Source organism: Eriocheir sinensis, chromosome 7 (assembly GCF_024679095.1).
Source record: "Eriocheir sinensis breed Jianghai 21 chromosome 7, ASM2467909v1, whole genome shotgun sequence".
Lineage (NCBI taxonomy): Eukaryota > Metazoa > Arthropoda > Malacostraca > Decapoda > Varunidae > Eriocheir > Eriocheir sinensis.
Window position 1 is genome coordinate 7,378,115 of NC_066515.1, and position 72,089 is coordinate 7,450,203.

Here is a 72,089-nt window from a genome sequence, read left to right on the forward strand (position 1 = left end):
ATCGGATCCAGAAACAGCAACCACACGTACCACATGGGTGGCGAACCACTACATGTTGTGCAAGAGGAAAGAGACCTCGGGGTCACCATCAGCAGTAACTTGAAACAAACAAAACACTGCAATACAATGCTTGGGTTCATAGCGAGGAACTTCGAATACAAGACGCCGGGAGTTATGTTATCCTTGTATAATTCGCAAGTAAGGCCCTACCTGGAATACGCCGTGCAATTCTGGTCTCCTAATTACAGGAAAGACATTGAGTTACTTGAGAGAGTACAGCGCCGCGCCACGAAGATGATACCATCACTGAGGACGAAGCCCTATGAAGAGCGACTCGAGCGACTCAACCTCTTCACGTTGAAAAAGAGACGCCTGCGGGGAGACATGATACAAGTCTTTAAGTACCTGAACAAGCTCAGCAACGTTGATCACCCCAAACTCTTCACGCTACAAACCAACCTGAGAACAAGAAACAACGGAAAAACAATTCAAGCAAAGCGATGCAATACCGACCTCGGCAGGAGTTATTTCTCGAATAGAGTTGTTCGCCACTGGAACAGCCTTCCTGCAGAAGTGGTTAGCGCAGAGACCATCAACTCCTTCAAGAAACGCATTGATCGCCACTTTGCTGCATCGGGAGTGAACTGAACGTTCCCAAGAGTAGATACACAAGTGCTTTAATCCTTCCCTGCAAGCCACTCCTATGGCAAACGGATTGATTAAATCACTGAACGCAGGCAGCCTAGTAAAGAGCCAACAGGCTTTCTGCTGCCTGCTAGTCCATGTTTCCATGTTTACTACTATTGTTACTACTACTACTACTACTACTACTACTACTACTACTACTACTACTACTACTACTACTACTACTACTACTACTACTACTACTACAACAACTACTATTACTTTTACTACTACTACTACTACTACCACTACTACTATTACACTACTACTACTACTACTACTACTACTACTACTACTACTACTACTACTACTACTACTACTACTACTACTACTACTACTACTACTACTACTACCACTCGGCCTAGATGATCGTCCTTGCTCACGGTTATGTCACAAGCATTGCATGATACCTCTGAAATTTGAAAGCCTTGCAGTCTTGTGTGTTCATGTCACGAGGAGAGGAAAGGTGCACTTCACGACAAACGGCTCCCTCTCATGGCGTAACGACCAACTGAAATGCAACACACTTTCCTTTGCTTGGTGTTTGCGCTCTTGGTGTTATTCTTGTTGTTGTTAGTTGTGGTGGTGGTTGAGACTGATTTAACGAGAGGAGGGGCATTACTGTGAAATATGAAAGTGATGTGGTTTGGTCTTACACGCATCGCGCAGTGTGGTGTGTGCTCCATCATGATGGGATGTGGGGAGGTGATGAAAGGTGATGTGAGGCAGTGTGATACGTTTTGATGCTCTCTTTTTATCACATCTCACCACAGGCTGCCTCCCTCATCGGGGAATGGTTAGGTATGGTTAGGTTGACTATGCGGGCCAGTTCGACAGTTCAACACGCACTCATTGCCAGCGCCCAAACCAAACCATATTCACAATGATCCGTTATTTTCTACTCAATACCAGATACTCAAGAGATTTCCCGTGTGGTTTCCTAAAATGTCGTCCTTTTTTACATCAACGCCAAACACTGTACAAAGAATTTTCGTAGTATTTTGTGTTTGGTTTGGGAGCGTACAAATTTGCTGTGCTGGACTGTAGAACTGGCCCTATGCATGCAACTTTTATCGGCTGGTGGTGGTGGTTGTGTTGGTGTCTGGTGATGGTGGCGGTGGTTGTGGTGGTAGTGACCGTGGTGGTGGTTGCGGTGGTGTGTGATGGTGCTGAGTCACGTTATCACCGCCGCCAGTTGTTAGTTTTGCCGCTGCTGTCGCCGCGGAATTATTCATTTTTTTTTCTTTTTCATTTCCATTTTTGTTCCAGTGATGTCGTTACTTGGTATATGTGTCTGTCCCTCTGCCTCCCTGTCTCTTTATGTCTGTTAGTCTGGGAGCTAGCAAACATTTAATTCACATCTCGAGTACAAAAGGTTTGAGGTATGGAGTTGTTAGGATGATGGCTGGGGACCAAAAAAATGCAACTCTTAAGTGACACTTTTGGGGACACCACCAGGGGGAGCTGTTAACAAAACCCCCAGATATTGGTTTCAAACACATCTTTGAGTACATTCATCAAACCTGTGCTAAATGACTCTCTGATAGAGTAGGAACCACATGAAATAACTCTTAAGCGGCCGCCATGGGGATAAGTCCATTTCTGAGTGACCAGTAGGGGGCGCCCCTGCAACATTTAAATCACATCTGGAGTACATCCACAAAACCTATTGGAAAATGTTCCTTGGGTCTTACTGCATCTATAACAACTCATCTGAGTTGTCACCTTTGGGGATTAACCCTTTTCTGAGGGGGTCGAATGTGATCATGAAATGACCACGCCCACATATTGATATAAAGCACATATTACGTACATGCTCAAAACAGGTGCTGAACTGTTCTCTAGTGTGTTCTTCATCATTATGTTGACGTCTGAGTTGTCACCTATGGGGATTAACCCATTTCTGAGGGGGTCAAAGGTGATCATGGAATGACCACGCCCACATATTGATATAAAGCACATGTGAGTGAATGACCCTGTGTTTATTATGGAAATCGCATCATCAGATGAAGAAGGCGCCGAAAGCTCTGATGACGATGAAAGAAGTTAGTCCAAGGTCATTTTCATTTATCATTATGTTCCCACAGATGTCACATAATAATTGTAAACACTGACATGAAAAGTGTTATTTTGAATATGGTTGGATAATTAGCGGGATTAGTTGGCAACAGATGTGATTTTGTTTTTATGAAGTTGTAGGCATGATCAAGAAATTATTCTTGGCATAATGGACTATGCTACTTGGCTTTGATTTAGAACGAAATATAGAAGAGGCACAATTGATGGCAGGAGTTTTCTGGGTGAAGGTCTTTTGCAGAATTATTTACTCATGAATTTCATTTGCTTTGTACATAGTTTGTAATGTTGATTCCTTTGCTTCAGCAATGGCGAATTTTGTAACACAATAAAGTTGTTTCCTAAAGTAGTTCCCTGTATACCTCAATATCAAGCCCGGTACAGAGTTGAATTTACATACTATGCATGCGCTTGGTTGAGATGATAATTTTCCAGTGGGACATTTTCTTTGAATTGATAATGTCAGAAAATTATTAACCCCCATAGGTGACAACTCAGAAGTGTACATAATTTGGTAAAGAACATACTAGAGAACACTTGAGCACCTGTTTTGAGCATATACGTGATATGTGCTTTATATCAAGATGTGGGCGTGGTCATTCCATGATCACCATAGACACCATCAGAAATGGGTTAATCCCCATAGGTGACAACTCAGACGTCAACATAATGATGAAGAACACACTAGAGAACAGTTCAGCACCTGTTTTGAGCATGTACGTAATATGTGCTTTATATCAATATGTGGGCGTGGTCATTTCATGATCACATTCGACCCCCTCAGAAAAGGGTTAATCCCCAAAGGTGACAACTCAGATGAGTTGTTATAGATGCAGTAAGACCCAAGGAACATTTTCCAATAGGTTTTGTGGATGTACTCCAGATGTGATTTAAATGTTGCAGGGGCGCCCCCTACTGGTCACTCAGAAATGGACTTATCCCCATGGCGGCCGCTTAAGAGTTATTTCATGTGGTTCCTACTCTATCAGAGAGTCATTTAGCACAGGTTTGATGAATGTACTCAAAGATGTGTTTGAAACCAATATCTGGGGGTTTTGTTAACAGCTCCCCCTGGTGGTGTCCCCAAAAGTGTCACTTAAGAGTTGCATTTTTTTGGTCCCCAGCCATCATCCTAACAACTCCATACCTCAAACCTTTTGTACTCGAGATGTGAATTAAATGTTTGCTAGCTCCCAGACTATGTCTGTCGGGCTAACTCAATGGTTGACGCGGTGTCTATGTCTGTATATATGTATGACAGGTTCGTTGTCTGTCTGTCTGTTTGGCTCGCTCTTCCTTTCTATCAGCGTTTGTTTCTCCTGTGCCGGGTTCGCGCGTGCGTGGGAGTGCTGGTAGTGTGTTGATGTGAAGGGCAGGCTGCTAGGGTTGGAGGGACAACAAGAGGGGAGTGAAAAGAAGGGAAAAGAGGTATGTGATGGGAGTTTGATTTAGCCGTCATTACTTCACACATGTTCCCATCATCCTTCATGTTCATTTTTGTTTTGTTTTGTACATGAATGCTGACTCTCTCTCTCTCTCTCTCTCTCTCTCTCTCTCTCTCTCTCTCTCTCTCTCTCTCTCTCTCTCTCTCTCTCTCTCTCTCTCTCTCTCTCTCTCTCTCTCTCTCTCTCTCTCTCTCTCTCTCTCTCTCTCTCTCTCTCTCTCTCTCTCTCTCTCTCTCTCTCTCTCTCTCTCTCTCTCTCTCTCTCAACCAGTGCATCTTTTGTTTGTGATCTATGTAAACATGAACAGATTTTTTCCAGTATTGGTTTCCCTCTTTTTTTTTTCTCCTCAATTTTTTGCTCTTTTGTCTTCTCTGTGTCCTGATATTTTGGTCTTCTCTTCTGAGTACTATGATTTGACTTTTTTTTTCCCTTCCCTTTACTCATCATCCCTTTCCTTCTCTCTATCGTATTTTTCCTCTTTTCAATCTTTCATCCTCTCCTTCAACTCAACTTTTTTTCCTTCATTATCTAATTCCCTCAAACTCCTGTCCCCTTCCTTTGCTGTCTCCATTTGCCTTTTCTTCCCTCCTCTTCTGTCGTCATCACATGCTCTCACTCTTAACTGCTTCTTTATAATCTCATTTTCTTTCCCTTCACTCTTTTCTCTCTTATCCTCATCCCAATCTATCGTTTTCTTCTTTTCCTTTTTCGTCTCCACGTCTCGCATCTTCTCTCCTCTCTCTCCTCCCTCTTCGCCCACAGCCTGTCTTACTCCTCTTTCTTATCTCTCATCCTCTGCCTTCCTTCTCTTCCTCATCCTCCCGTCCTCACCGCAAGGTCTCACTTTTACGTAACTTTTTTTCCTTTTTCTCATTCATCTTTTCTCTCTTCTCCATTCCGTGCTCGTTCATTTCCTTCCCTCTCCGCCCCTCCTTCCCATCTCTCCTCTCACCATCTACTTTCCTCCCCTCTCCTTCTCCTCCTCCTTCCTCTCCTTATTTCTGTAATCGTTGCCTCTGTGCTCGTTCTACAGCCTTCATTGTATATTAGCTCCCTCTCTGTCCTCATGCCCTATTGTATCTTTATTCACTCTACCATTCCACTTTTTCAAGGCTTCTCCGTAGCCCTAACCCTTCCTCCCCTTCAAATTCCTCCATTCCTACTCGTATTTGGCCTTAACACCTATTTAATGCTATCTCGTCTATGCCTTTCCTCTTTTCCGCACTTGTATGTCTCTTGTTTCTCCTATTCATCTTTGATTATGTTTTGTCATCTACGTTCCCCTCATTTTTGCACTTCGTCATTTATCATTCCCATTTTTTTGCCTTTGCCTTTTATGTGCATTTATTTTTCATTTCACGTCCCACTTTTTCTCTCACCTATTGCTCTCTTTCTCCTTTTCTCCATGTGCCTGTTTTATTGTTCCTAGCTCTACATTTTATTATTCCTCATGCACCTTATTTACTTCATCATTTCCATTCATTCCGGGGTCTCCTTCCCAACCCTTCTGCCCACCCCAAAATCTCCACTCCCTCCGCCCGCACCACCACCAGCACTCTTACAACTCTCCCATACACCTCTAACAACTCCAGTACCTCCCACGCACCCGCCACCCACGTACCTACCACCACCAGCCACTATTACCCAACCAACACATTTCTCCATATCCTCAAATACCTTAACTTCCCCACCAGGTCTTTCTGTTCCTTCGTCCACCACCAACACCCTGACAGCGCTCCCGTACACTTCAACAACCCATCCACTCACCAAAGCCCTGTTAAGTAACCGCCACTTTTTCCCCTGTGTCCTTCAAGACCTCTCCACTAAACCCTTCACTTTGCTACCAGTCTTTTTGTTCCTTCGGCCTTCTCCTTTTCTAGCTTCACACATAGTCCACCAGCCACGCCTCTCTTCATCATACCCATCAACGCCTTCCCATAAAACGCAGTTCCTATTGTGTTCTCCCCTACATGTTCCTCCCCTGCGCAGTCACCTCAAGCTATCACCCCTTTCCAACTTCTTCTCAGAGCCCTCGATTTGGCCTGTCATCCAGTAGACTATTCCCTTAACCTCTTAGTACCAGTATATTGTTGCGCTGCCCTTACTCCATCTCCTCCCTTGTGACTTTATACCATTTCCCATTCTTCTGTTTTGTTTTCTCTTCCCATGACACCCAATCCCCATCTTTAGTCGTCTTCTACTCCTCTATTTACTCTGTTATAATCAGTTTCTACCTATTTTTATCCTTCCCTTTACGGTTGCTTTTCCTCCTAGGGGGGAGCTCCGTGGTGCAGTGGTTAGCACACTCGGCTCACTACCGAGAGAGCCCGAGTTCGATTCCTGGGGGGAGCGAAAACAAAATTGGGCGGCTTTTCCGATACCCTACGCCCCTGTCCACCCAGCAGTGAATGGGTACCGGGTATTAATCGGGTGATGTGTCCCGTCTCCTGGGATATGTTCCCTTCTCCTATAATTCCTTCCCCTTCTGTCTCTCTCCAGCATATGGCCACAGATGTTGCGCCGACTAAACGAAACTTTCCTTTTTTTTCCTCCTTCTAGGCCTGAGCTGTAGTTAAGAAGACGAGGGGGAGGAGGGCATTTAGGAAGATAAGAAAGTAGCCAAAGAGGAGTTTGAAAGGAAAGAGGTGTGTAGGGGAGTTATGGAGGAGGGAAGGACTAAGAGCTAGAGAAAATGGGTGAAGAGAAGATGAGGAGGAGGAGGAGGAGGAGGAGGAGGAGGAGGAGGAGGCACCGTAAGGAGTTGTTGAGAGCTGATAATAGCGTGGAGAGAAGGAGGGATGGAAGGAGTGAGGGTAAGATACGAAAAGAAAAAGGAAAAAAAGTAGGAAAAGGAATAGAGGGGCTAAGGAGAATGGACAAGATGCTGTGTGTCTTTACGGGGGAAACAGGGCCGAGTTATGAGGGTGGAGGATGTATTTAAGAGACTGTGTGTGTGTGTATGTGTGTGTGTGTGTTTGGAATATTCACATACAACCCATCTGCAGCTCAAACACTGACAGATATAGAAAGCAAACACACACACACACACACACACACACACACACACACACACACACACACACACACAGCCCCCCGCCCCCATACACACACTTACAGTTTACTCCTCATTCATTAAGGGTGTTTTTTTTTTTCTGGAACAACTCGGGGAAAAAACAACCAAAAAATTGAACCACGGCTTTGCTTACACTTAGCTCTCCTCACGTACCTCATCTGTTGGATTTAAAGGCCAATTACAGGGCCATGAGGAACGAACAAATGCTTCCAGTTGATTCTTTGTAACAAGGGCGATTCCTCTCATTTTTATGCCGCTCGTAAAATGTTCGATGGATGTGCGTGCGTGCGTCCGTGTGTGTGTGTGTGTGTGTGTGTGTGTGTGTGTGTGTGTGTGTGTGTGTGTGTCATTCGAGTACCCTCCTTTGAGAACTCGATAATTGCCTTGCCTTTCTTTCCTCTCCTTCCCATGTCCCCTCCCCTCCCCCATCTTTCCTCTACCCCCCTTCCCGTCACATTCCTTCAACTCCGTACATCAACTGTTGTCTTTTACCTTTCAGCTACCTCCATCAGCTTGGTTTCTACATTTTCGTTTCTTTCTCCCCTCCCCATTTCTTTGTCTCACTTCCCACCTACATTCCTCTCGTCATTTCCATTACCCGTCCCTCCCTTTCTCGTTTCTTAACCTTTTCTCCTCTTTTTTTTCCTCTCTCCCCTCCCCTTCCCTTTTCGTTTACTTTCCATCCCTTCTCTTTACTGTCCCTGCTCCTCCCTTTCTCATCCCTCCTCATTTCTTACGCTACTTTCCCCTTTTTTTCCCTTCCCCATCTCTCCCGTTTTCTTCCCTTTCCTCCCCTGTCCACCTGTCCTCCTCCATGTGTTACGTGTATTTCAAATGTTAAACGTTGTAAGCCCGTTTTAGGGGATGGAGGGAGAGGAGGAGAAAGAAGGATCAAGGGGTAGCGGAGGGAAGGAGTGAGAGAGAGCCTTGCAAGGTGTGAGTGAGAAAAGAGCCTGTGAAGTAAAGCGGAAATAGAAAGAGATTCTTAGGGTTGAGAGAGTGACGTAAACTAAGTTTGAACAATAGGGAGAGAGAATAGAGTGAGCTGCTAGGGGGGAAGGAAGGTGAGAAGAGGAACGGTTGAAGCGAGACCGAGGTATTAAAGGAATGGAGGGAAGGATAACATGAAAGGCAGAAAGAACAGGAGGATAAATGGTGATGGGATTCAGATAGGGAGGGAGGGAGACAGCAGAGTGAAATAGGGATCCGGATGGAGAGTGTTAAGGAAGAAATTAAGGAAGGAGGGAAAGGAGAGGTACTTTAGTAAAGAGAGTGGCTGTGTTTTCGTCTAGACAAGGAAGGAGGAGGAGGAGGAGGAGGAGGAGGCTCATGAAGTAATGCGTTAGTGTGGTATTTAAGGAACGAGGAAGAGGATGTAATAAGTTGGTGTTTTGCGCCTTTTTATAGTGATGCTGCCGTCTGCATGGGAGGGGGGTGGGCGCTCCCTCCACCGGCCCCGCGCCCCCTGACTCTGTAACAATGTGAGTGTCTCCTTGATGGTTGTGTCAAAGTACGCTGCCTATGAGTGTATTTGTTTGTCTGCTGGGGCGCTTCTACTAGGTCTTGTTGTTGTTGTCGTAACTTTAGATGAAGGGGAGTGGCAAATGGTCTTGGGCCCTTTTTATGTAGTAAAGAAAATATCCCAAGAGAAAATGAAAAATAATGTCGTTGTGTTTGTGTCTAGACGAGGAAGGAGGAGGAGGAGAAGTTCGTTGGCTTTGTTTGTGTTGTGTTTGTCGAGTTGATATTTTGTGTCGTTCTCATATATATGGAAACTGGTCAATATGTATAAATGAAAGATAATGTTATCCAGCAATCATATCAAAGGGTCTTTTTCATGGACTATTTTTATTAGTTTTTCTACATCTGGAGGTACGGAATTAGTTTTTTTTTAGAGTATAATTTTTTCCTTTCCTTTCCCTCATTCCTCCTCCCTCGCTTTAGACACGCTTGTTTTCCGTGTTCCTCCAGACGGCAGAAAGCTTTTTCCACTTTTGAGTCGAGCGAGACTCAGCTTGAGTCCGCGTGATCTCGGCAACATGTCACCCGCCAGACTACGAAGGGACCAGGGAACGGAAACCCCGCGGAGGCATCTTTCCTTCTCCTCCTCCTCCTCCTCCTCCTCCTCCTCCTCCTCCTCCTCCTCCTCTTCCTCTTCATGCTCCTCTTCCAATTTCAACTCCTTTCAAATCTGCATCTTCTTTCTTGGTCTTTTTTTGTAGTTCCTTCTCTATTGAAATATTCCTCTCTCTAACAGTGTTGTCTGTGTCTGTGTTTTGTTCTGTCTCAGGTTGTCGCGGACTTGACGCGAGTAAGATAATGCGTCTTTATGTTACTCCGGCAGCGTCTGTTTGCTTCTTGTCTCAGTGGTGTGGTTTCGTAGCATCCTCTTCAGTTTTGTTCATAACATACACACCTAAGTAATTCTTGCTTACACGTTTTTATTTTTTTTTCTCAAGGGTATAGTCACGTTCGAGAGAGGTAACACACCATAATTATCCTCCTCCTCCAACTCCTTCCTCTTCTACTGCTCTTTCCTTTACACCTTCCTTTCTTTCCTCCTCCTTTCCTTTAATTTTTCTTTTCTTTTACCGTTTTATCTTTTATCTTTGCTACTTTGCTATCCTTTCCCCTTTTCTTTCCACTTCTTCGAATCATCCCCCCTTCCCCATCCCCGCCTCTCCCTCTTCCTCTAGTGGGGTATAGTTCAGTCAGATAGGGCGGTTCTTCTCCCATCACACCCTGACGATACTACCGCCTTGCTTCTTCACGCTCCCTGCCTCTCCTCCACCTCTCTTCAGACTCCCTTCCTCTCTTCTTCTTGAACCCAAGACTCTCCTCCACCTCTCCTTCATTTCCTCTTTAGATCCAAACTTTATTACCTAGCTCTCCTTTTCTTTTTCTCATATGCATTTATCATTTCCCCCTTTTCCGCACCCTATATATACTTAACGCATGATTTACTCCCCCTCCCCCTTCACCTTTTTTATTATCTGTTATCTGGTTTATTCCTCTTTATTCCTCTTCATTACCTCTTGATCCACCTTCTCTACCCGCCTTGTTCTCCTAATCATAACTTCAGCTTCCCCTTCCAGTCGTTTCTTTCCTCCAGCCTTCATTCATTCTCCTATTCCATATCTTATATCTCATCTCTCCTTCTTCCCTCGTACCCTCTCCTTCACCCATTTGGCCTCCACCCTTTCCTTTCCCTTTACCCACGCTACTTCATTCTTCCTGCCTCCGCTTCCTCCACCATCTCAAACAATGTATTCTTCTCTCCCACCACTGTCTGTACCCTCTTCCATCGTCTCAACCTAGTGATTCTCCTTTTGTTTTATCACCGACACCAGTGGTTCGTGTCTTTTACCCTTTAACTTACCATTCCCTGTACTCCATAGTGTTTCTTACCTTCCTCACATTCCTAAACCCCATGGCTTGGCCCCTCTCCCTTCCCAACCTCCTTTCTCCTCCTCCTTCACCCTATACCCATTGACATGCCTTCGCACACCTTGCTTCTTTTTCACCCTGTCATCTTTCTCTTAAACCCTCTAAAATCCCTTGATTTGCCATTCCGTCCCCCTCCTCTACTCCTCACCACCACCCTTCATCGCCATATTGGAACCTCTTAACGTACTCTCTCCCACCCCCATTGATTCCCCTACATTCCTTTCCTCTCCCGCTTCTTTATACCCAAAGCCTCACCTTTTTTTCCCCTCTACTTTTCCTTCTTGCAGTGCCATAGACTTTCACTGCCACCCTCTCACCCTAGTGACGTCTGACCCCCTTCACCCGCCGTCTTAACCCCCTGAGTAGCCGGCAGTTGGCGAGGGGAGGGTCACCAGCTGGCACGCTGTCGGGGCCGAGAACCGTGCTTTATGGTGGCCATTTGTCCTCCGCACGGGAGCAAGGATTGGCGGGGATTGGTAAAGATTCGACGCCACCCACAGTCTTGAGGGTTTAAGGGAGGGGAGGAGTGGGGAGTGCTTGGGCTTCTTAATGGATGAACACAAGAACACAAAGGAAGAACAAACAACAGCAGAACTTCTGGTCCTTACGAGGCCAGTGGCGTTCCTGAGGGGGGGGGGCGAGGGGGGGGCTGTTTGAAATCGCCCCCCGGGCCCCAAAGTGAGGGGGGCCCCAAAATGCGAAATTTAACCATTGCTGCTATGGCAGGAGGACAAGGTAAATTCAGTGGCCCCAAAATGGTCAAGGGCCCCATTTATATTTGGACCCGAAAGACAAATTTGGGTCTCACTAAAGGGCCCCAATTTTCAATTTTGTAAACAAAAATGTAACAAAAATGTTATGTCAAAGAAATAGGGCTCTTCAGGGGCCCCCTTCCAATCATGGAGACCATTATAGACCTAGGAGGGTGGGTAACGTTGATTGGAGTAAGGGCAGGGCCCGGGGGCCGATCTAAGGCAATTGATTACTGAGGTGTCAGTGTCATGTGTGGAAGAGGGAGAGAATTATGAATAAAGAATAATATATAGCTAAGTCTGCCTTAAATGTATGTAGACGGTATAGAAGAAAATGGGCCAGGAAGCTGTACCCGGGCCGAAATGGACACGACCACTCCAGTCGTCAGAGTACATTACTGTTATCCTCATTTTTACCATTTATCATTATGCTTAACTGGATTAAGTGGATCTTCAATTATTCAGTGTGCACCTAGTTTTAAGAAATAAAATGTCTGAAATTTGCATTTACAAGTGCCTTTAAAATGATTCTACAATTGCTCATATTCTAAAAAATTTCCCGGGGTGGGGGGGTGGGGGCTAACAGCACCCCACTAAACCCCGCAGCTGCTTTGGCTCATTGTGCTCGCCTCTCACCCCATAAGAGGGGCCCCAAATGGGAATGAGCCCCCCGGGCCCCAAAATGTCTAGGAAGGCTGTTTGTGACAAGCTACACTAACTATCTAATCAAAGGTGGAAGATGAAGGAAAGCAAAGGAGAAGGCTCCTCCCCACCCCACCCCATCCCATCCCTCCAGCCAAAGCTGGCAGGAAAGGGAAAATAATCATGCATCAGCATGGAAAAACTGCATGGAAATTATGTAGGAAAGAGGAAAGAACTACCATTACTGCTACCACTAACCGGGCGATAAAAGCGGACAAGGACACCAGTATTCGAAAGAACTTAACGTTATTACGACAATGAGTAATATCTTAGTTGCTGGTTGGATTCCAAATACTTGTCTAATCTATTCTTGAAGGCCGTAACGGTTGTACTATCAACGACATCACAGGATAGAGAGTTCCACACATTAACAACTCGATTGAAGAAGAAGTGTATAGCTTCGTGCGACGATAATCTTTTACCACTTATCTTCAAATTGTGATTTCTTCTTGTTCTATTTGATCGATCAATTGTAAAGTAATCTTCCGCATTAATATCACTGAATTCCTTAAACATTTTAAACACTTTTATTAGATCGCCTCGCATTCTTCGTTTTGATAGGCTGCATAAATTTACTTCTTTCAGCCTTTGTTCATATGATAAATTTCTCAACCTAGGAATCATCTTTGTTACTCTTCGTTGAACCCGTTCCAACTTTTCTATGTCTTTTCTGTAATAGGGAGACCAAAACTGTACACAGTACTCTAGATGGGGTCGAACCAACGAATTATACAGTTTTAATATTATTTTTTTCCGATTTACTATTAAAGACTCGTCCGATGAAGCCAACCAATATGTTTGCAGTTTTAACAACCTCTGAACAATGCTGACCGGGCTTTAAATCGCCTGATATAGTGATTCCAAAATCCTTTTCTTTACTTACTGCAGAAAGTTGTTGGCCATTCATTACGTACCGAACGCGATTGTTATTTTTTCCAATGTGCAACACTTTACATTTGTCAACGTTAAATTTAATTTGCCATTGATTGGCCCAACGTGCAAGTCGATCTAGATCTGATTGTAAAGCTTCTTCGTCGAGTGTCGCAGTTACTTTACTAGCAATTTTTATGTCATCAGCAAATTTTTATACTTTGCAAGTGAGCCCATCATCGATATCATTAACATAAATTAAGAAGAGCATGGGGCCAAGCACTGATCCTTGAGGTACGCCGCTTCTGACATCGAGCCAGTTAGATGTAACACCGTTTAGAACTACTCTCTGTTACCGCTCAGAGAGCCAATTGTGAATGTTACTCGAGATACTGTGCGCTAATAGTTTACTGAGCGATTGTTGGTGGGGGTCCTTATCAAATGCCTTTTGAAAATCCAGATATATGATATTTACTGATCTGCTTTCATCGAACACCTCAAAAATATAATGAAAAAAATCAAGTAAGTTAGTTTATTTTTTTTATTTTTTTACAGCTAAGGAGACAGTTCAAGGGCGTAAATAAAAAAAAAAATAAAAAAATAAAAAAAGCCCGCTACTCACTGCTCCCGAACAGAGGTCAAAGGAGTGTCCAAAACGAGAGGTTAATTTCGGGAGGAGAGGTGTCCTGATACCCTCCTCTTGAAAGAGTTCAAGTCTTAGGCAGGAGGAAATACAGATGAAGGAAGATTGTCCCAGAGTTTACCAGCGTGAGGGATGAAGGAGTGAAGATGCTGGTTGACTCTTGCATAAGGGGTTTGGACAGTATAGGGATGAGCATGAGTAGAAAGCCGTGTGTAGCGGGGCCGCGGGAGGAGGGGAGGCATGCAGTTAGCAAGTTCAGAAGAGCAGTCAGCATGAAAATATCGATAAAAGATGGAAAGAGAGGCAACATGGTGGCGGCATTTGAGAGGTAGAAGACTATCAGTATGAGGGGGAGAGCTGATGAGATGAAGATCCTTTGACTCCACTCCGTCAAGGAGAGCTGTGTGAGTGCCCCCCCCCCCCCCACACACACACACATGAGATGCATACCCCATACGAGGGCGGACAAGGCCACTGTAAATGGATAACAACTGTGTGGGAGAGAAGAACTGGCGAAGACGGTACAGAACGCCCAGCCTCAAGGAAGATGATTTAGTAAGAGATGAGATATGAAGTTTCCAGTTGAGATTTCGAGTTAATGATAGACCGAGAATGTTTAGTGTTGAGGAAGGTGATAGCTGAGTGTTGTCAAAGAATAGTAGATAGTTGTTTGGAAGATTGCGTCGAGTAGATAGGTGGAGAAACTGTGTTTTTGAGGCGTTGAAGGACACCAGGTTCCTCTTGCCCCTATCAGAAATAATGGTAAGGTCTGAGGCTAAGAGTTATGTTGCTTCCAGCCTTGAATCGTTAAGTTCCTATATGGTGGGTCTTCTATTAAAAGAAGTTGAGTAATGCAGAGTGGAGTCATCGGCGTAAGAATGGATAGGACAGTTCGTTTTGGAAAGAAGATCATCAATGAACAACAGAAAGAGAATGGGAGATAGGACAGAACCCTGTGGGACACCACTGGAAATAGGTTTAGGGGAAGAACAGTGACCGTCTACCACATCAGAAATAGAACGGTCAGAAAGGAAACTGGAAATAAAGGTACAGAGAGAAGGATAGAAACCGTAGGAGGGTAGTTTGGAAAGCAAAGATTTGTGCCAGACCCTATCAAAAGCTTTTGATATGTCCAGCTCAATAGCAAAGGTTTCACCGAAACGGCTAAGAGAGGATAACCAAGAGTCAGTTAGGAAGGCAAGGAGATCATCAGTAGAACGCCCCTCGCGAACCCATACTGGCGATCAGATAGAAGGTCAGAAGTGGAAAGGTACTTTTGAATCTTCCGGTTAAGGATTGATTCAAAAGCTTTAGATAGACAAGAAAGTAAAGCTATAGGACGGTAGTTTGAGGGATTGGAACAGTCACCCTTCTTAGGCACAGGCTGTATGAAGGCATACTTCCAGCAGGAAGGAAAGGTAGATGTTGACAGGCAGAGGCAAAAGAGTTTGACCAGGCAACACGAACGTTTACTACGGAAGCCTTGTTGCGAATTATTTATTATATTATTTTCTTCGAAGAATTTCACCATATTGTTGCGAATGGCAGTCTCCATTAACTTACAAACAATTGATGTCAGGCTAATTGGTCGATAGTTTCCTGGATGAGACTAGTCCCCCTTTTTGAAAACTGGTGTGACATTTGCTAGTTTCCAATCCGACGGAACTTTTCCAGCTGTTAAAGATTTATTGAACATGATGGAGAGCGGTTAAGAAATTTGAAGTTTGATTTTTAAGACCCTAGGGGTAATTTTGTCTGGACCAGGAGCTTTGCTTACTTTAATCTTTTCAATTGTGCGAAAAATGTCACTTTCTACGATGAGCACGCCACTTAACATCTTTTCGGTCCTTCTGACCTCCGACGGTTGAGGTGATAAACAATCTTCGTCGGTAAAAGGTGAAGGGGCAAGGGAAAGGAGAGGATGAGTTCTCTTGTGAGGTATGGGGGGGGGGGGGGTCGTAGTCCATCGTGCTGCTTCGACTATATTCTGGATTGAAGAGCAAGTGGCGGTTGTGGTGGCAACGGATAGCGTAGTTGTGGAGGAAGAGGAAATGTTTTGGAGGATAAAAAAACATTTGTAAAAGTTTTAGAGTAAATGTATCGAGGGATAAAAGGAGAGGGAGATAAAGCCGGAAGATATTGATATAATGCTTCAGGAAAATGTCGCATGAAACAACAACAGAAGCAAGAGAAAAAACAAGTGGAGGAGGAGGAGGAGGAGGAGGAGGAGGAAGATGGAGGAGGAAAAGTATGAGATTGCTTTTATGTTCCGGATTGGCGAGCATCTGAAGCACCTGCCATGGACTTATCTGGCCGGCTGGCTGGCTGCCGGAGTGGAGGATTAGTCCAGTGCTCCTGGCGTTATATCTCGGTTGGATAAAAAGGTGTGGAGAAATAGAAGAAAGGCGTTTAAAGAAGGGTTTGGTTTGTGGATTTGAATACGTTGGTTCCCTGCTCTTTTCGTGTAATTTATTTTAAGATTAACTTTCTCCTTGTTTATAATAGTAGATCTTCGTCCTCTGTGTCACTGCTACTGCATTTCTCACGTGTTTCTGTATATACGTTTTTTTTTTTGTGTGTGTGTGTTGTGTGTGTGTGCGATCGCGCATGTGCCTGCGTGGTCTCTCTCTCTCTCTCTCTCTCTCTCTCTCTCTCTCTCTCTCTCTCTCTCTCTCTCTCTCTCTCTCTCTCTCTCTCTCTCTCTCTCTCTCTCTCTCTCTCTCTCTCTCTCCTGGGATGGGCAGGAGCCCGTCAGTACACACAATATTTTCACACACCGGGAACACACGACCGTTAGTTCCATTGTTATTCGTTATTACGCTATTTTCGGAAACGCAATGAATCTTCGCTTAATTTTCGTATCCACACTGAAGCATTCCGTGGTTGTGGGGGTAAAGGAATTATTGTGTGTGTGTGTGTGTGAGAGAGAGAGAGAGAGAGAGAGAGAGAGAGAGAGAGAGAGAGAGAGAGAGAGAGAGAGAGAGAATGTTAGTAGTTTACTGCATAACACGTCTGACGGACTGGCTGGCTCGTTGGCTTGTGTGATAGATGGGGGAGTTGAAGTTGGTGGTTGAGAGGATGGACGAGTGAAGTGTTGGTATGAATGGTCATACAAAGGAATGTACATTAACACGTGGCCTAGAACTAATTGTGGATCACTATCTAACTAGGTAAATACTAGATCAGAACACTCAGCGGTCTGTAGTATGCAGGTAGTGGTAGTCCTCCTGATTGTGTAGTCCTCCAGCACAGCAGCAAGCTCTCAAGCACAGAACGCCTCAAAGCACACCACAAAAGTAGAGGAAAAAGGCTAGAGAGAGAGAGAGAGAGAGAGAGAGAGAGAGAGAGAGAGAGAGAGAATAAAGGGTTACTTTATTGACAAAAATCGCACAGGTCATTGACATGGACAAGACACATAAAAGAGGTGTTGAGTGTATACGTGTTTGTGAAGATGTAGTGTAGTGTGAATGACATAGGAGTATTGGTGTAAATGTGGGACAATATGTAGAAGAGAACTGTAGCAAGACGAGGACAGACAGTGGGAGATAAACGAGTAACAAGAGATAAACAATGGAGACGCAACACGGCAACAAGGAGCGCGACGAGAGACAAGAAAGCAGACAATAAAAATACATAGACGGCACAGGAGACAAGGACATCAAAACATTAGTTTATGGTGCCACACCCATTTTCTTCCGACTTCCTTCCATGCAGTAGCTCCTTTGCGCCTCCAAAGTAGCATGACCTCCCCTCTCACGCACGCATTCGCCCTCCCTTCCCCTCATTCCCCTTCCCTTTTCCCTTTTACTTTCTCCCTTAAACTCTCTGATTTTTTTTTTCTTCAACATTCTTTACATCTCATTTTTCCTGTTTCATGACTCCCCATTTCGTCGTATTCGTCCATTCTTTGCGTTCATAAAATTCACCTGCTTCCCCAATTAAAAAGCATCTCTACATTCTCCTCCTCTTCTCTTCTGTTTCTTCTTTTGCTTCTTCTTTTTCTTCTTTATCTTCTTCTTCTCGTTTTGTAACTTTACACGATCACTAAAGAAAAGAAAGAAGAACAGAGATGAAAACGAACTGACAAAGATTTATTATGATTCCCGTTTTCCAACGTTCTCGTGTAATTTCAAACGCATTCCTGTGCGAGGAAAAAAAATATAAGTGATTACACTCACTCACTTCCTTCACCCCCACCCCCTCTCTCTCTCTCTCTCTCTCTCTCTCTCTCTCTCTCTCTCTCTCTCTCTCTCTCTCTCTCTCTCTCTCTCTCTCTCTCTCTCTCTCTCTCTCTCTCTCTCTCTCTCTCTCTCTCCGCTGTATTATGTAGCAGCGGTTTCATGTACCTCGCAGCCTTCCACCATCCATCATCATATCTCTCCTCCTCCTCCTCCTCCTCCTCCTCCTCCTCCAGCACTTCCATCGTTGGCTCTTCACTTGGCTGAATCCCTAAGCATCTTTACGCGCTTCGCCGTGTTGCTGCAGCCGATTCCACCTCGAGAAGGAGCCGTGAGCCAATAAAATTTTCATCCAACGCTTTCCTTCCTTGCTGGCATTCCTCTTTGCCCGCCTCTCTCCTTGCCTGCCTCCATCTTCGCCTGTCTCCCTCCCCCCTTCACGTAGTCACCAGATTCTCGACGCCACCTCATTCTTTTTTCTTCCTTTTCAAGTCTCGTCTCTGGACATGAGCGATGAGAACCGAGATATAAGGCGGCGAATTGCTCTTCCTCTTTTTGTATCTTTCTTCCGTTCCTCCCTTCTTACTCATACCATCCATCTTTTCCCATTCATACAGCTATGTTTTTAATCACTTAGCTCTGTTTTGTTTTTGTTCTGTCTTCCTTTATTCCTCTGCGCCAGAATCAGGGCCAGCACCAGCATCAGCACCAATCTGCCAGCTACGACTCCTGCAGAGGTCATGAAAGAAATAACATACCTGGTGCGATGGCAGGGGACAGCTCCACCGGGCCAACAGCAATAGGCAGGCAGCAGGGAACATAGCACTACAGAAATAATTATTAAGAACGGAATAAACACGGCAATAACTACGTCAGTGACTAAAGTGGAATCATGATTCGACCTCTAAACGTACATTATGAAAACATAACAAAAAACACAAGGGAAGCAAACCCAGTAGCAGAGCCAGCAAACGAAGAAGGAAGAAAAACAACAATGGAAGGTGTGGGCTGTGTCCCGAACTGGCGGAGCCCGGGATCCCCACACTCCAGCAGGAGGAAACCGCGTGGTCACAAAGAGGCTGTGGAAGAGCGAGAGCACGGAGTCCCCATGATCTCACCGGTCGGTGGTTAGGGGGATAAGAGAGAGCCCCCGGGCGGCGAGCTACACGACAACCCGACGACCCAGGCCGCGGTGCAAGACACTGCTGGCGCGGGAAATAAAATGGCGCACTGCTGACCAACAGTGCCATTGAGAGATATAGTTAACACTTCCCAGCCGCGTAGCTAACTTGCAAGTGCATGGCACAGCAAATATCGCGTAGCGAGCTACAGCAGATAGACTACGAAGGGAAGGAAAAGCAAATAACGTACTAGACCTTGTTATAACGACCCAAGATAACCTAGTCTGTGATGTCACTGTAGGAGAACACCTCGGTTCTTGCGATCATAAATTAGTCCGTGTCGACATTAGAGCTCAAACATCTGTGACTGAAAATAAAGTTAAGGTGCCCGATTTCAAAAGAGCTAACTTCGTAGAAATCCGACGAAAAGTAATATAAATGCAACTATCAGATGACGGTAATGTAGAGGACGCCTGGCTAAGCTTTAAAAATCATTTACTCACTCAGCAGAACACATTCGTCCCTTTGTGTGAGAAGCGAAGTAACAGTAATAAAAGCCCACCTTGGTTTAACAGCGAAATTAAACACTCAGCCAAGGAGAGAAAATTGTTTTACAGGCTAAAGAAAGAGCAAAGCACGCCCGAAAACATTAGACTTTACCATGATGCCAGGCGACGAGTAAAAAGATTAGTATGTCAGGCAAAGCGTAGATATGAAGAAACAATTGCGGCCAACTGTAAAAAATAATCCGAAATCCTTCTTCAGTTACATAAACAAGAAAAAGGCGATCAGAAGTGGAATTGGACCCTTAACAAACAGCGACGGTGCACTAGTGACTGACAGCCAACACGTTGCAAACCTATTAAACAATTAATTTTCCTCGGTGTTTAATACTAACAGTCCTCCCACCACTACCACCAACAACAGTACTAATGTAAATCCCGAGCATGCATTGCATAACTTTGAAATAACAGCCGATGAAGTCCTTAAAGCCCTCCAATCACTTAAAACAAATAAAAGTCCTGGACCTGACAAAGCATATCCTACCCTGCTCAAAGAAACAAAGAGCGAAATAGTCTCCTCCCTCACAACCGTATTCAATATGTTCTTGCGACTGTTATAGTAGGATATCAATGTATTATTATTATTTAATATCACCACGAATTAGGCATACAATTGTCAATGGAAAAACCCACGACAGATAGATCACGCCACCTTAGAGGAATGTCGTCCGTCAGTGTTTACCGTCTCAGTTTTGTATACTTCGCACTCCGATGGTGCGTGGAGGTCACCTTGACATACGTGACCAATTGTAACAATTATTTTCCAACCTGTAACTCGCCACTCCTTCACGAGAGTCCGACTGACACACAACGACAGTCGCTCTCGCTCCGTCGCTTCTTGTGCATAAAGGCTACGAATATAATTCGCCTTAAGGAAGCTGAAGTCTTAATCAACACCCTTTAAACGCCCCCCGACAAGCCCGTTACATTTGGTGGCAGCGGTCACCCCGCGCCTGTGCCTTCGCTACCTCGTTCTCCTCCAAGCCACGAGAACTCACCAACAAACTCCGGGGACAGGCGTACAAGGGAAGAAGGAGTCAACGCACCTGCCGTCCGCGGCAACGCACCTGCCGTCCGCCAGCTACGTGCAACTCACAAGGCGCCAGCTACAAGCATCTCCCAAGGCGCCAGCTACAAGCCTACAGGCTCTACAGCCTCCAAGCCTCGAGCACACCAGCAGCAACTCTACAGGCGTCCAGCCTACAAGCCTCGAGCACACCGGCTACAAGCAACTCTACAGGCGTCCAGCCTACAAGCCTACAGGCTATACAGCCTCCAAGCCTCGAGCACACCAGCAGCAACTCTACAGGCGTCCAGCCTACAAGCCTCGAGCACACCAGCTTCAGGCAACTCTTCAGGCGTCAAGCCTACAAGCCCCGAGCACACCCACAAGCCTACGCAGCCGAAAGCGAGGGCCACAATCTACAAGCCGCTCCCCCGCTTCAAGCCAGCACTGCTACGAACCCTGCAAGCCACTCCACGATACGGCAGAAGTATTCACACCAGCAACGAGGAGGCACGCCCCGCTGACCTTGGGACACCCCACATGCCCCTCGCTCCACAGCTGGCGGCAACACCGCCGCTGCCGGGAGCATCGGCCCAAACCTCTTCCGGCAAACAGTCAGCAAGGGTACCCGCGGCCATCTCCCGGTGACTGCAAGCTGTTCCCACTACCGTTTCTTGCAAGGCGTCTTCTCAAGAGGTTACACACCCAAGTCGTCTTATCTGCCACCGCCGCCCGAGTTCCCTCAGCCAACATCTGCGGACAAGGTACGGTCTTTCTTGGGTGTCGCAGGTTATTACAGGCCTTTCATTAAGGACTTCGCAGCACGCGCGAGTCCCCTAACCCATCTTTTAAAGAAAGACGTACCATTTCAGTGGCTCCCAGCTCAACAAACGAGTTTTGAGGATTTAAAGAAAGCGATTACACAGGCTCCGGTCCTTGTCTTTCCGGATTTCAAGGACCCCTTTCAGCTTTGTAACGACGCTTCGGCTAGTGGAGTAGGAGCCGCGCTGATGCAAACAGATAAGTCCGGCAAAAAGCATGTGATAGCGTTCGTCAGTCGAATACTTACAGCTCCGGAAAAGAACTATTCTGTTACCCACCTAGAGGCTCTTGCCAATGTGTGGGCTCTGAAGCATTTTCGTGACATAGTGATGGGGTACAAAATTGTGGTGTATACGGACCACGCGGCCATAACTGATCTTTTCAAGGGAAACAACCTACACGGTCGTCTGGCAAGATGGTTCTTAACATTCCAAGCATACAATCCGGAGATAAATTACATCACCGGGAAAACAAATGTGGTCGCAGATGCCTTGTCTCGGAATATTCCGATAGGCGCGATTACCACCCCAGAGGTCATCCACAACTTCACTTCACCTGAGCTACACACTGCTCAGCGAGACCACCCTGTGTGGAAGAGGTTAATTTACGCCCTCGAGTCGGGAGACGAATCAAACCTTCCTGCATTGCCAGTTCCCTTTTCACAATTCTTCCTATCAGAGGACAACCTCCTTTGTAGGTCATGGCCTACCAAACCGGTACCTATAGACCAACTGGTCATCCCAGACATATACGTCCCCGTGACGCTTAAACTGGTCCATAACACACCCATTGCGGGTCACCCAGGAAGAGACAAGACGCTATCTGTCACCAGACGAAAATTCTACTGGCCCACATTACGGGTTGATGTAGAAAAACATGTCGCACATTGCGTCGTTTGTGCTAAGCACAAGGGGTCCGCCAAAGGGCCAGCACCTATGTTGCAATACCCAGTACCAGAGGCGCCATGGGATGTTGTTAATATAGACTTATTACAGCTCCCCCAGAGCCAACATGGTTCGCGCTACTTATTGGTGTGCGTCGACCAGTTCTCTAGGTTTCTAGTTCTAGCGCCTCTCAAGGACAAGACAGCCACACGCGTGGCCCATGCCCTCGTAACTCACGTGTTGTGTCCACATTCGTCTCCTCGAATTCTTTTGAGTGACAATGGCACCGAGTTTAGGAACTCAGTATTGAGCGAAATATGCGCTCAGTTTAACATCACGCAATCCTTCATCACAGCTTACCACCCAGCTGCTAATGGGTTGGCGGAGAGGGCTAATAGGAAAATCTTACAGGTCCTCAGGCCTATCGTGAACGATCTCCACGATAACTGGGAGGATTGGCTATCGCATATAGCCGCTTCCATAAATACGTCGGTAAACGACTCTACGGGGAAGTCTCCCTACTACATCTTATATGGGGTGGAGAAACGTCTTCCGTACGACTTCCTAACAACCCCACAACAACCTCTCTACAACATTGATAGGTACGCACAACAGCTGATGCATATGTTTTCCAAGATACACTCAGAAGTTAGGTGTACGTTAAAAGCTACGAAGGTTGAAATGATGTCAAAACAACACAAACAGGCCGTCCCGGTGAATTTCAAAGAGGGTGACACAGTCATGATTAAGCAAGCGGAAAGGAGTTCGAAACTGGGGGCTAAATTTGTGGGTCCTTACCGAGTTGTTCGGAATGTCAGGGGAAATCGGTTCGAGGTTCTCGAGTCGAATAGTGGAGTCAGTCTAGAAGTTCACAGTGATCGTCTGAAAGTAATTCCCTCACCTTTGGACCTTGATATTGGTACTTCCCCCTCAGAGTCAAATGTTCAACAAGATATTCCCAACACCCATAGCTATAACTTGAGACCACGGGTTTAAATACTTCATTCCCACCACTTTCAGATTATGATGTTGCGTTTTCTGACCATCTTGTTGTCCCTCGGCTCCCTGCTTGCAACAACACCCATCCACCTGAAGCCTGGTGCCCTCACGGCACACATAGGAGAGGTCTTCCTCATAGAAGATGTGCTCCTCGTAATATATCCATATACTTCCTTGACCAACACCACGGACACAATCAGGATAGTCTCAGAAAAACTAATCGGCATAGCAGACGCCATACGGGCTACCAAGACTAGGGAATCAAAGGCACCTTCTAGTACCAACTCTCTGACTCTTTTTCAACTTCTGGAGGATAGGATTCTGTTCTTACGGGGAAAAGTTGATGAGGTAAACATGGATTATAGTTTTCACTCAGTTCACTCTCGGGTAAAGAGGGGGTTGCTCAACATCGTTGGGTCCGCCTCAAAGTTCCTTTTCGGTACGGCTACCGACAAGGACGTTCGCGATTTGCGGGACCACTCCGCTCATGTACTTTCCTTTGCTGCTCGAAATCGCAGGGTGATCAACGCCAATTGTAGAAAACTTGCGCAATTGCATACTAACATTGAGGAACTGCTAGAGCAGACAAATAAGATGGTAGAGGTTATCAACATAGTTGTCAAACAGATCGACCAGGTGAATCAGTTTCTCCTCCTAGATCAGGCCTTGCATGTATTGGAAAACGTCATTAACTCCGTCGCAACGGCAAATCAGCAGGTTATTAGCAACATGGTTGATGCAGCGCACGGTAGAGTCACACCTGCCTTGTTCCCTCTACACGATTTGAGAACGACTGTCCAGATCGGGTATCAAAATTATAGCCTAACACCCTTATTCACCCCGGACATGAGTCAATATTTTTACCCCTTGATTGAGTCCAGCCTCACCCCTGATGCCATAATCATTCATGTTCCATTTCAGACGGCGGACGTGTTTGAGGCACACGAAATTGTCCCGTTCCCTTTTTCAGCAAAGGACAGTGTGTTAGCCCTGGACACGTCCCCGTCTCTTGTTCTAATCGCGAAGGATTTCGCTCTGTATTCAACGGGTAGCTACTCACTCTTGCAGTATTGCAAGGAGACGGTCTTCGGGCGATTCTATTGCTCTGCGTCTCTCTTTGCCTTCCAGTTCGGGGAGGGGTATGCGAGATCACCCTCACCCGCGTGAACGCGTCTGACGCTCTTTCCCTGTGCCCCTACAAGCAGCTAACACCAACGCCTGTTTTCCATAAGAACCTTCAGGGTCTGCATTATTTTTATTTCCCTCAGTCATTCTATGTTTCGGTCATCTGCCCGGAGGGTACCACTTATCAACGGGTTACTGGTCACTATGCCATAGCGGAAGCATGCTATATCCGCTCCACTAACATAACAACGTACCCGTCCCGGATCCGTCTGCTTTTCACGGCCAATATTTCCCATCGAGTGTTTCCTCTACGGTCTCTCGATGACATTCATTTCTCCAGCATCTCGTATGTGACTAATTCCCTTAATTCATTGTCTTTCGCTAACAAAACAGAGTTTGCGGAAACCCTGGAGGAAACGCTGCCTGATTATTTGCATCTCCCCTACCTGTACCCTGGATTTTTGGTACCAATGTTTCTGATGTTCGTCAGTCTCGTCGTCATGTGCTACCTTATTAGGAGAAACTCTGTCCTGCACGATTATTTGGTTGTGCAGACACGGCGACTGGATGCAGGGAGGCCACTGGCAAGGTAGTTTTTCCTTTTCTCAGACAAGTCAGGGGACAGAAACCTGGCTGCTCCTATACTTAACATTGTACTGTGTTTCACTACTGTATTTTTTTTTTTAGGAGCTAGATCAACGTTTCATTCTGTAACTATGCCAGTTGATAGCTTCTTATACATGTGTCCTTATATTTATCTTTTGAGAGGTTTCTTATGTTTCATGTCATACACGTTGTGGTTTCCCTCTCACTATTTATATTATAACTCCACATCTGTTCTTACATAGCCAGTGTTTTAATGTAATTGTATCATAGGCAGTCTGCTTGACAAACTCCCGCTATGTATGTTCATGGTAACTAGACTGCTATTTAGATTTTTGTATATCGCGAGGTCGCGATCACTGGTAGGTGACCGAGCAGTGTTATAGTAGGATATCAATGTATTATTATTATTTAATATCACCACGAATTAGGCATACAATTGTCAATGGAAAAACCCACGACAGATAGATCACGCCACCTTAGAGGAATGTCGTCCGTCAGTGTTTACCGTCTCAGTTTTGTATACTTCGCACTCCGATGGTGCGTGGAGGTCACCTTGACATACGTGACCAATTGTAACAATTATTTTCCAACCTGTAACTCGCCACTCCTTCACGAGAGTCCGACTGACACACAACGACAGTCGCTCTAGCTCTTTTGCTTCTTGTACATAAAGGCTACGAATATAATTCGCCTTAAGGAAGCTGAAGTCTTAATCAACACCCTTTAAACGCCCCCCGACAAGCCCGTTACACGACAAGGCATCGTCCCTTCGGATTGGAAAAAGGCTAACGTGACACCGATTTTCAAGAAAGGAGACAAAAAAATACCAGGTAATTACAGGCCCATTAGTCTAACTTCGGTTGTAGGTAAGCTACTTGAGAGCATAATTAGAGACAAAATTGTGAGTTACCTTGAAAGCCACTCATTAATTGGGGACTCACAACCCAGTTTACGTAACAAAAGATCCTGCCTATCAAACCTATTAACCTTTTATAACGACCTCTTCACGGTTTATGACGTAACCAATTCACTGGACGTAGTCTATCTTGATTTCCAAAAAGCGTTTGTTAAAGTCCCACATCATATACTACTTTACAAATTAAAGCAAATAGGTATTTACGGTGAAGTACACCAATGGATCGCGAATTGGTTGAGCAACAGACAACAAAGAGTGGTGATTGACGGATTTAACTCAGAGTGGGCGCAGGTCACTAGTGGCGTCCCTCAGGGCTCGGTTCTTGGTTCAGTGCTCTGCATTATTTACATCAACGATGTGGATGTCGGACTTAATAATCGCATTAGTAAATTTGCAGACGACACAAAGATTGGTAACTCGGTTCACACTGACGAAGACAGGCAAAGCCTCCAAGAGGATTTGCACAAAATTTCAGCTTGGTCGGATAGATGGGAGATGCCCTTTAACGTAGACAAGTGCCAGGTCCTCCAAGTTGGAACAAGGAATAAGAAGTTCGATTACGAAATGCGCGGCGTTAAACTCACAAGCGTTCAATGCGTTAAGGACTTGGGGGTCAAAGTCACGTCAAACCTCAAATTCCCACAGTAATGCATCGATGCAGCAAATAAAGCGAACAGAATGTTGGGCTTCATTAAAAGAAACTTTTTATTCAAGAATAAAGATGTAATACTTCCACTCTACAATATTTTAGTCACTTGGAATATGCGGTACAGTTTTGGTCTCCCCACCATGCAAAGGACATTGTTAAATTAGAAGGTGTTCAGAGTCGGGCAACAAAAATGATCCCTTCCTTGCGCAACAAATCTTACGAAGAAAGGCTTTCCACCCTTAACATGTTCTCTCATGAGAAACGTCGCCTCCGAGGAAAACTGATCGAATGTTTTAAAATATTTAATGGTTTCACGAATGTAGACAGATCAACATTGTTTATAATCGATGATACTTTGCGCACGAGGAACAATGTTGTAAAACTCAAATGTAGACAAGTAAACTCAGACTGCACCAAATTTTTCTTCACTAACGTTGTAGTGCGAGAATGGAATAAGGTCCCACCGTCAGTGGTCCAATGTAACACGATTGACTCCTTCAAAAAAAGAGCTCGACCGTCACTTCCATCAACTTGATATCAACTAGAGTTGAAATGCGTCGTTTCGGAGCCTTCTGATTAATATAGAATTACTTAGGTTTAAGGACCGACCACCTAGTCTGAACCATGGGGTCTGTGTGGTCTGATTTTCTATGTAAATCTATGTAAAATATCGCGAGCTCGCAACGCAGGACGTGGGCGGCCAAGGGAGCGCGACGAGCACACACGAGCTTGGGACTCAGCACAGACAAGACAAAGAATGGCCACAAACTTTTTCATCAAGTAGAGGCGTAACATGCTGCAATAATGCAGACACTAGTGTGCTCTGCAGCATAGTGAAGTGGTGACTCATGGAAGGGCACGAAGCAGCAGGTAAACACAGCGGGCGACCCGCAAAAAGAACGCACACACTGGCACCTCGCCCAGGTTGCCTAGGCAAAGACCCGTACCACGCAAGGTCATGGTGACTGACACAAGAGCGGTAAAACCTACCTCTCATCCTACCTATGTAAAATAAACATAAAAAAACTTGTCACGGATGTAAATCGTGACATTCGCACATGCAAATGAAATTTTATCATGAGTGCTAATCGCAACGTACAAATAAAATTTGGACTAACCTAGCTAAACCTAGTTACATCATACCACAAGGTGAACGTCATCGGGTGGCTTCTTTCAGCTTGATGAGTGAAAAAACTCCAGCCCTTGACTGACAAGCATGGAGAAAACTCCTGAAGCTGCAGAGAGGCACGAGGCACGGCTGGGGACATATGTCCATATTGAGTGTGGTGGGGTGTAGTGTGGTGTGGCACTGTGTAGTGAAGTGTCTGTACATGTTTCACAAAATTACGACGACGACCTATACAATTGAAAATCTGGCTGAGGAGGGCGGGCTTTCAGACGAAGGCGCCTAATAAGGGCGCGGCCTCTAAGCCCTCGAGTGACACGCCTCCTCCTGCGGCGTCGTCGCTCGGAACTCTCAAACAAAACTGAACCGTCATGCTCACCTAAACCGAGGCGAAGGCGAGACAGCTTGGCGGTGCGGGAGTCTTTTCTTCTGGGAGGTGATGCGGCGCTACCCAGGGAAGCCTTGACGTCGATGTCAGGAGGCTTCTTGCGCGAGGCCATGAGAGCCGAGGCGGACGAAGGAGAGGAGGTAGGCAGCTGCCTCGCGTCAGGTGCTGAGGCGCTACCCAGCGAAGCCTTGACGTCGATGTCAGGAGGCTTCTTGTGCGAGGCCGTGGGAACCGAGGCGAGCAAGGGAGAGGCAGGAGGCAGCTGCCCCGCGTCAGGAGGTGCTGAGGCGCTAGCCAGCGAAACCTTGACGTCGATGTCAGGGGGCTTCTCGCACGAGGCCGTGGGAACCGAGGCGGTCGAGGGCGAGACGGTGGCCAGCTGCCCCACATCAATGACCTCCAGCTCCAGCCGAACTTCCTGTGGCACCGTCAGCAGCGCAGAGGGCTCGAGATCCCCCTTTTCCCTTGCTCCGGCGCCGGCAGCAATACTCGGAACGCAAGGCGGCTGCGCGCCTGCGTCGTCTAGTGGGACCACCATGCATTCCTGCACTGTCAGGAGCGCTGGGGAGAGAGGCAAAGCCTCTTCCTGCGGGCACTCTCCTTGGCGGTGGTCTTCCACAGATGCTGCCTGCCGAGCAGGGTCACACGGCACAGTGCTGACAGGCTCAGGGAAGGGCTGGGGCTTGGTTACCTGCGTGTCCAGGTGGCTGGAGTCCAGCCCGGGGCAGGTGAGACATGCGAGGGAGAGGTGATAGAGCCACTTGGACCTCTGCATGGCCCTCCTGTCTTACTCCTGTATCAAGCGCTCGTGGGCGAACTCAGCCTCGCGGTCCTTCCTCTCCAACTCTTGGAAGTGGGCGTCACGAAGCAGCTTCTCGCGAACCCACTCGACGAGGTCTTGCCCCGTCAGATCAAGGCGTTCACCCAGCTGAAACCAATACTCGGTAAAATGATCACGAGTAACAGTCATCTTGCCTGGCTTGCCCTGCACTAACTCTGGCAAAATAAGGTGAACTGAGAATCCATAATCTAAAAATATCTAGAGCACACAAAAACTGAACTCACTAGCACACAAGCTGGAGGAATTAATTGGCCCTAACTAAGCCTTACTAGGCAGCTGCACCCTACACAGACCTGAGCTAACTAAGACACAGGCTAGGGGTCACCAAACTGGCAAAACTAGAGTTTTCTAGAACACTACACATAACCTGAGTTAGAAGCTGCAGGTAGAGGTGAACTAAATTGGCAATACTAGAGCTTATGCCCTAAATATCTCAACAAACAGAGAACGCACACACCTGGGGACGTAGCGCTGGCGTCTCGTAGAGTAGGCACCTCCTCACGCCGCCGACCACTGGATCCACGTGGTGGTCCAGTACAAGGAACGGCGACGAGGAGACAAAGAAAGTAGAGCCCAGGCACGACCACTGGTAATGGAACAGCACATTTCACCGAGCCTCCGTCAGGCGAGGTGCCGGCGAGCACAGGGCACCTGCTGTCTTCACGGAGCGCGATATCTGCGGATGTCACGAGAGCACTGGGGGAAGATAATATGTCCAATAACACCCTAGCTCTCTGGCACTACAGGCAAAATGAACAGAAACAACATCTGGCACTAAAATAAAGCCTATACCTAAGGACAACACACACAACTAGCCAGTTGTAGATGTTAACGCTCTGCTAGCTAATGAGTCTCACTAAGCTACCCTAAGCTGTGGTCCTAGAACACGAACACCCACCCACGTGCACACACTTACCAGCCAGAAGGAGCCCTGTTCGGGCACCAATTGTCATCGGGTGAAATATGATTATGGCAGGCGTGTGCTTAAAAGGCGGAGACTTATTAACAAGGGTTAGATCCGCGGCGCGCCAGAGACACACTACGGTGTACACACCCTGAAAAGGGTAATAACACGACTTACCTGCTCAATTACCCGTGGGGTTCTTACTTATCTCCTTATGGGGCTGGAAGGCACACACACAGGCACACAAAGGTTACTGATAAAGCTTGTACAATTATGTAAAACTTCATTACCCACACAAAACACAAAGACACAGACAGCTCACACACCAAGCTGAATCTAGCGTTTCTCGTGCTCGCACAAGACTAACCTGCCGTGGCTGCACTAAAGACTAGCTACTTAACATGGTGCGGAGGGAGGAGTAGAAACTCGTGCAACAGTCTTGTTCGAGGTGGCTGCAGTTAGCCTTCCTGCCGTGGGCCACTCAGACGCGTGATGAATCTGATGATTTGCAATATGTGCGGCCTTCAGGATGAGGCCGCCGCGGATCTTGACGCAAGGGACTGAGGAAGGTGTGGGCTGTGTCCCGAAATGGCGGAGCCCGGGATCCCCACACTCCAGCAGGAGGAAACCGCGTGGTCACCAAGAGGCTGTGGAAGAGCGAGAGCACGGAGCCTCCGTGACCTCACCGGTCGGTGGTCAGGGGGATAAGAGAGAGCACGCGGGTGGTGAGCTACACGGCGACCCGACGACCCAGGCCGCGTTGCAAAACACCAGACATAGTTAACACTTCCCAGCCGCGTAGCTAACTTGCAAGTGCATGGCACAGCAAATATCGCGTAGGTAGTGCAGCTAGACAACGAAGGGAAGGAAAGGCAACTATCCCGAGCTGGTAACACAAGCCGTGGGCGGCCAAGAGAGCGCGACGCGCCCAGCCCAGCCCGGGACTCGGCACAGACAAGACAAAGAATGGCCACAAACTTCCTCATCAGCAGAGGCGTAACATGCTGCAATAATGCAGACACTAGTGGGCTCTGCAACAGAGTGAAGTGGTGACTCATGGAAGGGCACGAAGCAGCAGGTAAACACAGCGGGCGACCCTCAAAAAGAACGCACGCACTGGCACCTCGCCCAGGTTGCCTAGGCAACGACCAGTGCCGCACAAGGTCATGGTGACTGACGAAAGAGCTGGAAAACCTGCCTATCATCCTACCTATGCAAAATAAACATAAAAGAACTTGTCACGGATCTAGACCGTGACACACACAGAAAAAAAAAATTACACACACACACACACACACACACACACACACACACACACACACACACACACACACACACACACACACACACACACACACACACACACACACACACACACACACACACACACACACACACACACACACACACAGACACACACACACACACACACACACACACACACACACTCACACACAGACACACAAGCGCACACACACACACACACACACACACACACACACACACACACACACACACACAGACCGAAATTACATTAAGGTTACGTAAATATTTGAAGACATAGTTTGCCTGACTAATAAATACATGAAAACAGATAAAACTTAAGAGGCCTAGGATTGAATGTAAGAGTATGAGAAGGAAGAGGAGGAGGAGGAGCAGGAGGAGGAAGAAGAGGATATGGAGGAGAGATATAATGTTATCTAAACTTATGCGTCTCACAGTAAGGTGTGAAGGTTAAGTTGTGGTTGTGGTGTTGGTGGAAGAGTCGGTGGTGACGGTGATCGGTGGTGACGGTTGTGGCGGTGGTGAGTGTGAGGTGTGGGCGAGAGGTGCAGAGTTGGGGTGGTGACAAGACAACGTAGAGGGAGAAAGGAAAGGATGCTTAAGGAAAGAAGAAGAGGAAAGGAGAAAGCAAAAAAAGAAGAAAAGCAGGTAGAAAGAAAATCAATAGTTAAAAAATGAAAAAAAGTAAGAAAAGTAAGATGCGTTGAAGGGTGAGAAAAAAAAAAGATAGGTACAACAGAGAAACCAAACAGGTGAATACAAAATTGTAATATGGAGAAAGGAGAAAGAGAACTGAGCAATATAAAGAAATTGGGATGAGCATAAAAAAAAGAACAAGGAAACCTTATTAAGGAAAGAAAAAAAGAAGGCAGCAAACAAAGATGATAGGGGGACCAAAGGCATAATAATAACTTAAGGGAGAACAGAAAAAAAAATATTATGAAAGCAATATCCGCTGCTACAACCACAAACATAACCCTCTTGTGAAACCCATTCAGTATATTTTGGCTTTGATTCCTTCCCCTGATTCTTACCTAGCTACACACACACACACACACACACACACACACACACACACACACACACACACGTGTTCGTGGCGGGGGAAAGATATTTCGTTTTTCTCTTGTTCAGTTATATTTTTGCTCTTTGCTCACCGCTCGAAATTTTCATTCTATGCTTTAGATTCCTTGCTATCTCAGTTTTACTGAAGACGGCTTTCAGTTGTTCGTACTGCTCACGTGGTGGGGGTGGCGATGATGACGGTGATGGTGATAGTGGTGGTGGTGGTGGTGGTGGCAAATTACAACCTGATTTTCCTCTTGATTGGCTTGGCGATTGGGTGATAGGCCGGCTAGTTGACTGGCTGGCTGGCTACTGGGAGGGCTGGCATGGCTGTCTTGCCAAGGCCGCTTGCACTCGAGCACCGTGTGGTCGCCACGCCGTGACGACATGCAATAGCGGGGATGTGGCTTCCCATAAGTTCCCATTGTTCTGAAGCGAATCCTTTCACACGAGCGACTGTGGCCGGTGACTGTTGCGAGGAGACGCGGATCCCCGCCGCAAGTGGCGTTGCTTTGTGGCTTGAACCTGCACACACGGGCCACTTGTGTGTAACAGCGTCTTGAAAGCTACTCGTGTCGTCACGGCGTGGTGACCACAGTTCGCTCGTGTGCCAGCGGCACGCGGTAGACGGGCTGGCATGGCTGTCCTACTCTGATGGCTGACTGCAGATGGAGTCGCTGGAGCAGTTGTCTCAACCCCCCCCCCCCCCCACACACACACACAACACACACACGTGTATCTCATCCCTTTTCAGGTTCCCCCTTCCCTTATTTATTAAACTGTTTCGTGCAGTTCTTTTTCCAGTTCAAATTTTTATCCCTGATTCCTCTCGGTCTCCTCGTCTCTCTTATACGTTTCCCCAGCTGTCTCAGTCTCGTGTTCGTCTCGGCCCGGCCTCTGCTCTCCTCTCTCCTCGTCCAGTTTGCTCTTGTCTTCAATTCTCCTTCTTCCATTTCTCAAGCACATTGTTTCCTCTTTCTCCTCCTCTCCAGAATCCTCCTCCCATCGCTGTTTTCCTCTTGGGTTCTGTTTTTTTTTCTCCGATTATTTTCTTTTCAGCAATACAATGGTCGTCTCATTTTTTCTTATATTTTCTTCCTTCATATTCTTGTCACCATTATTTTATCTTTCTCTCTTTTTATTTTTATTTTTAATTTCCTTTCCTTCATCTTTCTCTTCCTGCTCCTGCGCCTCTTTCTCCTCCTCCTCCTCCTCCTCATCATCATCATCATCATCATGTTTCATATCTTCAAAAAATAATCCTTTTTCATTCCTTCCTTCTAACGTTTACTCTTCTTCCTCTCGCATTCTTCTTCTTCCTCTCACTTATTTCATCTTTGCTTTTTCCTCTTCGTGTCACATTTTTTTTCAGTTTCACGTTTCCTGTCATTTTCCTCCGTTTACTCCTCCTTTAGTTTCTCCACACATACTCCTCCTCTACATCTCATTTTTTTTTCTCTATTTCCTCTCCTCTTTCACTTTCACTTTCTTTTCTTTTGCCTCCCGTTTTCTTTTGCCTCCCGTTTTCTTTTGCCTCCCGTTTTCTTTTGCCTCCCGTTTTCTTCCATATTAGCCCTCTTTTATCACTTTCTTCTGATATTTATCATTCTTATTTCTTTTACATTTTCGTTCATTTCTTCCTTTGTTCGCCCTCTGCAGTTTTTTTCTCTCTTTCTCTCTCTCTCTCTCTCTCTCTCTCTCTCTCTCTCTTACCCATGTACTTCTGTTCACTTTCTCTCGCAGCCCTCTCATCTTGTTACTCTTTCTTCATCACTCTTCTTACTTCTCTCCTGATCCTCTTCCTTCTCTCCATCTTGTTGTTTCCTGAATTGTCTTCGCTTACTTCTCTTTCTCTTCCTCCCCTCGCTGCTCCTTCTCTTCTAACTCTTCTTTCGGTACATTCCTTTCTCCTTTTTTACTCCTCGTCCTTTTATTTTCCCTCTCCGGTATTTTTGTATAATTTCCAATTACTTTTCTTCCTCTACGTCCCCTTCTTGCCGTCGCTGTTCCCCTTGTTCCTATTATTCTTTCACTATCGCTCTTTTTTAACTTTTTTCCAATTCGCATCCTTCATTTTCTTTTCGTCTTCTCTTCGTCAAACCTTTTTCTTCTTTCTCTCATTGCTCTTTCTCGTCTTACACGTCTTTCGCTTCGGTTCTTTTGTGTTATTTCTGCTCTTCCATTCCTTTTCCTTCTTCTTTATTTTCTTTGTCTTTTCTGTAATGGTCTCGTCACTTTATTTTTGCTCACTGATGCTGCACTTCCGACGTTTGAGAGGCGGAACACCTTAATTGGCCTACCTTTCACTTAGAGAGAGAGAGAGAGAGAGAGAGAGAGAGAGAGAGAGAGAGAGAGAGAGAGAGAGAGAGAGAGAGAGAGAGAGAGAGAGAGAGAGAGAGAGATTTACATAGATTTTCATAGAAAATCAGACCACACAGACCCCATGGTCCAGACTTGGTGGTCTGTCCTTAAACCTACTAGTAAGTGATTTTACATTAATCAGAAGACTCCAAAACGTTGCATTTCTACTCTAGTTGATATTAAGTTGAAGGAAGTGACGGTCGAGCTTATTTTTGAAGGAGTCAATCGTGTTACACTGGACCACTGACGGTGGAAGCTTATTCCATTCTCGCACTACAACGTTGGTGAAGAAAAATTTGGTGCAGTCTGAATTTACTTGTCTACATCTGAGTTTTACGCCATTGTTCCTCGTGCGCAAAGTGTCATCGATCATAAACAATGTTGATCTGTCTACATTCGTGAAACCATTAAGTATTTTAAAACATTCGATCAGTTTTCCTCGGAGGCGACGTTTCTCAAGAGAGAACATGTTAAGGGTAGAAAGCCTTTCTTCGTAGGATTTGTTCCGCAAGGAAGGGATCATTTTCGTTGCCCGACGCTGAACACCTTCTAATTTAGCAATATCCTTTGCATGGTGGGGAGACCAAAACTGTATCGCATATTCCAAGTGGGGTCTGACTAAACTGTTGTAGAGCGGGAGTATTACATCTTTATTCTTGAATAAAAAGTTTCTTTTAATGAAGCCCAACATTCTGTTCGCTTTATTTGCTGCATCGATGCATTGCTGTGAGAATTTGAGGTTTGACGCGATTTTGACCCCCAAGTCTTTGACGCATTGAACGCTTTTGAGTTTAACGCCGCGCATTTCGTATTCGAACTTCTTATTCCTCGTTCCAACTTGAAGGACCTGGCACTTGTCTACGTTAAAGGGCATCTCCCATCTATCCGACCAAGCTGAAATTTTGTGCAAATCCTCCTGGAGGCTTTGCCTGTCTTCGTCAGTGAGAACCGAGTTGCCAATCTTTGTGTCGTCTGCAAATTTACTAATGCGGTTATTGAGTCCAACATCCACGTCGTTGATGTAAATAATGAAGAGCACTGGGCCAAGGACCGAGCCCTGAGGGACGCCACTAGTGACAGGCGCCCACTCTGAGTTAAATCCGTCAATCACTACTCTTTGTTGTCTGTTGCTCAACCAATTCGCGATCCATTGGTTTACTTGACCGTCAATACCTATTTGCTTTAATTTGTAAAGTAATTTATGATGCGGGACTTTATCAAACGCTTTCTGGAAATCAAGATAGACTACGTCCAGTGATTTGGTTACGTCATAAACAGTGAAGAGGTCGTTATAAAAGGTTAATAGGTTTGATAGGCAGGATCTTTTGTTTCGGAAGCCATGTTGTGAGTCCCCAATCAATGAGTGGCTTTCAAGGTAATTCACAATTTTGTCTCTAATTATGCCCTCAAGTAGCTTACCTACAACCGAAGTTAGACTAATGGGCCTGTAATTACCTGGTACTTTTTTGTCTCCTTTCTTGAAAATCGGTGTCACGTTAGCCTTTTTCCAATCTGAAGGGACGATGCCTTGTCGCAAGGACAGTATTGAATACGGTTGTGAGGGAGGAGAGTATTTCGCTCTTTGTTTCTTTCAGCAGAGTTGGATATACTTTGTCAGGTCCAGGACTTTTATTTGTTTTAAGTGAATGGAGAGCTTTAAGGACTTCATCGGTTGTTATTTCAAAATTAGGCAATGCATGCTCGAGATTTACAATAGTACTGGTGTTGGTGGTAGCGAGAGGAAGACTGTTAGTATTAAACACCGAGGAAAAGTAATTGTTTAAGAGGTTTGCAATGTGTTGGCTGTCAGTCACTAGTGCACCGTCGCTGTTTGTTAAAGGTCCAATACCACTTTTGATCGCCTTTCTGTTGTTTATGTAACTGAAGAAAGATTTCGGATTATTTTTACAGTTGGCTGCAATATTTTCTTCGTATCTACGCTTTGCCTGACCTACTAGTCTTTTTACTCGTCGCCTGGCATCATTATAAAGTCTAATGTTTTCGGGCGTGCTTTGTTCTTTCTTTAACCTGTAAAACAATTTTCTCTCATTGACTGATTGTTTAATTTCGCTATTAAACCACGGTGGGCTTTTATTAGTGTTAATTCCTTCTCGCACAAGGGGACGAATGTGTTCTGCTGAGTGAGTAAGTGATTTTTAAGGCTTAGCCAGGCTTCCTCTACGTTGCCGTCATCTGATAGTTGTATTTATGTTAGTTTTTGTCGGATTTCTACGAAGTTAGCTCTTTTGAAATTGGGCACCTTTACTTTATTTTCAGTCACTGATGATTGAGCTTTAATGTCGACGCGCACTAATTTATGATCGCAAGAACCGAGGTGTTCTCCTACCGTGACACTACTGATTAGGTTATCTTGGGTCGTTATAACAAGGTCGAGTATATTATTTTGTCGAGTTGGCTCAGAAACCATTTGGCTTAGATAATTTTCTTCTAGAAATTCGATCATTCTATGTGACTCGCCTTCTGTACCTGACAGTGTCGCCCAGTCGATATGGGGGAGGTTAAAGTCTCCTAATATCAGTGAGTCGCTGTTATTAAGTGACTGCCTTAAGACGCTGTACATTTCAAGGTCGTCATCGAGTGATTGCCCGGGAGGTCTGTAGGTGACAGATATATTTAAGTTGACTTTTGCAATGTTTACTCGCACGCACAAATGTTCAACGTTACTGTTTCCCGGTGTTTTGTCAGTGGGTTGCAAATGGCTTTTGACATAAAGGGCGACGCCACCGCCTCTACGGTTTACACGATCTTTGTTGAAGAGTCTGTAGCCATCTATGTTGTATTCGGAACTTAAATCAATATTTCTGGTGTCGATAAATGTTTCGGTTATAGCAATTATGTCAAAATTTTATGTTAAAGCAAGACATCTCAGTTCATCAAATTTGTTTCTTAGGCTACGCGCATTGAAACTAAGGATTTTTAAGTTATCTAGAGGCTTAGTAATAGAGGTGGTGGTACTTGCGGGATCACGGTTACGGGTTTGTCGCGATGCACGGCGTCTATTTAACGGGTGGGGTGGAGGGACGTGGCCGTGACTCGTTTTTTGTTCGGATGACACGCACTGCTTCGTTGAGGAGCCTTCCGAGTCTGGCTGCCCCGATGGGAGAAAGGTGCAATCCGTCCCTGTGGAAGAGCTCATTTTGTCCATAGAAATTGTCCCATGCGTTTAGGAACTCCACGTCAAGCTCCCTACAAAGAGTCTGTAAGCGGTTGTTTAGGCTGAAGGCCTTACTGAAAAAGTCGCTCTCCGCCCAAGAGAGAGAGAGAGAGAGAGAGAGAGAGAGAGAGAGAGAGAGAGAGAGAGAGAGAGAGAGAGAGAGAGAGAGAGAGAGAGAGAGAGTTGGAAGGTCTGTTGGGAAGGAATAAAAAATCGCTTCTCTCTTCAATCTCTCCGTGAATTCCTTTTCCTCTTCAACTTTTTCTTAACTAACTGACTGGACTTCATCCAAGGTATCTATGAAAACTGAGATAATCATATCCCCAGTGATGTTAAATATCTAGACTTTCAAAAAGCCTTGGACACAGTGCTACACGAAAGACTCCTCAAGAAACTTAAGTCGGCGGGGTTAGGCGACAATCTGAGAGCGTGGATAAAAAATTGGCTTACTGGAAGAAAACGGCGAGTTGTACTCAACGGACAGGCCTTCGAGTCGCTCCCGGTCACAAGTGAGTGCCACAGGGGTCAGTGTTGGGACCCATACTCTTCAATATATACATCAACGACCTAGAACTAGGATTAAAATCCACTCTCAAAATTTGCCGACGACACAATGGTGAGTGGGAAGGGCCTTACGACAGCAGACTGCGAATTTATCCGGAGAGACCTGGATCAGATCACTCAGTGGTCAGAAAATCTCCAGTCTTCGTGGTGAAATTATGTGCCTGTGTGTTTCTGATTTTTCGGTTCTTGCATCTGTCTATCTATCTATCTATATATACATATTTATCTATCTATCTATCTGTCTATCTATATCTATCTATCTATCTGTCTGTCTGTCTGTCTCTGACATGAGATACTGAGGGATGTTGAATGTAAATACTTTTTTCCTTTGATCATATCACTTTTTCACCTTTTTTTACATATGGCAAAGATATCAACTGTCAGCTTCCTTATCTTTTTGCGATTCCTTCCCTACAAAAAAGCCAATTTTAATTTCGCTCGTGAGCTGCTAACCCAGACAACTTGGAAACCCATGACCTACACTCCTGTGGACGGAGCGTGGAATGGCTTCAAGAACAAACTCCTGGAGGTAGAGAGAACAACTGTTCCCATGAAGACAAGGAGAACAAATAATGCCACAAGCCCACCATGGATGACTACCCAGGTTCGACGGGCGATTAATTTAAAGAAGAGAAAATACAACCCGCTCAAAGAAAACGGCACTGACGAGGCACGCGAACAATACCATCAAAGCCTCAGAGCTTGCAGAACACTCATTCGCCAGCGTAAACGCGACTATGAAAAGCAAAGTGCACGCGAAGCCAAGTCCAACCCGAAAAAAGTTATTCACGTATATAAGAACCAAAAAGAAGACAAAAAGCAATATCGGTCCCTTAAAAGATGAAAGTGACGTACCAACACAGGACAGTAGCCAAATGGTCGAAATCCTAAACAGAAACTTCGCGTCTGTGTTCACAGTCGAGAATACCCAGTCCGTACCCGAGAGCCCTACCCCACCGATGGGAATCACTCCCCTAGAAGTTGGTACAATCGACGAACGGGATGTGAAGAAGTACCTAGACAAACTCGAGACAAACAAGTCCACCGGACTCGACGACTTGTCACCCAGGCTGCTCAAGGAACTCAAGCAGCAAATCCTCAAGCCACTCACCACCATCTACAATCTGTCACTACAACAAAACAAAGTCCCGAAAGACTGGAAACAAGCGAATGTAGCTCCGATCTACAACAAGGGAGACAAAAGTGTGGCCCTAAACTACAGACCAATCAGCCTGACCTCTGTGGCGGGAAAAATCCTCGAGAAGATCATCAGAGACAAACTCGTTAGGTTCCTTGAAGACAACAACATCATTTCCGATGCTCAGCACGGTTTCAGGAACAAGCGCTCATGCTTAACCAATTTATTGGACTTCTTCCAAGGTATCTATGAAAACTGGGATAATCATATCCCCAGCGATGTTATATATCTAGACTTTCAGAAAGCCTTTGACAAAGTGCCACACGAAAGACTCCTCAAGAAACTCAAGTCGGCGGGATTAAGCGGCAATCTGACAGCGTGGATCAAGGACTGGCTCACTGGAAGAAAACAACGAGTTGTACTCAACGGACAGGCCTCTGAGTGGCTCCCGGTTACAAGTGGAGTGCCACAGGGGTCAGTGCTGGGACCCATACTTTTCATCATATATATCAACGACCTAGAACTAGGATTGAAATCCAATCTTTCAAAATTTGCCGACGACACAAAGGTGGGTGGGAAGGCCCTCACAACGGCAGACTGCAAAATTATCCAGAGAGACCTGGACCAGATTACTCGGTGGTCAGAAAAATGGCAGATGTCCTTCAACACTGCCAAATGTAAAGTAATGCATATCGGATCCAGAAACAGCAACCACACATACCACATGGGTGGCGAACCACTACATGTTGTGCAAGAGGAAAGAGACCTCGGGGTCACCATCAGCAGTGACTTGAAACAAATAAAACACTGCAAGTCCGCCTGTAAGAAAGCCAATACAATGCTTGGGTTCATATCGAGGAGCTTCGAATACAAGACGCCGGGAGTTATGTTATCCTTGTACAATTCGCTGGTAAGGCCCCACCTGGAATATGCCGTGCAATTCTGGTCTCCTAATTACAGGAAAGACATTGAATTACTTGAGAGAATACAGCGCCGCGCCACGAAGATGATACCATCACTGAGGACGAAGCCCTACGAAGAGCGACTCGAGCGACTCAACCTCTTCACGTTGGAAAAGAGACGCCTGCGGGGAGACATGATACAAGTCTTTAAGTACCTGAACAAGCTCAGCAACGTTGATCACTCCAAACTCTTCACGCTACAAACCAACCTGAGAACAAGAAACAACGGAAAAACAATTCAAGCAAAGCGATGCAATACCGACATCGGCAGGAGTTATTTCTCGAATAGAGTTGTTCGCCACTGGAACAGCCTTCCTGCAGAAGTGGTTAGCGCAGAGACCATCAACTCCTTCAAGAAACGCATTGATCGCCACTTTGCTGCATCGGGAGTGAACTGAACGTTCCCAAGAGTAGATACACAAGTGCTTTAATCCTTCCCTGCAAGCCACTCCTATGGCAAACGGATTGATTGAATCACTGAACGCAGGCAGCCTAGTAATGAGCCAACAGGCTTTCTGCTGCCTGGTAGTCCATGTTTCCATGTTTCCTCCTCTTTCTCCTCCTCCTCCTCCTCCTCCTCCTCCTCCCTCTCTGTCTTTATTCTCTGCTTAACAATTAAATAAAAGTTCATCTCGAAATGCCTTTGCCTCTGCGTCGCTAACCTTTCCTCTACCCTGAACTGTCCTTTACGATAGATTAAATCTTTCCTTCCTCATCCTCCTCCTCCTCCTCCTTTTCCTCCTCCTTTCCTTTTACTTTTTTTTTAAGTAATTATCTTCTATCTTCACTCTTCATCCAGTTGCGAATGGTAACCGTATCGGCCAGTACGTTAGTCTGTTATCTCCGTCGACCACTCCTCTGCCTTATTTTTGCCTCTTTCTCCTCCTCCTCCTCCTCTTCCTCCTCCTCCTCCTCCCTCTGGTGGTCCTTCTGTCGTCGCCAGCGAACAGACATCTTAATTTTAAATGAAGCTTTATTTCATCCACCCTTCCTCATTCATGTGGTTATAGAGCTTCAGCCTTATGAATCCCCCCCCCCCTCCTCCTTCTCCTCCTCCTCCTCCTCCAAGAAACTTAAGTCGGCGGGATTAGGCGACGATCTGACAGCGTGGATCAAAGACTGGCTCACTGAAAGAAAACAACGAGTTGTACTCAACGGACAGGCCTCCGAGTGGCTCCCGGTCACAAGTAGAGTGCCACAGGGGTCAGTGCTGGGACCCGTACTTTTCATCATATATATCAACGACCTAGAACTAGGATTAAAATCCAATCTTTCAAAATTTGCCGACGACACAAAGGTGGGTGGGAAGGCCCTCACGACGGCAGACTGCGAAATTATCCAGAGAGACCTGGACCAGATCACTCGGTGGTCAGAAAAATGGCAGATGTCCTTCAACACTACCAAATGTAAAGTAATGCATATCGGATCCAGAAACAGCAACCACATATACCACATGGGTGGCGAACCACTACATGTTGTGAAAGAGGAAAGAGACCTCGGGGTCACCATCAGCAGTGACTTGAAACAAACAAAACACTGCAAGTCCGCCTGTAAGAAAGCCAATACAATGCTTGGGTTCATATCGATGAACTTCGAATACAAGACGCCGGGAGTTATGTTATCCTTGTATAATTCGCTGGTAAGGCCCCACCTGGAATACGCCGTGCAATTCTGGTCTCCTAATTACAGGAAAGACATTGAATTACTTGAGAGAGTACAGCGCCGCGCCACGAAGATGATACCATCACTGAGGACGAAACCCTATGAAGAACGACTCGAGCGACTCAACCTCTTCACGTTGGAAAAGAGACGACTGCGGGGAGACATGATACAAGTCGTTAAGTACCTGAACAAGCTCAGCAACGTTGATCACTCCAAACTCTTCACGCTACAAACTAACCTGAGAACAAGAAACAACGGAAAAACAATTCAAGCAAAGCGATGCAATACCGACCTCGGCAGGAGTTATTTCTCGAATAGAGTTGTTCGCCACTGGAACAGCCTTCCTGCAGAAGTGGTTAGCGCAGAGACCATCAACTCCTTCAAGAAACGCATTGATCGCCACTTTGCTGCAACAGGAGTGAACTGAACGTTCCCAAGAGTAGGTACACAAGTGCTTTAATCCTTCCCTGCAAGCCACTCCTGTGGCAAACGGATTGATTAAATCACTGAACGCAGGCAGCCTAGTAATGAGCCAACAGGCTTTCTGCTGCCTGCTAGTCCATGTTTCCATGTTTCCTCCTCCTCCTCCTCCTCCTCCTCCTCCTTCTCCTCCTCCATTCTTTTCAGTTCTGGTAGGTCATGCCTCACCAATCTTTTGTTCTTCTAAAATAAAGTTATTTAGGCGACAAACAAAGATGAAAACTGTGATGCAATATATCTTGATTTTAGTAAAGTGTTTGACCAAGTTCCTCACCACCGACTGTTGCTTACATAACAGGCTAACGGAGTAAACGGTCAAGTTTTGAACTGGATCAGGGCGTGGCTTAGCAATAGGAAGCAAAAAGTTCAACTCAATGGTAAAATATCTGACTGGGGCTGTGTTACGAGTGGGGTCCCACAAGGTGCGGCATTGAGTCCACTGCTGTTTAGCATTTATATCAATGATAAAGATACAGGAATTTCTAGTGATGTCAGTAAGTTTGCTGATGATACCAAGAGTGGCAGAGTAACTGAGTCCGATCAGGACGCTAGTATTCTCCTGGAAGAACTAAATATATTGTATGACTGGGCGGGCAAATGACAGATAGAGTTCAATGTCGGGAAGCACAGTATTCTGAGTGTAGATAGGAACAACCTCTCAGACAATTACTGCTTGAAACTCCCATAAGTAGGTTTAGGTGTGAGTGGTAACTAGGCTGTGATCGCCGCCCAAGGGTTCAATGCATTTAAGCCAGAAATCTAGCAAAAAAGTGAGCTATGATTCATTTCAAGGAATAAGAGTGTATGCAACAGCAGAGCCGAAGTCATCTTAAAGCTATATTTAGCATTAGTTTGACCTCATCTTGATTATTCGGTTAATTTCTGGTCACTTTACTATAACATGGATATCAGAATGTTAGAATCGGTACAGAGCAAAGGTTAAGACACTTGCCAAATAATGAAAGACATAAAAAAATAAACTTGCAATCTCTAGAAAAGCGGTGGGTGCGAGAAGACTTGATCAAAGTTTATAAATGGATAAAGGACTTAATTAAGGGGAAAGTTAATAAGGTTATGATGGTAAGAGAACCAGGTAGGACACGTAATAATGGGTTTAAACTGGATAAGTTCAGACTCAACAAGGACATAGGCAAGTATTGGTTTATCAGCAGATTGGTAGACGAGTGGAATAGGCTTGGCAGTCATGTTGTGAGTGCCAGTACGACAGTTACCTTCAAAAATAGAATGGATAAATTCATGGAGAGTGATGTTGGGTGGGGTTAGGTTCACAGGAGCTGCCTTGTACAGACCTACCGGCCTCTTGTAGATTTATTGCCTTTTTATGTTCTTATTACTTTTTCATCATTTTCGATGTGCCTCTCTCTCTCTCTCTCTCTCTCTCTCTCTCTCTCTCTCTCTCTCTCTCTCTCTCTCTCTCTCTCTCTCTCTCTCTCTCTGAATCTCTACCCCCCCACCCCCCCCACACATAAGTCATCGCGTTATTTTTGCGAACAAATAATTCAATATGGGCTAGTATGTTATCAGTCTACACACACACACACACACACACACACACACACACACACGGACTCAGACATACACACGGACAGGAGCGCTATCTAATAAACTTTTTTTCTTTGCCTTCCCCCTCTCTCTCCATTTAATTTGTGACGGTATAGCCTTCCGTCTTCCCCCTATGGACCAAGTGGGCTCCCTTCCCTAGCAACTAAAGTTAACTATTCTCTAAGTCTTCCCCAAACACTTAATTCCTTTTTCTCCTCCTGCTCCATTTCCTCCCAGCGTCTTCCTCCTCATCCTTCTCCACCAACGTTACTTTTCGTTTCTTTCCTTACCTTTACCTCTCATTCCTATCTCCTCTTCCGACACCCTCTTTTTTTTATCTCGTCTCTCTCTCTCTCTCTCTCTCACACATTTATACTTTGTGGCGCGCTTAATACAACGTTTTTGAGTGATTTCCTTTTTTATTAGTTTTTTTTTTTTTCACTGTTGGTCTGCATCTAGTGCTCTACCTTGCTTACACAGTCTGGGTTTGCGGTTGTGGCCCTTCATGCCTGTCTCTCTAGATTATTTTATTCCTGTTTGTTTATATATTTGTCATCATATCCCTGCTTGAAATATTTACTACTCTTTCTAATTGTCTCTTCCTCCTCCTCCTCCTGGGGCCAACACTATTCATAATTTACGTGAACGACTTAGAAACTAATATCCTATCATAAGTAGCCGAATTCGACGACGACACCAAACTAGGAGTTACGGTAATGAACAGTCAAAGTTGCGAGAATATTAAATCAGACTTAATAAGACTTGCCGACTGGAGCGAAAAATGGCAAATGAGTTTTAACGTAGATAAATGTAAAGTAATGCACATAGGTGAAAACAATCCTAACTTTAAATATCAGATTCAAGGACATGAGCTCAGCGAAGTAAAACAAGAAAAAGATCTTGGTGTCATTATCAGTAACAATCTTAAAATGAGTGATCAATGTTCTGCAGCGAGTAAAAAAGCCAATATGATGTTAGGATTAATATCAAGAAACTTTGATTATAAATCACCCAAACTTATGAAGAGATTATATTTAGCATTTGTAAGACCACACCTAGAATACGCCGTTCAGTTCTGTTCACCGAATTTTATCAAAGATCAGGTTTTGCTAGAAAAGATGCAGCGACGAGCAACCAAACAAATTCCAGCGCTCCGAAACTTGCCATATGACGAGCGTTTAAAGCGTTTAGATATGTTTTCCCTAAAAAAGCGAAGGATAAGAGGGGACTTAATTGAAGTGTTCAAAATCCTTAATGGGTTCGACAACATTAACCCAGATAGTCTATTTCAGAGAGACACCAACACAATAACACGCAGCAGCGGTATGAAGTTAAAGGGAAACCGATGTAACACATTGGTGCGCAGAAGTTTTTTTCAATAATAGAGTCGTCGATCACCGGAATAGACTCCCACCGTCAGTAGTTAGCGCACAGAGTATCAATAGCTTCAAGTCTTCATTGGATAAGTACTTCAGGGATATAAGATTATACTGACCCTTCTTCGCATGTTTTCAGACAGATTGCAGCAAGACCTCAACCTAAATCCATATTATTCTCCCCCACAACCTAGATTGCAAGTAGCGTAAGTTAACAATATAGTAAAGCAACAGTTAATGTCCGCGTGACAGATGGAGTGAGGTGTGGGTGCAGTAAGGTGACAGGTTACTGGTGCGTGCCTAGTACCGCCGGTAAAACAAGGATCAAGCCTCCACCTGTGCCCCTGAAACTACACCTCACCCATCGTGAGTATTAGGGGTGATTCTGGGGCTGCCCTGTGTAGGCCACTCGGCCTCTTCAAGTCTCCCTTTGTTTCTATGTTCTTATGTTCTTATGTAAGGAAGCCATTTTCCCCCACAGCTTAGGTTACCAGTAGTGTAAGTTAAGGGTAGTAATTTCCTCTTATTTATCTCTTTACTGTAAAATTTCCACGTCCCTTTCTTCCTTAAAGGTACATGGTGTTCTCTTCTAACTATTTCCTGCCGGCACGTTGCCGGAGGGTTAGGTGGGTGGGGAGGAGCCTTCATCTATTCTGTCCTGTTCTACCACACGTAGATTACTAGTAGTAGCGGTAGTAAACAGACACCCTCGCCATAGACCAATAGGTCTTCTGGTGTATGTTCTTCCTATGTATTCCTATGTATTCCTCCTCCTCCTCCTTCATCTTTGCTGTCCTGTATCTCTGACTCGTAGATCAGAGTAGATGGTAGCCAAAAAAAACACACCATAGTTAGAACCAAGAGGTCTGCTGCTGTTTGTTTTTCCTTTGTACTCCTTTGTACTCCTCCTCCATTTAACTTCTCGCATCCCTTCCAGATCTGTTTATTTTCGTTTGACCATCTTCGCTGCTGCCCGTGAAGGAGGGGACGAGGAGGGAGGGGTGAAGGAAAGGGATAAACAGGGAGAGGTATGGAGGGAAAGTAAGATAAGTCAAGATGTACTGATGGAGGAGGAGGAGGAAGTAACGGAGAGCAGGGAAGGGGTACGAAGGAGAGGAAGAAATGGTGAGGCGGTGACGGTAGCTGAGACGAGAGGAAGGGTCTGTTGGAAAGAGGGACGAAAGAGGGAACGGAGACGAAAGTATGGGTGTGAGGGAGAGAGGGGAATGGAAGAAATCTGGGGGCGGTATAAATTTGTTGGTTTCTGGTTTCTCCTAACACTGAAGTTATATGTGAGTGTGTCTGTGTGTGTGTGTGTGTGTGTGTGTGTGTGTGTGTGTGTGTGTGTGTGTGTGTGTGGATATGCTTGTGCGTCTGCGTGTGCGTCTTTTTTTGTGCTGCCTGTAGCACAGGTAAGCTTTCTTGAGGGGCCTTATGAACGGCCCCATCCCGTTAGTGGTGCAGGCTACTTTTATTTATAGTGGCTGCCGTGATGTAAGACTCCTGCTTGGCCCATGCTGCCCCCGGAGCATGGGCGAAATCGATGAAGTTAAGGTTGACTGAAGATCCGGGCGGCATGTAGGTATTCTTCCTCCACTCGGCAATGACTTGAAAAATAAGCGTGTTTCGGTAGGTACTGAACCGCTAGTTCCTCGGGCTCACCACGCCCGCACGCTAACCACTTGATCCCTCTCCCTGTGTGAGTGTGCTTGTGCTTGTGTGTCTGCGTTTGTGTGTGTGTGTGTGTGTGTGTGTGTGTGTGTGTGTGTGTGTGTGTGTGTGTGTGTGTGTGCTGCTCCAACGAAATACTAAACCTTATATATTTTATGTGTATTAAAATTCATTGGCTTCTCAGGTTTGACAACAACGTTATGATATTTTTGTTCCTCTCTTTACATAACCTTCAAACACACACTCTCTCTCTCTCTCTCTCTCTCTCTCTCTCTCTCTCTCTCTCTCTCTCTCTCTCTCTCTCTCTCTCTCTCTCTCACACACACACACACACACACACACACACACACACACACACTTTGAATTTCAACATAAAATCTCTTTTTTTTTACAGTAAACAGCTGAATGGTCCCCATAAAAAAGCCTGTAAATCACTGCACCTTTAAAAAGTCAAGAGAAGTGGCTAGATGGTTAGAAGTGGTCATATAACATATAAACATCACCACCATTATCCTTCCGCCAGCCGCCAACCCCTTCACACCCTCCGCGGCACGCTTCACGCCTCGCTCCACCAGTAGTCCAAGAGCCTTCACTCGCGGGAAGACCTTCTTGCCACCACATAATCACGACTCCCTGGCTTATGAGGTCCCGCGCCCTCGCCGTAAGTTCACCTGGCACTCACGCGGCACAGGTGGAGGTTGTGTGTACTCGGCCTGGTATTTACGTTCGTGTGGTGCAGCATACGCGCCTCTATTGGAGTGTGTGGCGCCCGTGAATCATTATCGAGTTGCCCTTGTCTTGTCGTCTTCCCACCCATCTTGCTTTCTCTCTCTCTCTCTCTCTCTTTTTATCTATCTATCTATCTACAGGCAAGTCTCGATTTACGCGAGTTTGGTTTAAGCGTTTATGAAATAACACGGGGTCCAAAATCCAAATAAATGTTTAATTTACACGTTTTTTTCCACTTATATGCCACATTTTATGGAGTGGCCACCATATGTCTCACGCAACTGGACTCACACGGCGCCGCGGCCACACAGCTGAGCTCAGTTCTTTCCGCGCGCCACTTGAACAACAATACAGTACCCACGCTGCCACGCTACTCAACAATAGGGGTGGGCAGGTACCGGTACCAGTACCGGAACTAACGGTACCAGACTGCTCGGTACCGGTACCAATACTAGCCAGTCGCTCAGTGTCCCTTATTTCTTCCTCAGACGAGTGAGGCTGAGACTGAGTGCCTGAGTGGATATATCGGTGATATGCATATTCTCTCTCTCTCTCTCTCTCTCTCTCTCTCTCTCTCTCTCTCTCTCTCTCTCTCTCTCTCTCTCTCTCTCTCTCTCTCTCTCTCTCTCTCTCTCTCTCCTGAATGAAGTGAATATTTATTTTTCTACAGAAACCTACCTCTTGTTTGATTTACATTGTTTTTGATTTACGCGACCTCTTCAAGGACGCAATACTCGCGTAAATCGAGAGCTACCTGTATCTGTCTGTTTATTTATCAATCTTATTTATCGTTCATTATGTCCTCAGCTGGCTGCAACTGAACATAAAGTAGCTCAGTCTTGGACAAAGACTGTGTAACAAAGCACACAAAATAATAATTTCTTTCAAATGATTTGCCCTATTTGTTAAATTCCATTGTATTTCCTTCTTTTGACCGAGAGTGTTTCTGTGATGTAGTATGTGTCATGTGTTGATGTCAAAACAAAGCCACGTAAATAACAAAAATGAGCGAAATAGCTATAGCAAAAGTAGTCAAACTGAATTCCTCTCAGCGAGCAATTTCTCGACAACGGCCTGATTTATTCAACACCGATGTTCTTTTTCTGTACCTTCACCTCCAGAATTGTCGCTTCGCCCTTTAGATTGACCAGACGAGTCTGCTGTTAAGGGAATTACTAACAACTCTCCTGACATTCTAGAGGGAACGGCAACTCAAATCGTGACTCAAAGGGCACCGGTCTCCAGCCAGCCATCTGACTTGGAAATGATCCAAGGACCACACCGCCTCGCCGCCTGTTGTCTACCAGCGTATTGGTGTGGAAATTAATATTAGCTTAGACAGCAAGCTTACCACTGATATGCTCTCTAACATAGCATTTCTCCATTCCTATGACTTCAGCTATTTGGATCGGGGAGTATCAAGTCACCAGTGGGAACTGAATTTGTGCGTTTCTTCCTATTTTCATTTACAGGAGCACCAACAAGCTTAATTTTTTAATAAAATCTATTACCTCCAGGTCTGTCTCCTTAACCGTAGAAAAGATGGTCCGGGTCAATAACAACATGACTTTAGGGAAGGCAAATTTCCCCCCCCCCTCCTTCTGACGCAGCCCTCCTCTAGGTTACTGCCATGCTTCCCTCGTGCAGCTGCGCCTCTCCTTGAGTAGGTTACCGGTAGGTAGGAGACACACCTGCCACCTGCCAGGGAAGGCAGCACCCCCTTCTCTTCTGGCGCCGCCCTCATGTAGGTCCCTGTCGTGTCTCCTTCCCATGGCTGCGTCTCACCTGGAAGAGGTTACCTATAAGCAGGAAACACACCTGCCACCTGCAAGTCCCCCGTCGCCAACACTTTGCCGCCCATTCACTCTGACTTGAAAATGTACACTTCCTCCTCGTGCCTTATCACGCTCACGGATATTTTCGTTTCCTTGTCATCCTTTTCTTCTTGCATATCCTCCTCCTCCTCCTCCTCCTCCTTTTCTCCTCCTCTTCTCCTCCTCCTCCTTCTCCTCCTCCTCCTCCTCCTCCTCCTCCTTATCCTCCTCTTCTTCTCCTCCTCCTCCTCCTTCTCCTCCTCTTCCTCCTCTTCTTCTTCTTCTTCTTCTTCTTCTTCTTCTTCTTCTTCTTCTTTTTCTTCTTCTTCTCCTCCTCTTCCGGTATGCGGGTGAAGTGTTTTCACCTCCGGGAACTAGACGCCCCTGCCTTGCATAGTCTCAGTCAACCTTGGACAAGGTGTAATACCTGATCTGTCTCCCGTGCCAGGGTCATGGTGAAGCCTCTGGACAGCAGCAGTGGTGGATTGGACTGCAGGCAGAGGATCTCTTTATGAGACAATGGCTGGAGTTCCAGGGTTCTAGTTAGCTGGACCGTGCCCAATTATTTATGCCTGCGGTGTAGAGGAGTGTGGCGACCTCTACATTAAAAAGCCTCCCTGGGAACCAGTTGTCGGTGTGATCTCCCCGTTCCTTCCCTCTAACGACGAAACTCCCATCTCTATTCTGCATAGCAGCTGGTTCTTGTTATTTTCTCCTGAAAAATATGTCTTCCGTGAGACTTATGAGGTTGCACCTCCTGGCTTCTAGCTGAAGTTTTTGAGGGTTTTTCTTATACTCAAGGAATATTTTAGCTTTTTGATCTCTCTGGAAGGGCGTCTGATACTCCCTAGAGTTGGTGGAGAACACCTTGTGACAGGTGCCACTGGGCAGGTTTCGCAAGGGTCGCGGAGTTGTGTAAGACGATTTGGAAAGTGGGAATGAATTGCTGGTTCCTCTCCTCCCTTGCCAGCTGTCAAGGCAACCACTTTTCCATGCCTCCTGAACGAGCAGAGTGCTTGTTTCTTTGGCCTCATTGCGTGTGAGGGAGTGTCGGTTAGTTAGATTGCCCTCGGCCGACTGCTCGTTCCCTCTACCGTATTCGGGGGTGTTTCAGAGCTTCAGCCGGTTGCTTCATTGAAGCCGATGAGAAGTTGCCTCATACCCAGCATGCACGTCTACAGGGAGAACGCAGCCAGACTCCACACCGGTACCATCTCGCTCTTCTGTCTGCTGCTTCTTCCCTGGGAAGTCAAACGGCGTGGGATACCCTTCGATGTTCTCCAGTCTTCTCCTAATTCCATCTTTTGAGAGCACAAACCCGAGTCCACAGGTACGTCTTAGCTAAGCTAGTGCTTCCCCCCACATCTTCAAGTTAATCGCCAGTGCACGTATTAGTTTGTGGGAGATGATGCAAGCTAGCTAAGCGACCGTACGGGCCGGGGGAGTTAAATGTACATTAGTCTGTCGGGTGTGCTTGTGCGTCAAATACCCTAGTTGTCTTTCAAGTGTTGTTTTGTTTGCATTCCACTCCTTAGGGGACTAGATACCTTATTCCGGGGATAACAAGGGCAGCGGAAGCGATAACGTAGCTCTCTCGCCTTATCTGCCGCCCTTACACCAGCTTTGATCTGGGTGACAACGCCGGCCCCGTTCTATGGGACAAAACCACGAGGACAATAGCTGAAAAGCGTCGGGTTGTGAAAGTCTCTTTCGTGACTGAGGCTCAGGACAAGCAATGGTCTTTGAGGCGTTTTCAAGACCCTGTGGGAGCGAACTCCCAGTGTTGGAGGCATATAACAAAGCAGTATCTAACTTCCATGCACATTCTTTATCCAGTTCAATATATGGTCACACTGGCCCTGTGTCCCGGGGTAATGGGCTACCTCCCACCACAGGTTCAAGGGCCAATGTTACGGATATAAGCACCGAGGCCACGCGCTGCTACAGCGTATGCCCCAACTTTACCTTTACCTTTAAGTAATTTCGAGAGCGCTTTTTGTTATTTGCCCAAACTGTGAACCTGCGTCATTTTCTTAGAATGCCTTCGACACTCCGTAAATGTGACGTCTGTCCCGGATGGTTTGCAGCTCAGTACTTCCAGCTGAGTAGAACTTGTCGCCTCTATGTTCAAATATTAAGACTTACGCATGCTGTGACACCATGATCTTGAAAAGAAGCTTGAACCCTTCAGGAATTTGTTGCAAGCAATGTGGTAGTGACTCCTCCATCAATGGTGGAGAGGCCCTCCACCGAGACTGTGCTCCCTCTAAACGACCCTCTTGCTTCATGGGAGGACGAGTTACCTGCCTCACAGGTTAACTCCCAGCCAGCCTCACAGACTAACCCCCAGCCAGCCTCACAGACTAACCCCCAGCCTGCCCCACAGGCTAACTCCCAGCCTGCCTCACAGGCAAACTCCCAGCCTGCTTCACAGGCAAACTCCCAGCCTGCCTCACAGGTTAACTCCCAGCCTGCCTCACAGGCTAACTCCCAGCCTGCCTCACAGGCTAACTCCCAGCCTGCCTCACAGGCCAACTCCCAGCCTGCCCCACATAACGGTTCTCTTCCTGCTTCACAGGATGACGGGTTCCAACCTGTAAGGAATGGAGCTAAACCGAAGCAGGCAACGACACTTTTACTGACCCCCACTACCTTCAATAGGTTCCAGGTGCTGACAGACACCATGGAGGATGAGTTTGAGACTCGCCTAGTTGGGGACTCCATGGTGTGTGACCAGCTGGTTGAGTTCTGTGGTCGCTCATCAAACGGCCGCAGAAAACGTTACTGTTATCAAGGTGCCAGACTAGACGACATCACTGCAGCGTGCGATGATGTCACTAGTAATGCCGACCGAAACACCCTCTTTGTTATTCACGCGGGCACAAATGACGCAAGGGCAACCCGTTCTGAGAAACTGCTTGAAATACCGCCGCATGACCAAGCAGTATAAACGAAAAATGGATACCAGTAACATCATAATATCAGGAATCATTCCGAGGGTCGGTGCTGAATCTAACTTTTACAGTAAGGGCTTCAGCACGAATAACATACTTCAGTCCCTTTGCTCTCAAGAAAACGTCGAGTTCGCTAACTTGTGGAACAATTTTTACTACGATTCGGACTTGTTCCTTGCCGATGGCACCCACTTATACCCTCTTGGAGCAGCCCGTTTCGGGAGGCTGCTGTAACCAAGTGGCTCTTCGAAAGCCAAAAAACGCCAAGGTGAAAACACCAGCAGCTCCACCGTGAGGGAGCACTAAACCCGCGCAACTCCCGACTCGAATCATATTACAGCTTGTTATATAAACGCTCGCAGCGTACGTAGCAAATTTGAAGACTTAGAAGCACTTGCAACTTCAAATCATTATCACATCATCGGAGTCACAGAATCTTGGATAGACACGTCAAATAGAGATTTCATTGCGGAATATAGATTACCGGGTTATACGATTTTTAGTCATGAAAAAAAGAACAGAAAGGGTGGGGACGTTGTCGTATATATCCACAACTCTTTCCGTCCAGTATCCGTGAAAACAGGTTATATAACAAATGTGGACACGGTCTTCATTGAAATTAAAAATAAGTCGTAAAATAGTAGTTGGATTAATCTATAGACCGCAAGGGCAGACTCTTGATATCGACGACGCGTTAAGTGAATTAATATTAGAAACAAGTAGCATTTGCAAGACAGTAATTGTGGGGGACCTTAACTTGACAGTGAAAAGGGCTCGACCTGTACTCAAGTTTATTAGAAAGTGATTTACATCAACACATTCAAGAACTGACTCGGGAAATTAATATACTTGATCTTAGCTTTTCAACGACCGCTGATCTAGTTAACGAAGTAAATGTTGGTCCATTTTTTTATTCTAGCGATCACGTAGGTTGAGAAATTTATCTAATGAACAAAAGCTTAAAGAAGTACATTTATTCAGCTTACCAAAACGAAGAATGCGAGGCGATCTAATAGAAGTGTTTAAAATGTTTAAAGGATTCAGTGATATTAAGGCGGAAGATTACTTTACAAATGATTGATCAAGTAGAAAAAGAAGAAATAACAATTCAAGATAAGTGGTAAAAGATTCTCATCGCACGAAGCCAAACACTTTTACTTCAATCGAGTCGTTAATATTTGGAATTCTCTACCCTGTGATGTCATTGATAGTACAACAGTTACGGCCTTCAAGAATAGATTAGACAAGTATTTTGATTCCAACCAGCAACTAAAATATTACTCATTGTCGTAATAACGTTAAGTTCTTTCGAATACTGGTGTCCTTGTCCGTTTTTATCGCCCGATTAGTGATAACAGTAATGATAGTTCTTTCCTCTTTCCTACTTAATTACCATGCAGTTTTTCCATGCTGCATGGTTCTTTTTCCTTTCCTGCCAGCTTTGGCTGGAGGGATGGGGGTGGGGGGTGGGGAGGAGCCTTAACCTTTTCTGTCCATCTTCCACCTATGATCAGATAGTTAGTGTAGCTTGTCACAAACAGCCTCGTAAGAACCATCAGGTCTGCTGTTGTTTGTTCTTTCCTTGTGTATTTTTGTGCTCTTCCTGGGTCCTTCTCTCCCCCCTCCTCCTCCCTCCTCCTGCCTAACGGAAACACTAAAAGACTAGCCAGATAAGAAGGCAGAAGAAAGAGTCATGAGCCGCACGGAGCCTCACGTACACAGCCTACAAAGTGAAACACACCGCTCACCCTTTACCCCACCTTCACCCCGACTACCTCCAGCAACACCACTGCCACCATCTGTGACACAACCACCACATCCACATCCCACATCGCCCCTCCTATCCTCCACCTTCACCCCGACTACTTCCACCCCACCTCCCACGCTGCTCCCCTACTACTAGCACTACTATTACTACGGTACTACTACTACTACTACTACTACTACTACTACAACTGTGAATACTATTACTGCTACTGCTACTGTGAATACTACTATTACTACTCCTTCTACTACACCTACTACTACTACTACTACTACCACTACTACTAATATCTACTACTATACTACTACTACTACTACTACTACTACTACTACTACTACTACTACTACTACTACTACTACTACTTTTTTTTACTACTACGGGCCTCCATCTATTAGAGTTGCGTTGTGAGCGGTATATTCTCTCATATCCTTTCACAAAGCAATTCATTGGCCCCACCCCGCCAATGACTGTGGCCGACAACCATCTTTATTTAATATTACAAACTTTACTAAACATTTTATTTTTTAAGCTAACAGAGCTTGTGGTTGATACGACTATCAACCACCGTCGCCTCAAAGTCCAGGTCAGCAATGCGGGTGGTTTCGGGTGCAGGTGACCTGGTTCCTCTCAGGCAGACCAAGGCTGACCTCAGGAGGGAGAAGGACAGCCTGCATCTCATCCAGGCGACCACACTGCTTCTTGGCTGTTGTTTCTTATCCGCCAGTGTTTCGGCGAGTCTTGCGTAGAAGCTCTGCGCCCTTGGTCCCATCCCTCCTGCCGTCGTGAATACTACCGGGGTGAAGGAGCCCTGGTCCACATTCTGTATTCTTTCTTCATTTGCTCTGTTCTTCTCTTGTTCGTTTCTTCTGTGGCTGCATCAAGGGTCAGGTCTCTGTGGCAATGGGCCATGGGATCAAAGATCCTTATGTCCAAATATGCCCTTTGTCCACGAGTCCAAAACCCTCTGGCGCTAACATCCACTCGTGCTTCGTTCGAAACATTAGCGGTGCGTCTGGCGAGGTGTTCGCCTTGCAGAGGGAGCAGCATGGAATCCACAGTCACGTCGTGGCAGACTTCTTTCAGCATCTGAGCTGTTACGTCTCTTACTTCATCATGTCTCATGCAGACGAAACCTCCTCTCTTGCATGTCATGGCATGATTTTGGTTGAAGGGTGAGCCACAGTTACACATGTTTGGGAGCCCATTCACTGGCCAGCCATACCTGAGGGCAAGGGCATCAGTAAATTTTGTTTTATTTAAGTTGAAGCCTTTTGCCCTGATAGGTAGTGTGGTTAGCCAGTTTGAAGCGCCCACTTCCTATGCAATATCTGTCCTCCTCCTTGTGTCTTCTGGGAGTTCTCTCATTAGGTCACTCAGAGTGTCTCTCTGTTTTCCTTCTCTGTTTATGGAGATTTCATTCCTTAGTGACCTAATATCTTGAGGGTTGTCTTCTCCCCTTTCATTTTGATTGGTAATATATCCAGCCAAGGAGGCTGTGATTCGGATTGAGTTCCCGAATTCAGACTCAGACAGATTTTGCGGGTTGGTGATGCCGAGCCCACCCATTCTTGGCGGCAACTCCAGCAATCTTCTCTTCTGGTCACTGGGACACCTCCCATTTGCTATCGCCGGTATGAAGGTGTTTCTCATAGCATCTTCCAGAGGTTTTAGTAACGGAGCAACATCAGGAACTGTCCTCATGAGGTAGTTCCATTTATGCTTGACACCGTACGTAAATGCTGCGTAGGCTGCCTGCGGTTCTGTTTTGGCGATCTCGCTCAGCCTCTGCAGTTCGGACTCCCAGCGCTTTACAGCTGTTTTCACATATTCGGTTCTGTATTCAGCTGTTCCAATGGCTGCCCCGAGGTGTCTTTCTCCAGTCACTGACATTTTCACGTTACTGCCCTGGAATGTTGTTTTGGCCCGGTCGTATGCCTCTGGTTTTACAATCACCACAGACTTCGTGGCGTTGGGATGGTACCCTATTTTAGGGCCCTGTTCATTGACGAGGTCCCACCATTTCCTGAGGTCTGCAGACTTTCCTACCCCGGTGAGGTCATCCGCATACGCCACCTGTTTGACGTTGGTGTTCTCATGGCGGATGATGTTCTGCAGCTTCATCATTCCCAGGGCAAACATTGCCATGGCCACTGGGTCCCCCTGGGTGGTGCCCTCTGAGGATTGTATGGCCACCGGGTCTCCAAGTCGTTGGTCATTATGACTGCTGATGAACAGTCTGGCAGGTTCCTTGTATGTATTTTCAATATATTGGGCGAATATAGGGCACTTGATTTTGATGTTGTGCAGTGCTGTTTCCCTATTGATGTTGTTGAACGCATTAGCACCGTCCACCATCAGCACCGCCTCGCATTCTGGGTCTTCGAACATTTTCCTGACGGCGTGAATGGCAGCTTCACACCCAGCCTGCTGACCCGCACACACTTGGAGGTTTCCCACCGCCTTCCTCACGTCGTCCTTCACCACCTGCATGACAGCCTTGCCTATGATCCTCCTGAGCACCTCCCCCATCCCGATGGGGCGACAGCCTGGTTTTTTATCCAGCGGGATAGGCGGGCAGGCCATCAAAGGCTCGAGGTGTTGGCAATTCTCTGACGCCAATTTTCTTGCTAGGGCGGCTATTGCGTCGCGAAGATCCACAGCTGGATTACCAAAGATGTTCTTACTGAGGAGGTGTTTCCACCCCTTGGCATCCAAGCCTGATGGTCCAGCCGCTCCCTGCGTGTGAAGGGCGTGCCTCCAGATCACGTCACCGCTGATATGGTCGAAGACAACTCGATGCGGTGGGGTGTAGTCCCCAAGGAACTTCATTTCTGGGTGTGCAGGTCTAGCATCTGGATGCTTGTCCTTAAGGATCTGGCGTGTCTCTTCCGTCATGGGAAGGACTCTCGCTGCCTCATCTTCTATTGACAGTGATCTAGTTGCCATGGCCACTTTGCCTTGTCTCATCTTGTCAGCAAAGTTTCAAGCCCTGTCGTTACTGTCCTTCTTGCGACTGTTACGTCTGCCTAGTCTCTTCTGCAGTGTTTTAGCCTCGTCAAGTAGCTTCCGGACGTCCCCTTTCCTCCACAGCTCCATTCTTCTTTGTACCGCCTTCACGTCCTCAGATTGTTTCGACTTTTGTGAGTCCGTTGGCATATGAGGTGCGGTAGTATGGCCAGAATCTTTAAAGCGTAGGGGGCGATTTGCGTCGAGTTGTTGTACGCTCTATTGAGGTAGGTTTTCTCCTCTATCAAGGTTTTGGTGGCGTTACATATCGGGGCCTCAAATACGTTACTGGGAGAAAACGTTACCACATGATTGTAAGCGTCTCGCACCCACTCCTCTGTCTCCTCGAGTGTCCACCTCTGCCAGAAGCGGAGCTCGCGCGAGGCGTCCTCACCCTGGTCACCTTGCCCTTGTCTCTCGCCACCTGCACCCCCCTCCACCTGATCATCTCCAGCGCCTTCATTGGCCTGTCCACCCAGCACCGCTTGTGGTTGCTCCCCATTTTCCACATCCTGCCGTTGAGGGTTTGGGTTTCGACAATCTCCACCTCTCTTACAGTTCACACAGGGCTGGCCTCGTCTTACGCACGAGCATTGGACACAGTTTTGATTTCGAGACGAACAAATGCAACATTGAGGGGACTCCATTTCGGTGCCATTATGCATGCTAGTGTATCTTAGTTGCTATTTATGGTGATGAATAGAGCAATAGTAGTAGACCCCACTTTGACTCTTGTCTCCCCCCATATACCTACACACAGACATACACTTACATATGCTTACTCTGCCTTTACGGTAATACTAGAATGATTGTTTATTTTTCCACTATCATTGCTCCTCGCCAACACTTTACAATCTTACTAATGCACCTGACCCTACACATTTGAGTTGAGTAGTAGTAGTAGTAGTGATATCATTATCAGCAGTTCGCCGAGTCAGATACTCTGTGTTTTATGGCCCTCAGGCGGGGGTGGGAAGTTACTGGGCAGCGGGGCGGGGTTAGCAGGGACCCGGGAAGTGAGGGGATGTGCGTGGGGGGGTTTACTACTACTACTACTACTACTACTACTACTACTACTACTACTACTACTACTACTATTACTACTACATATATTATCACCATAGCAACAGCAACCATAACGACCACCACTAGCAATAATATCAATATACTAAGAACGGCTTTCACTGATATTCTCGTAAAGCACAAAATTTTCATTGATTACTTTTTCAGCGCTTCATCTCTTCGTGTTGGCTCTAGGATGGAGGAGTGCAGGTTGTGGTGGTGATCATGGAGGAGGTGGTCGTGGTGGTGGTGGTAGTGGTGGTGGTAGTGATGATGTTGATAACGTTAGTGGTGATGTCGGTTACGAGCGAGGTGGTGTTACTAACGCAGGTGTTAGTGGATTATGGTGGTAGCGGGAATGTTGTGGGTAGTGGTGGTGGTGGCTGAGGTAGTGGTGGTAGTGATGGTCGTGGTAGTGGTGGCGGCGGCGACGGCGTCGCTGAGGCAGACTCTGTAAGATTGGCGGCACGCGTCCTTCCTTCGTTCTGCAGTAATCTCTCCCGGAATTCCTCTGCGTCGTGAGGGAAAAGGAGGATCAAGTGTTAATACCACAAAAGCTGTGCTAGATCGGCGTCGCATGACCCTCCAACACTCCCCCAACAATTTATATTATGCAACCGCAGGGGTCTAAAATGGAAAATGCTGAAAAGTAAAGATGGCACCACTATAAACACTTGCTTGCGCCACAACGGGCTGGGGCCGACCATCAGGCCCTATAATGAAGGCCTACCGGCGCCACAGGCCAAGACGTAAAAAAAAACTAAAAAGCTGACTTTGTTTATAATGCTATGCTGTAGGGTTCATGAGGGCTAACAAATGTTATTATACAATGTCATGTCTACAATGTTTTGGAACCTTCTTTTCCTGTATTTAATTTTTATATTTTATTTCATTTGCATTAACATGTATTGAAACAATTCTTTTATCACTCATTAATTACTCCATAAATGATCTCACCGTCTCGTATCCCTGGTAGCGTGATCCGGCTTAAGTTGTTATTGGAGACTGGAGTTCGGGGATAAACAAGGGAAATTGAAATATACATTTATTTAAAATTAAATGTAAGTAATTGCCGTACGCAATATTCTATGCTCAGACGATCATAACACTGGTATATTCAGCAATGGATACAACATATGACAAACATGTCTCAAACATAATACTATAACATGTGCTCAATTGTTGCCAATAATAATAATAAAAAAAATCATACCACACGCAGTGGTTTGTATCTCTCTGCTTACATCACAATCATGATGTACTCTCTTCCCAAATCCTAGTATCACATCCTATAGTATAATCCACTGCAATTCACGGAAACACCAAATCATACCACATCTCCTCACAATATAATCTCCAGGACAATACAGTCGGTTTCCCTTAGATTCTCGAATTTCTACTCACGATTAAGATCACAACAGCCATTCTCGGCTGAGTGAGTAGCAGGTCTGCTTGAGGCGAGAACCAAGCTCGGTCTGCCCATACCACTGATTTCTAGGTTACATTTTTCTTTGCTTTAGGCGGACTTACATCCTTGACACGCCTTAATTTTCTATATAACCAGTGGCCAATACTTCCTGTCACACCCATTGGCTCGCTCATTATGTTGTATTGTTTTACTTCTCCTGCTTATTCGTGATTCACTCTTAAGACACTCCCACAGCGACTTTTCTTTTAAGCTATTGGTTTATAACATGTCGCCACGAATGACATCACAGGTTCAGAGTCTTTTTCAATGGTTGTTCACACTTTCTGACCACGCCTACTGGGTATCTGTTTTCTGTATCTGAGTCTGGGTATCTGTTTTCCTCTACCCTCGTTGTTTCCCCTTTTTGTTATCGTTTGTACTATGAGATGTCTACAGTGTTATATATGTCACCCTTATTGTTAGTGTTTGTCCTGTCAGATGTTTACACAGTTGTATATCTGTCATTCCTCTCTGGGTATCTGTTTTCCTTTACCCTCGTTGTGTGTTCGTTTTCTGGATCCCGACAAATGCATGGGTAAGCCAGAAAAACAACTTGAAGAAAACAACAATAAGAAGATGGACAATCTGTTGATCGGCTCGGTGTCTGCGACGCCGATGAAAATAGGACTGAAGGAGAGACTCTAGGCTTAGCTAATGACCGTGAGGGACTCTGAAGGAGGTGAAGGCTACTCATGCATGTGCACCGTGTTATTAAACCCCTTTTTTGTCGATTACGGACGAAACATCTATTATATTTTTACCCTCTGTTTATTTTTCTGTATATGAAATAACTAACAGCAGCTGGCTTTTTTTTCGTCTTTTCTTTCATTTTTATCGACAAACTGTTTGTGTCTAATTTGTTTTCCGTGTTTTCAAACAATGTCTTACTCTTATGAATTTAGTTTGTCCCGTCATCGTCATATTTTTATTTATCGTCCCTTTTTTTAACAAGTGTTCAAGTTTCACCATTAATCTCTTTCCTCCGAACTGCATTATTAAAGGAGGCTAATGCATCTTCTTTGATGATGTTGTTGCCGCAAATACTTCACGACGGCAAACACGAGTGCGTCCCCGGAGTGTGTGTGGACGTTCTTTTCTTCGTATGTTTTTACTTTTATTCTTGCTTTCCTGCACTTTTTTTTTTTTCATGAAGTTTGAGTCCTACCACTTGTTTTGCCGCTGCACTCAATTTATTTACGTCACTTTTCATTCGGTAATCTTTCCTTTATCCTGTATTTTTCGTCCATCTCTTCTTTCTCACTCTTCCTCTCCTTCTTTCCTTTTTTTTTAACTCCTTACAGTTCTTCTCCCATAACACCTGCTGGCAATCAACCGTCGGGTCTCATATCCTCAACGAGCCTAAAGTGGAGGGAAGAGCTTCTTATATACACACAACACTCCCAAACCTTCCAATGTATTGTCTCTTTTACCTCTTCCTCCGTCTCCCTCGTCCTCCTCGTCCTCCTCGTCCCCCTCGTCCTCATTTTCGTCCTCCTCGGGTTGTAAGAAGAAAATGTAAACAACACACGTTCACCTCGACATCACTGACTAAAATAATGTTACATTTTCGAAAAACACATTATTATCCTGCCTTTTCAGCAGTCTCTCTCTCTCTCTCTCTCTCTCTCTCTCTCTCTCTCTCTCTCTCTCAGATGTTTCAAAAAAGTGTCAATTATGTTTTTTCTCATGTATATTTTTATTTAGCATGCATAGGAACAGCGGAACATACACCACCATCACTTCAACCATCACCATCACCACCACCACCTTCACCACCACCACCACCACCACCACCACCAACAACAACAACAACAACAACAACAACAATAGCACTTATATCGTTGTGATGCCTGACATCATCGATCCTTCACTGCTTCATAGTATTCACGAGGCAGACAGATAGACAGACAGACAGACAAACAGACTGACAGACAAACAGACTGACAGACAGACAGACAGACAGATGACTGTGAAGTCTATAATACGACGGTCTAATGTATAGAAGCAGAGTTGTACATGTCATTCAATTTTTTGGGGGGTGTTTATAATCCACACACACACACTCTCACTCACTCACACACACACACACACACACACACACACACACACACACACACACGTCTTCCTTGTGCTAACCTATCCTCAGATGTCTACCCATCTATAGCCTATAAAAAAGACACACTCCGATTACCTCCCGCTCAAAGTAACTCTTGGGGACTAAAACAAGAAAGTCACTCTCCCTTCCTTATCACCTAATGCTCGCCCTGCTTACACTTAAACCCTCCGTACTTACGCTCCCCCACCACGTTAACGCTCCAGGACCACTGGCGCGGCGCCCCAGGTGTATGCATTATCTCCCCTCATTCGTATGCACCCCGTGCGGCGCGGGATCACGGGGCGCAAGGAAAACGGGGTGTCGGAGGGTGCGACCAAAATCCGGACCATCGACGGCGAGGCTGGACTGAGGTCGACTTTAAAGCTCTCTGATTATTCTGGTGGAAGGGCCGAGCTTACTGAGTTTTTAGCAGTGCGCGGAGTGTTTATATTGGGCAGACGGTGAGCGATGAGCGAGGCGGAGGAAGAAGAGGATAAGTGAGGGGAAGAAAAAAAGAGATGGAAAAAGAAAAGAGAGAAAAAATAAAAATTGTTATATAAGCAAAGTGTGAGCATTAGTAAGAGGAAGATAATTAGTAAAGGAAGGAGAAGTAGGACTAGGAGTAAGAGCAATGTGAAGAAGGAGGAGGCGGTGACGGAGTCCGAGCAATATTGGACTGGAGTGTGAATAAGTGGTCATGTAAGAGGAAGGGGACGAAAGAGGGGGAAGAGGAACAAGGCTATGGGAGTATGAATATATTGGTGATGCATGAGGAGGAGGAAGTGCAGGACTATGGTGGATTATAAAGAGGAAGAAAATGATGACGTGGTGGAATGTGAGGATGACAGACTTGAAGAGAAGGACGAGGACATGAACGAGGAGTAGGGAGAGGGGAAGAGGAGAGGAGTAATGAAGGAAAATTGTGAAGGAAAAGGACACAGAGAGCCAAAGGATGGAAGGTCGACTAAAGGGACATGAAGAGGAAGAGATAGCAAGACGCAGAGGAAGAGGATAAGGGAAAAGAGGAGGAGGAAGATAGACGGATGGATGCTGGGAAAGATTGAGAGAGCAAGGGAGGACGTGGAAAGATGGGGTGAGGAAGAAGAGGTTGGAGGAAGGTAATCAATAGACCATGAAGAAGAAAGAGACGGGAAGAGGAAGGAAGATGGAACGGTCGAGAGAGAGAGAGAGAGAGAGAGAGAGAGAGAGAGAGAGAGAGAGAGAGAGAGAGAGAGAGAGAGAGAGAGAGAGAGAGAGAGAGAGAGAGAGAGAGAGAGAGAGAGAGAGAGAGAGAGAGAGAGAGAGAGAGAACCCTAATGTCAGATGTGAATGAGTCGCACCATTTTTGTGTAAATGAGAAAGAAGAAATGAGATGAAAAAAAAAATGATGAAGGAAACAGAAGACCTATGAAGACACCAGGAAATCGATAAGGGGGAAGAGGGGAGCGGGGGAGGCGGTAAAAAAAGGAAAACGGATCCATTTGAACCAATTCAGGGAAAAAGGGTAGACAGCCGTCGAGGGGAAAAATGGATGAAAGCACGTGTTATTTTCCTTATCAGTTTCGTTTACCAGTATAAACCTCCATAAATTATCAGAACCCTCTTATCCTCTCTCTCTCTCTCTCTCTCTCTCTCTCTCTCTCTCTCTCTCTCTCTCTCTCTCTCTCTCTCGTTGTCGTCGTCGTCGTCCTCCTCCCCATTTACACACACACACACACGCATACACACACACTGTTTCCCTTCATGCTTCTTTTGGCCAAGAAATAATCTGAATCGTATAACACTTAGCTTTTAAGCTCATGTACTTTTCATAGATTTGTCGCCTCTTCCACCGCCTGCTTTTTTTGGAACTCAATTTGATATTCCTATTACACCTTCCCTCTCCCAGCTATTCATTTTCATCTTAATCACTACCGCCTTCTCCCAGCCCTTCCCTCTTTCCTTTTTTCATGGTTAGGTGGGGAGGGGAAGAGAGGAACAGGAGAAACAAGTAAAGAGGTTTACCTGACCTCCTCTTCCCAGTAACCATTATTGCCTGGCAGGTAAAGGAGCCGTCAGGGACAGCAGCTTCCTCCAGTATTGATGGGGGGAGGGTCGGTCACTAGTATAGTATCTTGATTTTTCAATTCCGTTGACTAATTCTACCTAAGTGAACCTATATTGGACTTTTATGTACGAGTACCTTTTGGTGTATTGTCAGTAGTGTGTAATCGTTATTATTGATTTATCTTGGAATAGTAAATAAATATTTTTAGTCACTGTTGTATTGTATTGTTTTCCTATATATTCAGTAATGTTAAGTGAATACTGAAAACCTATACTATTATATTTTTTTTTCTGCAGCATTACTCTTTTTTTTTTTTTTAAAGGGAATTGTAGCCTACTCCGCACTCAAGTTTGAATTTCTATTTTATTTTTCTATTTAATTTATTTATTTATTTATATATTTATTTTTTTTACTTACATTTGGTGTTTGACTCCGTGATTTGTGGCGGCGGGCTTCTCGAGTACACGAATTTCCTTTCACGCTGAGCCCTTCTTCTGCTGCCTCCCTCCGCGGCGGGGAAGTGCTGGAGCTGGTTTCAGTGTATTCTCTGTGGATCGGTAAAGCTAAACACAGTAGGCAAGATAGGAATGCGTCCTAGTTTTCCCTCTCTCTCTCTCACTATCTGGCCGAAATATATATTAACATCGCCTCTCTTCCCCTCCCCGTGCAGGCGTGTGGAGGCGCGTGGAGGCCGTTGTGGGGCGCGAGGCGGTGTTGCCCTGTGAAGTGCGTAACTTTGAGGCGTCAGACATGGTGTACGTGGTGCTGTGGTACAGGAACGGCGACAAGGAGCCCATCTACAGGTAAGGCGGGGCGGGGAAGGGCGGGGTGGGGCGGGGCGACAAATGTGAGGGGGGAGAGGTTAAGGTGTAGAGGTGATGGCACTGGTAGTGTTGACAACTCTTGTAGATGTAGTAGTAGTAGTAGTAGTAGTAGTAGTAGTAGTAGTAGTAGTAGTAGTAGTAGTAGTAGTAGTAGCACTTTTATAGAAGTAGTACAGAAGTAGTAATATTTGTTATTATCGAAATATCATTGCTAGTATTAGCAGTATCAGTAGTAGTAGGAGTAGTAGTTGTAACAATAGTATTATGATCAGTAATAATTTTCAGCACGTCCTTTGTGCTTTCAGCAAGTCGTTTCACGCCATCGGCGTGCGTGTTTTATTCACTTTTCTTTCATGGACGGAGGAAGGGCCGTTACTGTTTTAAGGTAAGGTTTTTGTTGTGTGTTTTCGTGTGCCGATTTTACTGTTTCCGTGTTTATCACGCTTTAGCCTGTGTTATAACGGCTACCGCTCGGCCATATCTCACTTAAGTAAAGGCTATTGTGTTATCTCACCTACTACAATCAACTTGTGAAGCAGGCCACGGTAACACGGGACCTGTGACTGTTGGGATAACAGTTCGTGCCTTAAACACCACCTACTTTAGAAGGTAAAAAACACCTTAAAAACGGGTAACAATGCTGGTGGTGGTTGAGGTGGTGATGTCGGTGGTGATAATGATGGTAATGGTGGTGGTTATGATGGCGGTGGTGGTGGTGATGGTGGTGGTGATGATGATGGTGCTAATGATGCTGGTGGTGGTTGGGGTGGTGATGATGGTGGTGATAATGATGGTAATGGTGGTGGTTATGATGGCAGTGGTGGTGATGATGGTGGTGGTAATGATGATGGTGCTTATGATGCTGGTGGTGGTTGGGGTGGTGATGATGGTGGTGATAATGATGGTAATGGTGGTGGTTATGATAGCGGTGGTGGTGGTGATGATGCTGGTTGTGGTTGTGGTGATGGTGGTGGTGGTGATGATGATGGTTGAGGTAGTGGTGGTGATGATGATGGTGATGGTAATGGCAATTAGCTTGAATTAGGGGTTTTGAGCCGAGCCCCAAACGGGGTCCGCCGTTTCAGCGGACCGACTCCCGGGAGCCCCAAACGGGGTCCGCCGAAGCTGCTGGTTTAAAAACTGCTTCCGTGCTGACACTTTGCCTGGTCAAACTCTTTCGCCTTTGCCTATCAACATTTACCTTTCCGTCCTGCTGGAAGTACGCCTTCATACAGCCTGTGCCTAAAAAGGGTGACCGTTCCGTTCTCTCAAACTACCGTCCTATAGCTTTACTTTCCTGTCTATTTAAGGCTTTTGAATCAATCCTTAACCGGAAAATTCAAAAGCACCTATCCACGTCTGACCTTCTATCTGATCGCCAGTATGGGTTCCGCAAGGGGCGTTCTACTGGCGATCATCTTGCTCTCTTAACTGACTTTTGGTCATCTTCTCTTAGCCGTTTGGGTGAAACTTTCTCAGTTGCGCCAGACATATAGAAAACTTTCGATAGAGTCTGGCACAACTCTGCTTTCTAAACTGCCCTTTTTCGAATTCTATCCCTCTCTGTTCCTTTATCTCCAGTTTCCTTTCCGGCCGTTCTATCTCTGCTGTGGTAGATCGTCACCGTTCTTTCCCTATACCTATCAACAGTGGTGCTCCACAGGGCTTTGTTCTATCACATACTCTTTTCAATCAATCAATGATCTTTCCATAACAATCTGTCCTATCCACTCATACGTTGACGACTCCACTCTGCATTATTCAACTTCTTTCAATAGAAAAATCCCTCAACAGGAATTACTAGACTCCAGACTGGAGGCTGCAGAACGCTTATCCTCAGACTTTACTATCATTTCCGATTGGGATAAAAGGAACTTTGTGTCCTTTAATGCCTCAAAAACCCAATTTCTCCACCTTTCAATTCGACACAATCTTCCAAACACCTATCCCCTATTCTTCAAGAGCACTCAGCTGTCTCCTTCTTCAACACTAAACATCCTCGGTCTATCCTTAACTCAAAATTTTAAATGGAAGCTTCACATCTTCTCTCACTAAATCAGCTTCCTCGAGGTTGGGCATTCTGTATCGTCTCCGCCAGCTCTTCTCCCCCGCACAGTTGCTATCCATATACAGGGGCCTTGTCCGCCCTCGTATGGAGTATGCATCTCATGTGTGGGTGGGCTCCACTCACACAGCTCTCTTGGACAGAGTATAATAAAATGTTTCAAATGTTTCAAATGTTTCTTACTGATAGTCTTCTAGCCCTTAAATCCCGTCGCCATGTTGCCTCTCTTTCTCTCTTCTATCGATATTTTCACCCTGACTGCTCTTCTGAACTTGCTAACTGGCGTCATAGTAGGTATAAAAAAAGTCTCGGGAGAAATTGCGATTTTAAATTCTGTGCCAAAGGAAGGACGGGGAGATTTGAGGAGAATGAGGAACGTGGAAATGAGTGGGAGTGAAGGGATGGGAGAGAGAGAGAGAGAGAGAGAGAGAGAGAGAGAGAGAGAGAGAGAGAGAGAGAGAGAGAGAGAGAGAGAGAGAGAGAGAGAGAGAGAGAGAGAGAGAGAGAGAGAGAGAGAGATTGAAACTCACGTGAGGATAATTTAAAGTGTTACTCCTTCGTATGTGTGTGTGTGTGTGTGTGTGTGTGTGTGTGTGTGTGTGATTGTGTGCGTGTGTGTGTGTGTTTATTTCTTTGCAAAACCGCAATTTTTGGCAGACGGAATCACGCCTCCCTTGTATCCAGCTCACGGCCCCCCAGAGGGGCGTGCCCCCCAGTTTGGGAACCACAGGTCTAGACGAACGGGGAATAATGAAGTTTGCGCGGAGAATAGACGAGACAAATTGAACCTTTACCGTGGAAGGCGTTAAAGATAAGTTACCTGGTAGCGTTTTAGGGAGGTAGTCGGGTGTGCAGCGGCAGCGGTGGTGGTAATGGCTTGGGCGGTGGCTGCGGCGGTGCTGGAGGATGTGGTCGTGATAGGATGGTAACTTGGTAAGGTCTTGGTGATAAGATCGCATGGTGCTGGTGGTGCTTATTGGCTTTCCGTGATGCTGGGGATGAGGGTCAGTTACTCAGTCAACCTCTCAGTCCCTCGGTCAATCAGTCAGAATGTCAAACGATCACTGTCAGTCAATATGACACTTTATTTGTAAGTTTGTCACCGATTCAACTTTTCATTATCAATGCCACATCTTCCTGACATACAATGCTTCGCTGTTGTTAAAAAAAATCACTATAACCTCCGAGCCTCTAACTTTCCGGTCCCACAATTCCTGTTAATGCTCAGGGAACACTGCAAAAAGTAGCTTCGGTCCTGTTAAAAATTCACGAGTCATTGGCAAGCGAAAATCAAAAGTAGTGTCTAGTAGGAAGCAGAGAGCATGCATAATTTTTGTTTCGTTATATTTACATTAAAGTTTTGTCGAAAAGCCTCGATTGCACAAGACACAAGAACGTCGTGCAGATGATGGTTTACATAATTCGAAAAACGAGTTTATATTCATTGGTATTGTGACGAACCTAAGCGAGACCCTGAATTAATGGAGGCGTATTATTATTTTCTGCGCACACGCACACACACACACACACACACACACACACACACACACACACACACACACACACACTTTATATATTTTTCTTTTTTTGTGTGTGTGTGTATGTCGCTCATTTCCTATGAAACTGCATCTCGTATCCTCGTAGAGGAATCTTGCGTTGCATTTCCTGGAGCGAGCGGCGGCGCGGAGCTGCCCCGGCCCCGCAGGCGTTAAAATTATGTGATTGAAATACCTCACGGTGACTTCACGGTAAAAGGAGAATGTTAGAGAAATGTCAAATATAGTTAAAAAATGAGAATACTAATCTCGGCTCCTCATAAATCAATCACGGTGAAAAACGAAATATGCATGTAAATTTACAGTCTGCGTCAATTGTCTGTTCGTACCGCTTTTTTCACATGTAAATACGCGTTCATTGTATGCAAACCTTGCTATAATAGTTAAGTAGTTTAATAAACAAACATTTGATTTTGCTCAAAATACTCACCAATTATGTAACTAATACTTGGTTGGATTGCCCTTCCTCTTGAGAACTTCCTCTAGGCGTTTCGGAAGAGATTCTGCTAGGCTCTTCAGATTGTCGGGGGCAAGTGACTCCCAGTCACTGCGCGGCAAGCATATTTTACTGCGCTGGATACCAAGTCATGTCGGATTGGCAGGGAACGAGAAGGCGGACTAGGCGGCCAACCTTGCACGGACCTTGCCTAACATCATTCTAAATATGGCGCCGAGCTGCGCCATAACTCAGCGAACACTCAACACCGCCGCAGCCAATCTCACCCGCAACCATCACCAAAACCTCATAAACCAAGGATCCAGCTCAGCCTCCTGGTATAGGACCGCTACCAACTACCAGCCTCTCAACGTCCCACCTTCCACCCCGAACGCCATAGTAACTCGGATGCGCCGCCTTCGCCTCGGATTTCCAACACTCGCCGAAATCAGCAATAGAGAACCTGACCCCTGCCCTCTCTGCCTCGACCCGCAACAGGACCCGCTGATTCATTACGTTCTTGAATGCCCAGTAACAGAGCTCCTCCATCCCCCCGGTCTACCTGCCACTATAGACGAAGTCATTGCTCGGCAGCTGGCTGCTGAACGGGTGGCCAGCACTCGTAACCCGGAGATCACAAATCTCGTATATTCATATCCGCCACCGTAAGAAAATCCATCTAGCAAGCCTTCTCAGACGGGCTCCTCCATAGCCCGTGCTCCCCCTAAGGATAAATATAAACAACAAGCTCCACCTCCAGCTTGGGCAAAGATGACGTGTCTTTTTCTCTCAACCTGGCTTTGATTATGGCCCAAAAGTTTTCGATGGGTGAAAGATCAGGAGAGTTCGCTGGCTAGTCCGTGATACACTTAATACCACAGTCAGATAGACAGTTTTTTTTTTTTTTTTATCAGATATGCCGTGTGTGGTGGTGCGCCGTCCCGTTGGAAAATGTTTTGTCACTCTACTCAAAAGACGACTCCAAGTGTTCGTTCAGGATTATGTAGTAGTATTTTTTAGCCACGGTCTCATATTGCGGTAATATCACTAAGTCACCCAAGCCACCATACCCAAAGCTGCCCCACACCATTAAATGCTGAGGGTGTCTTACAGCAGCAGCGACGCGGTTCACGGCAAAAGGGTCCGAGTCACGCGCCCACCACATTGTCTGTCCTGATGTGTCACTGACACGGAACGTGACTTCATCAGACCACAGCACCCTCTTCCATCTCTCCAAGTTCCAATCTTTATGTTCCTTGGCGAACACAACTCTCCTTTTCCTCTGTGCGTCATTATTCAGGGTCTTTTTCCGCGCCCTCACTTTTCTGTATCTAAGGTCGTCGTGCAGCACGCGCTGAACGGTTCTTACTGACGTGCCACCGAGGAGGTTTGGATGTTCTTTTACATTTTCTTGCCGTAAGAGTCAGGCTACATTCAACCTCCCTCCTTAGCAGTTTCAAATTCCGAGGGGTAGTGCTGCGGGCCTGCCTCCCCCGTGTCCATGTGCCGGCACCTTCACGCCTCCGCGATCCTTGAATCTCCTCACACTGTTCTGAACGGTTATCGGCAACACAACACTATTCCGACTGATTTCACAAGTTTTCAAGCCTAATTTATGGCACTATCCACGCACAATATCGTTATGAGATGTGTGCTTTCTAGACATAACGATAAGGAAACAATGAACACAAAATACCTTGCGAGTACAAGCGAAAAAAATAACAAAGCCCGCGGTGGAAGAAAACGTTGACAGCACTCGAAACCATTACATACGTGACTGCGGGTGATGATTCATAGCTCAACATATGATGGTAGCACTGTCATGGGTTGCCAGCTAATCAAATTCTCAGGATGGTGTTTAAAATCATAAAGCCAAGTCTTTATCTAAGGTTAGTGATGTTGAAAGTGTTTTATGTTTTAGTTTTACGTGTGTGGGGGGAGGGTGGGGGGCTATATGTGTGCAGGCGCGTGGACGTGCATGTGCTTCTGTTTGCATTTTTGTGTGTTAAATGGTTATTGATATTTTTATGTGCTTGCATGCGTGCGTGTGCACTTGGAAAACTTAGCTGTCCAGCTGTCCCGCAGCCTCTTGAGAACACGTGAATGAAAATATCAATCTTTCAGACGCTTCCCGCGGCTGCGTTATGTATCATGTTTGCTTTGTGGTTTCTCTGGCAGCCATGTCGAACCTTAATGGAATGTTTTATAACATTTTTTCATTCGTCCTCTCTGAAGTTAGAACTAATTATACGGATAATAAGAATGGCAAATCTGGTTTGCTCTGACAAGCGAGTGATCGAATGACTCAGAAAAGTTTGCACATGTATTTTTGATACAAGACATTAATAAAAACAGCCGTCCATCCAGTTTAAATATTATAACGATTACCGTAACTGTTGTCTTTTTCTTGCCTCCTCGTAGTCATGAGTTTAGTTTCTAAAGGTAATAGGGAACACCACACCCTGTCTTGACATAGCCGTCAAACTTTCTGAATCTTATGTGCTATCGCCCACAGTGTTGCTAGAATGCGAATTAAAGCTGCTAGGGAAAAGTTAATCATGTTCAGTATGATACGTTAAGCACTGCACTCGGACTAAGAAAGGTGCTGGACTGTGTAAAACTGACTACAAGGTGGTTGGGGTTCTCAAAGGGCAAGAAACGCTGTTTTCAACTAATATCTGCACTCACCAAGTGACTTTTGTGTGGACGTATCCCGAGATGCGGCGAGTTCTCGTGCCAGTCAGTATGAGTCTTAGCTATTATTTGCTTTCCTAAAACTGCGTTTCGCTTTCCTTGTTTTTAAACAGGAATTAAGTAAAGCATGTTCTTAGCCAATATGTAGAACGGGTGAGCAAATAACATGAAACAAATCAAGTAGGACCCGTAGACTTTATACATCGTGAGGAGGATTGTGTGTGGATCAGTGAGTTGATACACTCGCATTGTTTATTAGTTTCGTTCTGGTAGTTTTCATTGGTTAGCCTTGTTTAAACAAACGAATTTGAAAAAAAACAATGGTAGTCTGGCAAAATATTAACTGTGAAGGAGGAGAGGAAACGGACACAATACAATTCCAAAGTAAAAAAAAAAAAAATACTATATACATATATATATATATATATATATATACATATATATATATATATA

At 45.7% G+C, this 72,089-nt stretch overlaps 1 protein-coding gene across 1 annotated transcript; it reads right to left on the bottom strand.

Annotated features, from left to right (window-relative positions):
- Positions 1 to 2,255: 2,255 nt before the first annotated feature.
- LOC126995283 (mucin-7-like) lies at positions 2,256 to 28,850 on the bottom strand. The gene is made up of 3 exons (XM_050854772.1): positions 28,067 to 28,850; positions 2,498 to 2,567; positions 2,256 to 2,310 (listed from the first exon to the last, which is right to left on the bottom strand). Exons 1-3 carry the CDS (start codon positions 28,848 to 28,850, stop codon positions 2,256 to 2,258), a joined length of 909 nt encoding a protein of 302 aa, XP_050710729.1.
- Positions 28,851 to 72,089: the final 43,239 nt, after the last annotated feature.

What these genes read in the sequence shown, in the direction of transcription:
- LOC126995283 (XM_050854772.1), bottom strand. Translation starts at nt 28,850, where the DNA reads ATGCAGAGGTCCAAGTGGCTCTATCACCTCTCCCTCGCATGTCTCACC. An exon ending in TCGCCTTCGCCTCGGTTTAG is followed by an intron (nt 2,568 to 28,066) that starts GTGAGCATGACG and finishes TAATCCCCATAG; the next exon opens with GTGACAACTCAGACGTCAAC. An exon ending in TCAGCACCTGTTTTGAGCAT is followed by an intron (nt 2,311 to 2,497) that starts GTACGTAATATG and finishes TAAATGTTGCAG; the next exon opens with GGGCGCCCCCTACTGGTCAC.